Source organism: Tyto alba, unplaced genomic scaffold (genome assembly GCF_018691265.1).
Source record: "Tyto alba isolate M040663 unplaced genomic scaffold, T.alba_DEE_v4.0 Super-Scaffold_16, whole genome shotgun sequence".
In the NCBI taxonomy this organism is placed as follows: domain Eukaryota; kingdom Metazoa; phylum Chordata; class Aves; order Strigiformes; family Tytonidae; genus Tyto; species Tyto alba.
The window spans coordinates 27,884,971-27,957,059 of NW_024881278.1; the positions used below are offsets into that span (position 1 = coordinate 27,884,971).

At 40.2% G+C, this 72,089-nt stretch overlaps 1 protein-coding gene and 1 long non-coding RNA gene across 2 annotated transcripts; one reads left to right on the forward strand and one right to left on the reverse strand.

Moving 5' to 3' along the window:
- Positions 1-3,741: 3,741 nt before the first annotated feature.
- On the reverse strand, positions 3,742-4,803 carry LOC116959763. Its single transcript, XR_006165058.1, has 2 exons — positions 4,727-4,803; positions 3,742-3,984 (listed from the first exon to the last, which is right to left on the reverse strand). It is a non-coding gene; the product is annotated as an uncharacterized LOC116959763 (long non-coding RNA).
- On the forward strand, positions 4,515-41,666 carry KCNK5 (potassium two pore domain channel subfamily K member 5). The gene is made up of 5 exons (XM_042789803.1): positions 4,515-4,886; positions 32,498-32,609; positions 34,041-34,207; positions 35,333-35,501; positions 36,343-41,666. Exons 1-5 carry the CDS (start codon positions 4,701-4,703, stop codon positions 37,161-37,163), a joined length of 1,455 nt encoding a protein of 484 aa, XP_042645737.1. The 5' UTR covers positions 4,515-4,700; the 3' UTR covers positions 37,164-41,666.
- The last annotated feature ends 30,423 nt before the right edge of the window (positions 41,667-72,089 follow it).

A 72,089-nucleotide genomic window follows, 5' to 3' on the forward strand; every position in this document is an offset into this window, starting at 1 on the left:
TGCATGACACGAGATTGATAAAAGTTAATTTAAACTGGTTTGGGAAACAAGTCTCAGAGCAATGTGCAGACATTCATCCATATTACTGTACACAAACAGAATTTAACTCCTTCTTAATGACACACACACAAAAAAAGACTTGACAGTGATGTTTTACATAACAAAATAACAGATTGTTGCATTATTCACTGACTGTTACCATGGTGCTCAGCTAGCTTTGAGCATACTTTCTAGAATAGTAATGTGCTCCAGGTATCATGATGATAAAACCCAGTCCAGGACTGGCATTATCCAAGCTGAGATTTTTTTGTACAGCTGTACGCTGAATTTTCTAATCACTGACATGAATGTCAGCGTGAAGGACTATCATAAGCATTTGGTACTACCAGTGTTTGTCTGCAAGACCGAGGACATGGTGAAGCAGAAAGTGTAGAGTATTTTGAAGGAAACTGGGTTTCATCATCCGGGTCTGAAGATCCAATGACTGCTGTGGACGGCTGAGGAACAAGGCAGTCAAGGAAATATACGCAGAAAAAAATGCTGAAATACTTGGACTTCCTGATGAAGACATTTCTCTCGAACACTACAGGTATCTTAGTGAAAAACTGATGATCCAAATGCCTATTTTTCCTTGAACACATTACAGCCATTCCACACAGGTATTGTACTCATCACCAGTTATTCATTAAGCAGCATGACTAACATCTGTCATGTGGTGTTTGTTCACTCATTATCTGTCCATGGGTGAAGAAGTCTGTTGCAGTGGTATGCACGTTGTTTTGGTAAAGTTTTTTATTCTTTTTTTTAGTAGTATTTTGCATATTTTGCTGTACATTCAGGGCACCAAACGTGCTATATGTAAATACTTAGTCCAAGAGGTGTGAACAATCCCATGGTGAATTTCCGAACTTTCTACAAATGTCTCATATGAAATTCTGCATCATCTGCAGACCAGCCTTAACCTTTCTGTATGCACCAAACTGTACCAAAGAAGCCAAACTGCTTGTCATGATAGTACACCCCTCAGCTTACTTAAAACCATACATGGCTTGATGTGTAACACTTGAAAGCAGTGTTGAAGGTGTCCAAATTTCGATGGCTGAAGAAAAATGAATGATGCAGAGTTGACTGGCATCATCAAGAAGAGAGACATCAACCAATCAAAAATAGATTTCCAAGTAAAAAATGTCAGAGGCTTGAAGAGAGGCTTGTGGTTCATGCTCAGTACAACATGCACTCTTTGCCACTACATGACAGGTTTCCTTTGCCCAAATGTCTTTTATTTGCCTCACCTAAAACATTTTCTGACATTTATTCATTAATTTCAGCCTGTTCTAGGAAACATCTGTACAGCAAATGTGTCTTAGACATACAGCTTGGATGAAAGAGATTTCCTCTTGGACTGGACAGCCTGAAATAATGACCTATGCAAATAATACAAATGATTGATACTTGTGGTATTGCTCACCACAGTGCTATCTGCTGTTTCTGCCCTGATTTTTAAATGAGATTTAAAACCCTTTGAGTGAATAACCCCAGCCTTTTCATTAACTTAGCTAGCATGAAAAGCTGTGGGGCCTATGTGGCAGGTGCTGTGGGTTAACAATAGGGGTACTGTTTAATCCAAGGGAAACAGAGAGTTAGAAAAGGGCCATGAATAAAAGGATATGGGATCTTTTATGAGGTCAGGAGAGGCATTTTAGATCAAGAGGTGCAAAGAGAGGCCAGCTACAGAAAACATTCCTCTTGCCACACTCACTTGGGCAGCAGCATGAAATTATGCCTTGTTCTGCAAAAGACAAAGGAATCAAAGTGAAATATCTAAATGCAAGAAGTTTGTTGATACTCAGAGGATCTTCTCTGCTTGTAGGAGCAGTTGGCTACGGTTCTTTGGGGAATAAACTATTCTTCTGGATGGTGTTCCTTACCAGGCTCACCTCTCTGAAACTCAGAGAAACACAAGGAGACAGTCTAACAAGCATGATAGCATTTCAACACAGGGAAAAATGGTATGTGATTTACAGGTTGGTTTGTTTTTAATCGCTGACTGACTCAGTTACTGAGAGCACTAATTATGCAAACAGTGATTGGGAGTTCTGAGTGGAAAGTAGAAATGTTGATTCAAAATTGCAAACAAACTTTCTATAAAATACCTGAAAGTTTTTACTTTCATCTGCACTTTATAATTGCGGTAGGTTCAGGGTCATTTGTGTCATACCTTGTGCCTTTAAGATAGTGTTTCAGTAGTATAAATGGACCTTTAGAGACTTAGAGACAGATGGAGAAGAGTACAGTTTCAAAATTTAATCAAATACCTTCCAGTTACAAAGCACAGATGTTCAGGGTCAGGAACACACAAGTGTAATATTGCTGTAATGTGTCAGGCTACTGATGCTGCTGTTGGAAAAACCTAACCATTTGCAGGTGACACAGAAAAAGATACAAGAGCACCAAAAGAAAAATTCTATCATAGTTTACCTGTGGGAAGAGCTCTTCCTCAATACTTCCAGTCATTTGCCATAAGTATTTACATACCTTTCAGTTTTTAACTTTAATTTTAAATTAGTGAGGCAATGATGGATGCTCACATTACTCATTTATGTGGCCAATGGCTTTTCAAGTTTTGCAAAGGTCTTGGGCCAAGTGATAACACCTGAGAATAATTTTCATGTGGTAATTATGCATCATGAAATTCTTCCTTTCCTTTTAATGAAAAGTTCTGCCTTGCAACTTTGTGAAACATCCCCCAGTGTTTATTATGATGCCTTCTACTTGATCATATAAATGCGCTTTTTTTTTTTTTTTTTTTTTGCTATTGCAGTTTGGCAATCCTTTTCTCTTCTTATGTTTTCTTTACATAACTGGGGAATCCCATGCAAAGCTGGTGATGCTGATCACGTAACATGCTTGTGGATTTTGTGGTTTCTCCAGTCCTCCTTTTAGGCTGCCAGGAACCTCTTGCAGATGTATTTTCACTGAGCAGTATACACGTTAGTAGGAAGGACTGCTTAAGGGCCATGTAATTTTCTGTGGGCAATCTCACAAGAGCATCCATTGGGCATGATTCAAAGTTGTACACATAGATGTTTCTGGATACCTCCTAACCAAGGCACGTTCCTTTGCCTTCCAGGTGCTCACCTTTTTGTTTTCTCATACTCTGTTGTGTATTTTCTACTTGTTTCCTTCATCTTCCCCATTTTCCTGCCTCCCATTTCAACTATGTCCACATGAGAAATTTCAGCTGGCTTATCTCAGCCTTCTGGTGTGTGGACTCCAGCTAACATACATATACATCCCAAAATCCATGGTGTTGATGCAGTTGATATGGACAACTGTATTTTTGAGTGTTTTCTTCCTATCAGGGAGGGGTGGGGGAAGGCTGGAGAAGGCAGAAAATAAGTTACCCCCACTAAAACAGTGTTGATAAAATTAACGGTGTCTACAATAGAAGCACTTTGAGAGGGTGCATAACATACCGCTATATCCTCTCCGTGACTTGCTTTTTCCCTGACCCATTTACCCCATTTCCAGCCCCATTCGTTCAGAACAGTCAAGTTGCCTTCCCTCTGCAAGCGTGGACACGGAGGAGCGAGCGCTTGTGCGTGGCTGGAGTAAGCTCCTGGGAAGGGCTTCACAAACTAGGCGAGCTTCCAGAGGGCTTCAGCCCCGATTGGATTTTGAGTGGAAAAATCACTAGTTGGGGGTCTCTCCCTCACCCCCAAACTCATAGGCACACGCACAGGCAATCCATAGGAAGGTTTATTGAATGTACAAAATGCATGAAGGGTGATACAGTTCCTGCTGTGAAGGATCCGTAACGCACACGTGTGGTCAACATCTCGGGGAAGGGGTGAAACCTGCCGGCAGCCCTCGCCTTTCTCCTCAGAGCTCCTGCTCGCCTCCCCCGCACCTCGCTGGATGCAGGGAAGCCGCAGCTCTCCTTTCACAGCCCGGCGGTGTCGAAAACGGGAAACTCCGCTGAACCTAGCAGCGTGGGGGAAAAAGCGAAGTAAAACTTGAGGGACGTTACCCCTTCTTCCCTTGACTCGAGGGGAAAGCACGGCTCCGGGCGCGGGGACTACCCTGCTCAGCGGGGATGGCGGCCCGGGGCCGGCCTCACCTCCGCGGCCCCCACACCCGCTCCCAACGGCCGCGCGGGCAGGGCGGGAGGTCGCGGCCCCGCTCCCCTGCCCCCAGGCGGCCCCTCACGGGCGATGGCGACGGCCGGACCCAACCGCCGCCCTCCCGCCCCGCGGGGGGACCGGCCGCCCCTCCCCGGGGGCCGCGGGGCCGGCCCAGCCCGCGGTGGGACCGGGAGCACCCCGGGGCGTCCCGGCGGCGACCCCGCATGCGCGGGCGGGTGTGTGTGGGGTGTGTGTGTGGGGGGGGGAAGCGGGAGGGCAACAAATTCAAATCGCCTCTGAGGAGGGAGGGGAGAAAACTGGGGGAAGGAGGCAGCCGGGGGGAGTGGAGCGGAGCGGAGGAGGGAGGAAAGGAGGGAGGAGGAGAAGAGAGTGGGAGGGGAGTGTGGAAGACTCTAAGGGAACGCGGCAGAGGCCGGGAGAGGAGGCACGGCGGACGGCGGGGGAAGGCAGAGGTGTCAGGGGAAGGACAGGTCGGGTTCGGGCGCCCACGGCCGCAGCGCGGGGCAGCCGCCCGCAACCGCCCGCCGCGCTCCGCCCGCCTTCCCGGCCGGCACCATGGTGGACAGGGGCCCCTTGCTGACCTCGGCCATCATCTTCTACCTGTCCATCGGGGCGGCGATCTTCGAGGTGCTGGAAGAGCCGCACTGGCGCTCGGCCACCGACGACTACAAGCGGCAGAAGACGGAGCTGCTCAAGCAGTTCCCTTGCCTGGGCCAAGAGGGGCTGGACAAGATCCTGCAGGTACAACGGGCGCCGCCGGGGCCGCGGCCGGGGGGTGCCGGGCGGCGGCGGCGGCAGCAGGTGCTGCTGGGCGCTTCGGAGCGGAAAATACCGCGCCTTTGGGCGGGAGGAGGAGGAGGAGGAGGCGTGCTGCCAGGCTGCAAAGCCAGTGGGCTCCGCGGGAAAACCGGACCGTAGCTCCGTCCTCACAACGCCTGGTGCCTAAAAACTGTCCCGCGAGCGCAGGGAAAGCTCTTAATCATAACTGCTTAATGATAGAGTGATTCAATGGGTCCGCGTTCCCGTCTCTTTCCTCCCCAAGCGGTAAAGGAGCTGGGGGTTGATTTCTGTTTTAGCTGGCCGGTCCTGGGGGCTGGAGGAGCTCACGCCCGGAGTGCGCTCCCGCAAGCTGCTAAGCCCGGTAGCCGTGAATGCAGCTCTTGTTTTAGCGCCCAGGGTGGTTTCTCCTGCCTCAATGGATGTTGTGTTTTGAGGAAGGGAAGGTGAAGCCAAGCGTCTTGCTCCTCTTCTGTTTGGTATGTTTTCCTACCCCTCTTTTTTTTTTTTTTTTTTTTTTTTTTTTCCGGACTGAATACTCTCGTTGTGAGGAAAACGTGCCGGGGGATCCGAGCGCGGGTCGCGGAGGTCAGTCGGGGTGACTGGGGCAGAGGCTGACTGCCTCGCACGGAGGAGGGATGCTCAAAACTTGCGCTGTTATTTTTACGTGAGGAGAATGACTTCTTTCCAAGCCATAAGGATTTGATAATCGTCCTATCTCGCTCATCTGGCAGAACGCCTCTTCAAAACTAATTATTAGTCAATAGCATGTATTAAATCATAGAGCAGTATAAACTTGGTTAGTGCCTTTTTATGGATGTGCTATCCATTAAAACATGGTGGCAAGCAATTGTGAACCATGAAAAATAGGCTGCCCCGATATGTGAGGCTCCAACGGTGAGAATGAGTCGTTTGGGACTTTATTTCAGAAATGTTTATATTGATTAGATCTTCTAGTCGTTTTGTTGTGGATTTTTAAATTATTATTATTTTAAAATTAACTAAACATCTACTAAAATGCTAAAATACAGAAGACTGGGAAAATGGCTCATCAGTTCTATTGGTGTAACTGATGCTGTGCAAACGCAGAAGAGGATATGGTTCCTGATCCTAAAAGTTCATGGCTCAAATTCTGCTTCTTCAGTTGGTGGCTGCTTTCTGTCCGCTTCAGATAACAGAGCTTTCTGGTGATAGTGTCCTTATTGTTACCAACTTAGTACCCTATTATATATGGTTTTTGTGGTATGCAGTGGAACAGATGAATGTAGACTGGAAACTATAAAGGGATGTTGGAAAATGAAAGAAAACCTATGATTTTTTAATATGCTTTTGCTGTTCTGGAATCTTACTGAAATCTTAATTTAGGTCATATCCCAAACTTGTTTTAACCTTCCCAAGGAAAAACCCCTTATTTGGACTGGGATGTGCATTAAGCCTGACATGCTTAACTTGCTGCAAACATAATGCAAAATCTAGGTTCTGGCAGAATTTAGGATGAAATTCATGTTGGTATGAAGGAATCATTAGCTGTGGGGGGTTTTTGTGCCATGATCCTTATCACAGTTAATCCTGAAACAGCAGGAAGATTTTTATATTTTTCCTCAAAATACAAAATGACAATGAAAAAATTATTGGGCAGTTCATTAGAATGGACTTGTACTATAGAGCACACTGTAGAATGGGGATGGGTGCAGCAGCAGTGAGAAGGAAAAAAAAAAAAAAAAAAGTAGTATAAGGCTAACTGGCCAGATCAAAATACTTGGTTTGAGTATCTCTCCACAGCACATTGTAGAGGACCTTCCCTCTTCAGTGCACGTTAGCTTCTGGTGATATTTTCATATTCATGCGATTTCAGTTTTGCCTCTGTACAATCATACCTTACTTTCCGTGTCCAGTCTTGCTGGTTTGATGATCCCTCATAGATACTATGTTGTCGTCTTAAGCTCAGGTTAGCTAAAATGTAAGTCTTGCCTTGCTCTTCTTTCACTTCTACTGGTAACTGGAAACTTCACTGTCTGCTTTCTGCTAGGCTGGTAGTTTTGTTCCTGTTCTTATTCAACTTCTATGTGAAAAATGATGGGAAGAAGGGGAGTGGCATTTCTTATGGAGGAGGATGGCAGGGTGAAATCTAGCCTAGCTGAAGCTAACTGGGGTAGGGGGAATCATGTAAGGACATCAGGATTTCATCCCAAGTAAGCTGTAAAGTATCTCAGAAATAAATAGTCTTCGTAGTTGTCCCTTCTCAACCACGATCCATGCTGCTTCTGCTGGGTTCTGCTGAATCTTTAAAACATTACTAACATCTGTTCTATTTTGGCAAATCCTGATCATCCTGTTTTCCTATTAAACCTCCGCATTCATTCTCTTACAATACATACAGAATGTTGTTGATTTGAAAGTGTTCATTTCCACATATCACCCCCCACATGCACCCATTCCCCCCACTCCTTACCTCTGTTTTATTCCTCTGAGCCTATTCCTCTAGCCTCTTCCATGGACTCCCTGAATTTGTTCTTGGGATTTTGCATGATTTGACAAAATTCTCTGCTCTTGCCTCTTCTTAAATGGCCTTCAGTTTTCATCTTAGAGCCTCATCTCTCACTCTGCCTGCAGTCCTTACTGACACTCATGTAACTCTACAGAGCCACATTGAGCTTTGCTATTACTTTGCCGATATTCTTCTTAGTATCCCCATTTAAAACGCACCAGGTAAAGTTCTTCAACGAATCTCACCAACTATAGAATTTTAAGTGGTTGTCATAGTAAAATGCAAGGATTTCCAGAAATGTTCAAGTTGAACTAACAATACCAATTTTGTTTCCAGAAGCAGCCTGAAAGGTGACAAGGACTGACTTATTCAGAGACCGATCTCTCTGCTGCCCTTGTTCCCCACCCAGGTTAGCTCCTGTGTTCATCTGAGCCTCATGTTAGCTGTAAGTGCAATGGAAACACTGTTTGGAATGGCTACAAAGTTAGATCTGTAGTGTGATCTTAACTACTTAAAAAGACAAGTAGGTTATCAGCACAGCTTCTCACTTTGCATACAGACTAGTATCTCTGTAAAAATCACATAAATGGTTATTAAGTGGGTTGTATTAGATCAAATACTGTCTAAAGTTTGTATTCTGTAATAATGATTTCACAATGTATTACAGTGCAATAAATGTTTATTGAAGCGTGTTTAACACTTTCAGAAAACTCACAAGCTGAGTATTTTAGGATATGCTAAAAAGAAAGCCTTTTGCCCCAGCCCAAACTGAGAAACGCCTAAAACTAAACTTGTTTAAAAACAACTTTTAGAAGTCTCTTATGCAAAGCATCCATTTGCTTCTCATTATTTTAAGTACCATATTACTTGTCATAACTATAAGAGGTATAGAAAGTACTTAAGCTCTTCTTGGAGTATTGCTAACTAGACCCTGATTTTAAAGGTGACTCACTCTGGACAGTGTATAGGCTGGTTACTGTCTGCCCATGCTCTTTTGGGTAAAGCTGATTGCTCAAATGAAAATGGGGCTGAGATGCTTCACATGACAGTTCATGTAGGCCTTCAAAGACACTCAGCTACAGCCATGTATTGACAGAAGGAACTGTTTAATCTCTCCTCATTATGTACATTTACCTTGGAATAGAAATGTCTCATAACACTGTGGAATAACTGCAAAAATAAACATTTTTAATAGTGATGTATCTGTGCCATATTTATCAGCATTGTAGAATCTTAAAAATAGTGTAACACCTCTGTTGATAAAAGTCTATGGCTTGTCCTTGCCACTTGCTGCTGTGGCCCAAAGTCCTGGGACTCTTTGGGAAGGGGGAGAAGGCAGAGATCTACAGTAGTGACACCTTCACCTGCCCTGCTGTAGGAATGGCTTTTGGAGACTGAAGCAAATGTAGGGCAATTCAGTCATTTCCCTCTTCTCCAGTTCCTTACTTTTACTCTTCATTGCTCCATCCCGATTGTGAAACATCAGCTTAATGATAAAGGAGCTATTCATGCAAGGAGGAGCCCTCTTGACCCTCATGTCTATACCCGTGAGCAAAGGTTTGCCAACACTGGGCCACATCTTATTTACTGGGAAATCTCTTTTACTGGCCCACCACAGTCATAAAAAAATTAAATGCTTCCCATTGATAAACATCAAGGCTGGTGAAAAGAAAGGGGAGAGTTTGAAAATGAGTGAAAATGGTTACTTTCAAAACAGCAATGAAATGAAAAGAGAAACTGCTGGCTCCATTTAGAAGAGGCAGACAAACATACTGAGTATGAGAACAAATAATTGAGGCCTTTATTTGAAAAGCATACAAGACTCTAAACAGGCCTGAGAGATAACTTTAGAAACCTAAATGTTTAGACTTAAAGCCCAGTGCTGTGAACAAATATTTAGAAGACTTTTAAGGAGAGCTGCTCCTGGGATATACATGGCACACAAGAGGTTTATGATAAAGGAAATAAGTAGCTGTAGTAGTTTCTTCCCTCTGTTTTTTAAAGCCAGGATATCTTATCCACTCAGAAATACTGACAGGTACATTTACAGGATTTTGGTTTGTGTTTGAGGATGCTGAACTTGGGTTCTACATTTTGTTTATTCTTGGAGTTTGTCAGTTTTACTATGAAACTTTAAAAATATTCTCTTGATTCTGAGCACTGTTGCCCACTCTGCTTTACTTCCAAGCTGCTACCTCAATGTTTAAATCCATGTGCAATCCTCTTGAGAGAGTCTGCAAGCTATAGTTTTCTTAAAAACTTGAGTTAGTTTTTAAATACTTTGTCAGTTCAACATTTAATAAAGAGATTATGGCTTGCTTATGCTTTGTAGTGATTAGTTTTCCAATGTAGAGTTAGTAGGGACATATTTTTCATAATCTTTCTCTTCCCCTGTGTTCTTCAGGAGGTGCATAAAATGAGATTCTAGAGTTTCTTTGGTCTTTAACTGCCTGATTCCTTCCATCTAAGATACTGAAAGTGGGGAAGAGAAAGAGGAGGCTGAATTCCTGAGCTGAATGCCAGATGAGCTGTCCCTTTCAAGACTAAGACTTTTTCTCTGGGGCTGAACAAAGTAAAGCTGAGCAGCTATCAGACAAGGATAAGTGACTGCCAATGGAAAATCTTTAACTGCAAGGTTGTTAACAACTACATCTAATACTTCTTATCTAAAAACTTGACAGTGCAAATTAAGGTTTATGCCTGAGAAACAGGTATTGCTAAATTTATCAAAAGTATATGTTTAATTATGCAGCCTCTAAGTTCAGCAGGGATGAACTGAGATAAAAATGTAGGACCACTGTCCATAGTTCTCTGTGGCATCTCAGACTGAGTTATGTATATTGCCACTGCAGCATTAGGAGAAGAAAATTGATGACAGACGGTACTACATTGCTTCATAGCTTTTCTCCGTGTGCTTCCACATGCAAAATCAAATGTAAGCAGGCATGCTTTTCTGTTGTGTTTTCTTTCCCCCCCCCCGCCCCCCCGTTTAACCATTAAATTGTTTAAACTTTCTTGGAACATAGTTAAACAAAGCTGATAGTGCATACACTGCAACTTTCTCTGCTGATGGAGCAATAGCAATCGATCAGAAGTCATAATTTTTCTGCTCTGGGCTTTTTCTTTTTCCTGCTATGGACTTAATCCTTGAGTGCTTGTTGTCCTTCTGTTATTAGGACGGAATGTTTGTATTACCTGACATGTTACCTTCTGCTGCTAGGTGTGTGTTCTGGCAAGCTCTGCTCTAGAGACTGTGGCATGCAGGAAGATTTGCAGGTTATCAACTCCTTGTTGTCCTAATAGGTTGTGGAACCCCTGCTTTGGTTTATGATGTATATATGGTTATTGCAAGATAGATTCTGTAGCCAGTGAAGATACCGTGTAATGATGACTTTGTATAGATACCCTTTTTTAAAAACAAATTGTTGTTTTTGCTATTAATACTAATTAGACAAAATGAGTTGTTCTGCTTTTTTCTGGATGCTGTTGACCTTCAGAGCAATCACATTACATGTTGGTACTGCAAGTAGATGTCAACTGAGTAACACAAAACCAGAAACAAGCTGGATTGCAAGTGGCAGGCAATAGTCTGATTACCAGGGGAGCAGGTGAGAATGCGTTTGTGTTTTGCTGTTATGGAGCTGCTGATCACAGTGCCTGTATTTGCAGTGATTTTACTTTGTGCTGACACTGTTTGATCCTATGGATTGAGTGCCTACGAGCAAGTAGTTAAATTTCTTCATGGAGTGTGTCTTTAGGTTTTATTTAGCCCAAAATTAGTTCAGCTGAGTCTGCTCTGTAGCATGAAACAAAACATGGTAACAGGGGACAACAGGAAGAGTCGCACTCTTCATCTAAATTAAAATACCACTGTGGTCATACCTGAAGCTCTCTGTAGTGCTACAGATATCTTCAGGAGAGCCATGCCATGCTTAGAGGCAGATTGAACCTCTAAAATATGGCATGCAATACACACTCTACATTTTTACAAGCTCTGTTTTATTGAAGGGATGTCTTAGGCTTGAAGGCATAACTTTGTCTTCCTTTATTTCTTGTCTTTGTTCTGATTCAGGTTCTTCAACATCACTGCTGGTTCTAGTGTTACTAGATATTTTCTCTAAAGCACCAGGATCTTTAGCAAGGAACTTCAGACTAGAAGTTTGTTTTCTGTGTTCATCTATCTTATTTTATTGCGTCTTTATATTAGAGTTCTTGGATATTACCATGTTTAGTTATGTACTTAACATTTTAATTGTAGGTGGGAGAGATCCCTCCTAGGCATGCTTTGCCCTAGAAGTTCTATTTACAGTCAAATCAGTAAGGAAGTTATAATTTCTTTTTTTTTTTTTTTTTGGCATTGTGTTGTGTTGACTCTGGTGGATCAAAGGTGCTGTTAGGTGCAAAGTAGCTTCTGAAATGTTTTAAACTCAAAACTCGTAACTGTTTTCTTAAGAGAAAGAAACATGAATGATGAAAAAGGAGTAGGAAATTAATAATAGGTTGTATATCATTGCCTCTGAATTGGAAATCAAGTTCCTTTTCTAACAATATGTATTCTGTAGTGTTTCTTGTGATGGACCTGTTTTTTTAAACCCTGTTGTGGGATCGGTTGATATAGATCAGCCCATCTGTGGGATTATATCTACCTTAATGAAAAGGTAGACATGGATCATGATTGAGTGAAGTGGCAAATACTAAACTGACTTTGTTCTTTGCCAGCATCTTACAAATATTGTGTAAGGAGGTTTCAACTGCTGAGAAACAAAGCCCAGACCTCTGTGTCTCTTTGAGGTTGCATCAGGTGCAAAAAAGTCCCAGCTGGACCTATCACTGGTCTTTGAACTCTGATCCCTCTTAACAACAAAGTCAGTTATTTAACAATAATTTTGACTCCAAAGTCATAAGACTGTCAGATAACGGTGGCTAATGAGTGATAGCTAATGGAACTAAAAAATAATTCAGCAAAGGATTGTAAAGGTCCTGAGGTTGAAAGCATACAGTATTCTTGGTGGCTTTGCTAAAATATCAGATTCATCAGCGATGACTTCTGTTTGTGACCTCCAAGTGCTCATATTGATGCTCTTCTTTTCTACTTCCAACCCACTCCAAGGGAGTAAAAAAGCTTTGGAGGAAAGTTGCTCAAGAATAATGTGTGGCCCTTTGCTAGAGAAACAGGAGCTGTAAGTGTGTGTGTTCTGGCCTATGAGAGACATGAGGCTGATGAGTCTCCTCCAGACACTGAAGAAACAAGGGAGGTGTTTGGAGCCAAGCAGCTGTATAAAGAGAAGAGGTGTAATCAAACTCACTGGTGGTACCGACTTCTCCCTTGGTTTCTCTTGCAGCAGGCAGACTGGAACCCTCACCCTACTACGTGATCTGCTGTTACAGTTGCTGCTAACCAGCTTCACAGACTGTAATGCAAATATGTTAAAATCAAGTTAAATAGTTGAACTATGATAACTTGCCCATTAAGTTAGAGTTTCAACCTTCAGGCCTGTGTAAGTGGTGTGTACGTGACTGCAGGATGAGAGGGCAGTTCTGTAATCAATGCTTGCCTTGTTGGCACAAGGGTTTTTGAAGGGCACTGGAGTTTGTGCTTAGAAAATCACTCTTTCTTACTGGTATCAGTGTACTCTGAAAGCTTTTCACCTGTGTCACTATCAGTTTGCCCTTTCAAAATAATACTTGCATGTTTCTGACAGTTTTCTTTTACAGCTTTTGAGGTGGATGGCAAGAGAAGGTAGAGGAAGCACTAAAAACTTTGAAGCTGCTTCCTTCTGTTGTAGCAGCAAAACCAGTAGCTAACTTTGTGTTTCTACGTGACTTGTTACAGTGATACCAGATTTTCAAGGTAGTATCTTAGCTGGATTGTGACTGTAGGATAACTGCACTTTTTCATGAAGTTGCTCTGTAGTCTCTGCAAGGTCCTAAAGCTGTCAACTTGATTAATGAAATGAGCATAGACATCTTTATCTTACACTGAAGAGAAGTAAAATATAGTTCACTTTGATAGTGCCTTCACTTTATTTGCATGTGTTTTAAGAATGCTTGCTCAGTTCCTCTACAGTTAGACGGTTGGCTATTTGGACAGATGTCCCCACAGCTGGCTGCTTTTTGTTGTTGTTTCCTAGGAGAGAAACACTGCATTAAATTAGTTTCACACTAGGCACTGTCTAGATGCTTTCAGATGAGTTCTGTGCATCTTCCTTAGGAAAATAATCTAATTTATTTGAGGTAACCGCAGCTTTTCTGTGGTTTTGATGAGTATCCTGAGCATCTTGTATGCCTAGCAGCTTTTAAGCTCGAGGGTTCTCTACATAGCAATGTGCAAGTGGTTCCTTTGCTTCAGCTCCTCAGAAGGTAATAGATGCCTGCTGAACAGTTGGAGATGTCAGCTGCAGGGAATTCCAGGCTGGCAAGGAAAAGAGTGTAGGAAACAAAGGCAACAACTATAGGGCTTCTGCCAGCTGATCCCTTTCTCCTTTAATACAGTAGCAAGAAGATAGCAAAGTGGTTTGGCTTTTGTACATCCTCAGGGATGGGTCAGTTGAGAAGTGACAGGGCACAGAGTCTTTTAATTACCTGTTACAGGCCAGTGCTGTACATTACTCTTTGCTTTGAACTTGTTTTGTGTTAGATGTTTAAGAGTGACCTGCAAATATATTGGAGACTATGAATTTGGAAGTATGAACAGTTTGGTAGACTTTACAGTTGAAAGATTTTTCAGTTGACTGAACTTGCTGTTTTAATTATTCAAAACACTTTATACAGGATATATGCAATAACTTATTTACCATCTTTTTTTTTTGCCCAGGAACTAAATGTGATATGGGACTGAAAAGATTACTGAAGAATTATTGAAGCAGTATCTGCTCTGCTTTTTGGGTCAAAGTTATTGATGGGAAGCTCTCTTGGGAAGAAAGCCCCTTCTGTGTACTTAGTAAGATAGTGCTGAACTTAATAAAATAGCAGAAGGTTGTATTCCAGTGTGTGTGCGCATATGTGTGTGGTTTTTAATGTTATACTATTCCTGCAAAAATGGGGTTTGTGTGTATGCTGACACAACTGTGTTTAAGAAATATTCTAATGCATAGACAGCCCTTACCAGCCCGCCTAATTCACTCACCAAGCAGAAGCAACAAGATAGACTAGGCAAGTTACGCTACTACAGGTCTGAGAATGACTAGAACAGACTGTTTCCCAGTGTGCTTAGTTACTGATTGCAATTCCTTCTATCCTGCCATAACTGTGCTGGCAGATCTCTCCATATTTGAAAACATTTGTCCAGAGCAGCCTCTTCTCTTCCCCCAGTCCTCCTCAAAGATCAGTCTTGAGCTAATCTTGTGTTGAAAGGATTTATAGTAAGTAATGTAACAAACTTTTTGTTTCAGGTTAAGCCCTGGATAAAGCTAAATGCATAATAACAGAAATCTCAAAGCAAATAGCATTTCTGTGGCAAGTTTTTGCCCCTTGTTACTCCTCTTAACATAAACCCATCACCTTGCTATTCATACAAAGCATCCTGCCCATGTTGACACTGGAAGCCTGCCTTGCCTTGCCTCCTCCTCCTGCTGTCTGATGGACCCAGCCAGGGAGAGAGACTAGCTTGGCTGAGGTTATATAAAGTTTTTGGTTGACCCTGGAAACTTTGTTTGGCTTAAAAAGATGAGTTAGTAAAGGTCCTACCCCAGGGTTAATAGCCAACAGCGTGACTCTTTGTTGCTCCTGTTCTGTAGTTCAAAAGTCTATTTGATTAAAAATGTTGTTACTCTTAGTACTCTGACCCACCCATGTCTGATCACTTTTACTTTTGTTTCATTGATTTGATGCTGTAGGGAGAAATAAAGTTTTTATTCTAGCATGTGTAAGCTCACTGAACTGTTAGACAAGTAGCAGTTGTTTTACCAGGACCTGCTTTTTTTTTTTTTTTTTTTTTTTTAATTATTTTTTAAACTTGTTTCTCCTTAAGACAGGTTGTTAAATAAGAAATGAGATGTGTGATGGTGCTAACACACTTTGGCAGCAGCTTCTAGTCTTCAGAGAAGCAAGACCTTTAACGTTGTATTGAAATTTGGGGATGAAATACAAAAATACTTGTGAAACCAAAAGCCTGTAACATTTTGGTCCTAGCTACTAAGAAACAAACTCCAAACGGTTTTTAGGGTGTTACAACAAAGTGACTTTCTGTAAATTTCTTAATCTGAGGCAGGTTTTTATGCATGGCTATAAATGGGAGAGGACATAATATGCTGCTTTAATGCGATGTTACTTTATGCTGCAATTCATTCACTGAGTTGAAAAGCTTATTTAGGCCTCTGTACTAAAATTTGTCAAGCTTGCATCACCTGTTTTGACTTGTCCTAATGAACTGTTTATATACACCTGAAAGCATGGGGGGCAGGGGGCAAGCTTCATTTTAAACTCAACTTCCCCTTTTATTTCTCCTGTGTAGTATCAAGGCTTTTTCATCCAAATATTCCAGTTTATACCATTTTATGGGGGTGTGTGAAAATCTGCAAAGATTATCTAGATTGATGGGTTGCTGCTCCAGGTCTTGAGGCCTTGTTTGAATAAGGGGGGAAAAAAAATAAAATTGCAACACTTCAAAGGTATTATCCAACAGCTCCCCATCTAGTAAATTAACCTCAGCAAACTGTTTTTATTGATGTTAGGAGTGTTTTGGTTTAATTTAAATCTACTTAAATCAATTGCAGCTAAACTGAAATATATTATTTTGGAAACTCAGACTGCTGCATGCGTTATCATCTGTTTATGCAATCGGTACCAACTCTGTTGTAATAATCTTGTGTAAACACTGTCTGGTTCTAACTCTGTCTAACATAGGTTACCAACTGGTGTGAGGGCTTGATTAAACTCTTGACTCTTCTGCTTCCACTTTCTTATCTTTAAAATGGGGACAACAGCATTTTCCAAAGCCCTTTTAAAGGGGAGTAGGCTACATTAGTCACCATGCATGTATTCAGATAGGAAGGAAGCCTAATCTGCTATTATAGATTATTCCAACTTCTTAATTTCAGTTGATGCAACATAAAAGTTGTTGAAATACTTTTTTTTTTTTTTCTTCCCGCAAACCAAGGAAATGTGTGTCGTAAGTATGTTGGCACAAAAGCCCTCAAAATTAAGCTGTATTAATGAAAGCTATGAAATCGTCTGATAGGTTTTATTTCTGAATGAGAGTAATTGGAGGCCAAAGAAAAGTTGGGACACTCAAGCATCTGCAGAACAGCTGCAGTTGTCATGCAGCAGTAACCTTTAGTTAATTTGTCTTCAAAACATGTCTGTGTGGAACTTTGAGAAAGTGAAAAGGAAACAGTTCTACAATTGCATTAATCACAAGAGCAGGGGAATGCTGGTAAAGCAGTGAATATGCTTTTCATCAAAATAGTTTATTAACTAGTTCATTAAACTTGAATCTAGTCCTGAAATTAATAAGAGCAAAAAATCTATATCAGCTATTAAATTCTGTAGTCCTAATCTGTCAAAGAAGCCAGCTGCCTTTTCAAAACTGTTGGTGTTTACATCCATTGCACGTAAGTGGAAAGGAGAAATAAAGTTAAGCAGCATTGGTTTGTTCAAGCATAGGATCTGCAAGAATCACAAATAGGTAAGCTTCAGCATTCAATTCTGCAATGACAAAATAGTTCCAGTTAACTAATTTGCTGAATTATGAGTTTCACTTATTATTTAACTCTGCAGAAAGCCACAAAAAGGAAATAACCTTGTTGATCTCTTTCCCTTGAATTATGAGTATAGGAAAATTCACTGTCCATGCTATACATCATACACAAGCAAGTCTTAAACAGTGCATGCTGGAAAAATATTGACATGCCTCCAAGAGGTTAATATCCTTACACATTAGAACTTTTTTCCAGAGGAAATACTAACATCTATTTGTACTGCAGAATGGAAGTAGAGCTTCATTTGTTCAAATGATTTATTTTTTTTTTTTTAACGTGGTGTATTTCATCCTAAAATAGAAACTACTCCAAAACTGGGGGGGTTTATGCAGAATTAATTAATTCTTTCATTACAATAGTTTACCCATAGTCTTCTTTTTCACACCTCTGGGCTGGGAGGTTACTAATAGAGAGTGCTGTTAGCTAGTTGTTCTGGGAAAGATAAGTTTAGCAGCAGGACAGCAAGGCTTGGTAGTGAGAGAAAGCTTAATCATTCAACTGTAATGGTTTGATTTGCCAAAAAAACCCTCAAAATTCACCATGTAGCAGTTTATGACTACTTGATTTCTGATCAAACAGTGGCTTTAAGTTCTTCTGTGCTTTCTCTTAAGGGTTTGATTGCATGCTTGATTTAATTTCTAAGAATGAAAACTGCTGATGTAGCCAAGAGTTTATTATTACACAGTTAAGGTACAGAAACAGCAAAAAGTACTTCCAAAGACCTGACTAATCACAGTTTTTCTGTCAAGTCACATGAGCAATGCTGGCTTGGACTCAACTTGTCTTGGTAAGGAAGAAGAGGCATGTGCTTAGTTCCAACCTTGTTTGGGCTGAGCATCTTTTTGTGGTCTTATTCTTGAATTTACTGCGTGAAAACTGAAGCCTCAGTCTTGGGGCATTCCTTTCGGTAGAGGTAGTTTGGGAAAGCAATAGGGAGTTTCCACAAGGATGGAGAAAAAGGCAAAACACAGAACTTGTTGCAGACCATGAAATCAATAAGCATTATCCAAATTCCAGCTGGGCAGAGTACAACAGGTTTCCACAAACACACATGTACACAATGTCAGCACAACTTAGAAAATGCTTGTGTGTCTTTTGACTGAAAATTTCTCAAACTGCCTATTTTTCAAATACTGTTTTGTAAAATAGAAGCTTATGATGGAACGCTGCAAGGATAAATGTAACTGCTGCTTTGCTTTTTTTTACAAAGACCTACCCCTCCCCCAGCTCTGTAGTGTTTCTGCTGCAATCCTTGATTAGTTTTCTGTTTCCATTACCAGCTGGAATATTTTCGTACAAAATATGCTTAATCTGGAGAAGATAACTCTTACGTTATGTCTGTAGCTGTAGCTGTAACAGCCACCTGTAAACCTTCAGTAGAACAGCACTTTATACAAGTAACAAGTGCAAATTATCATTACAAAATAACTAATCTTGACTTTTCTCTTAAATGAGGCCTTAAGATGAGGCTTCACAAAATTAGTAGGGCAAAGTGTCCACTTTGTAGAACCACTGTTGTACTCAGTAAAGGAAATTACGTGTATTTTATGATGGTCAAGCCTTATTGAAAGACCATTTAAAACTCTTACTAGAAGTTTGCCAGGAAAAAAAATATAGATCAAGCTGGTGCTGCAAAAGTTTTGGTGTTCTATGATCAGTACAGTTATTTTCCAAGTAACTTGCTTTACTCTGCCATTTATCTCTCACCCACTTTGCATCGTGTCAATCCTTGAGGAAGAACTCCTTCATGCCTTTAAATAATGCCACAGAAAATGAAATTATTTACTTTCTCACAACCTCTGTCTGAAGAACTGCTTTCTTACTAAGAGGATTTTAATGTAGGGCAATAATATACTCCCCAATGCATTATAATTGTAATAAGGATTTCAGATCCAAAATCTTACCTGTAACATCACGTTATAGAGATATTTAAACCAATCTCTCTTAAGCTGCATCTTGGTTTAGATGGGGACGTTCATCTACACTACCATGCTGAATGCTTTAATTAAAATATATTGCATAGGTTGATAACCTGTTCTAATTTACAGTTTAATTTCACTCGTGCTATTTTTTTTTTTTGTTTTGTTCTGATACCAACACTGGGTTTTGGTTTAAATGGCTTTTGTTTGTGGTCTTGCAGCGTAGTTTTCAATGTAGTACAAAAGGAAGTCGTGCTATCCCCTCTCAGCCTTTATTTTTGTGGTACAAATAACCTATAATAGTGTCCTCATCCTCCTAGCCCTTATCTGCCTCTGTTTCCATTTCTTGAAGATGAATGATCAGAATTGTAGAAATCATGCCAGCAAGTTTCACCATTGCTTTGCAGAATGACAGCAAGACATCAGGAAAGTGATTTCAAGCATGTAGCTGTTCCTTCAAGTTCTTCCCCCCTTTTTTTTTATTGATGTGCTTCTGTTGTTGAGATGCCTAAACTGTGTGACTGTACTGATGAGATGGAATGAAAAAAATGTATTGCCCTTGCATTTACTACTCTAGTTTATGATAGCAGTTTTATGTCAGAGAATGTGAGAGGCAGAATAAATTGCAGTGGGTGACTAGGACATCTTAAAGCTGACTTTAAAAATACCCAATTTTTGAAACATGTTTTTTTATTAAAGTATGTTATCCCTGAAACTAAAGCGGTAATGATGTAGTGTACAATTGGCCAGGACTGTTTGCAGACCTCTCAAATCAGCTGAGCAATAAATGTTTGAAAAAGGTGTTTATATGTTGAAGGCATGTCAAAGTCTATAATATCACCAGATTTACAGGGTGCCCAAGTACATGGGTAATATGAATGAAAGGTCTGGTGCCATCATTGCTAATGACTGAAATGATGCCAGTAAATGACTGAAATGATGCCAGTAAATGACTGAAAGATTGAGCCAATGTGCCAGCTGATTGCTGTGTCATTACTTTTTTTTTAAGCTTTCAGCACTACTGGGGCTTATCATAACCCATGTCCTACCTGTATAAGACCTTATCTTCTCAAATAAAATTGATGACAAAAACTATATTGCTTTCAAGGACAATAAGGTCCAATTTCAAGATACAAAAGTTCTGGAACCTCTACTCTTAGTTCAGGCTAATTGAAGGAGAGATTCAGTTTGTAGCATAGACTGAAGGAGGAAATTACAGAATCTAGATAAATTTTAAGCTGTATTTTGCTAGTCTTTTCTCTTATGGAAGGATATAATTAAACTAAATCAGATGGTTTTCCAGTGGTTCTCTTCTACAGGTAGGCATTTTCTGTTGTTAAATCAACATCCTTTCCTGGAACAACTGTTTTTCTAGTGATTTTCAGATACTTCAGAATTTGGGAAGCTAGATGGGTTAAGTGGTACATTTGTTCCCCACCCACTCTTTTGTCCCACAGGAGATAATTGTCTCCACATCAGTGGTGATTATTTCCTTGGATATTTTCCATTCACTTCAAAACAGTCAGCCCTTGTTTGTCATACCAATGGACAAAAAAAAAAAACCCAAAACAAAACAACAACAACAAAAAAAAAACCACAAAAAACAAACAAACAAAAACAAACAAAAAAACACACCCCCCAAGCAAACAAAACCATAAACCAAACAAAAAAGTGCACTTGCATCTTGGGACGCATCATGTCCTCAGGAAAGCTCTCTCGATTAGGTTTATTACTCATCTGCAACTTCCCGTGCAAAACTCAAAAATATCAATACATTTTGTGAAGCTTGTGTTCACCCTGGTGGGAATGAAGAGGTGATGGTTCTAGTTACCAGTGCTGATTGAGCAGGTAATCTTGCAGTACATTACAGCAACACTAAGACTGATTCTCCAAGTAGAAGCAACCCTAAGGAATTGCTGTAGCTAGAGTAAAATTCGTTGCAGTGATCAGCATTTATATCTATATGAACTACTAAAATGGTCAGCACATGAATGTCTGGTTTTATTTGTGGGGTGGGAGGAGGGAAGAGTACTCAATATATCTAATGTTGGCACTATGGAAGTACCCAAGATATTTATCCTCGCTTTTGTGTCCTGTTTCATCCTGCTCATGCTTTGTCCAGTTTTGATTATCTTTCCAAGCAGGGAATAGCTGGCACAATTATTTACCTTCTATAATTCCAAACAATAATGTGGAATTAATTTAACTGTAGACTCACAAATTGTTTCCACTGGACTGTGTCCTGAGGCCTCCAGACTCATAAAAATTTAACTGTGGCTAATACTTATGAGTCTTTCAGGTTCAAGCAAGTTCAAAGATGGTTCTTTACATCTCCTCTAAATTCATGATTTATTGCATGGCCTTCAGACAACAAGTTAAAACCAGGGTAGAGCATGTATCTTCTAATTTTGCGTGTAAAAATCTTTTCCTTGCTTCTTGTTTCTGACTGATTAGAGCTATTTCTTGTTAATAAGTTGAGATTGTGCTTGAAGAGCATGATTTGTTCTGCCTGATATGGTTAATTAACAGATTGCCTTTCTAAAGGATCACTTAGTCTGGTTAAACTGTAATTGAAAAACAAGTAAGCAAATCAGCACTTAAAAGAATGAAATAACAAGTGTTCTTATCTGTGACAAATGTGCATTTTCTACCCTCAAACACAGTGGCAAGAAGAGATGCTTGTGCCTGTAGTACTGTGTTCAGCAAGGACACCCTTCACAGGTTAAACAAATTATTTCCTTTCTTCACTGGGCTGTCTGGGTCAGCAGTTATGGATTAAGAAAGTTTGACGCCTGGTCCCTGTTACAAATTTATCTTTTTAATACTGTTCCCACACACACACTGCACTTGCAAAAAGGTAAAACAAAACCCAGGAGGAAAATAAACAGAAGTACCTCAACTTATTTTTCATTCTGTTCCTTTTGAAACTCAGTCTGCTGAAGAAGTTCCTGCATTGTTTATCATGCATAATTGGTAGTGTTTTAAAATAATGATGCCAGAGAGAGGAAGAAAGTGCTGTCATCAGTGCTTGGGGGAGGGTGGGGGAAAACTTTCCATTTAGCAGAACAGTTAGAAAGAAGGTCTCTTCTGCAAGGCCAGGATGTATTTTTAGGCCACTAGCCAAAAAAAGGTAGGGACATGTGACATCTCTTCGGTTTTATTTATGATTGCATTGCATCCAAATGCAAGTGCTTTTGAAAAACTTTCCTCACTATATTTTTGGAAAGTCCTGGAGTCTGTATGCAGTAATACACTACCCCATAGGAAGGATCCTCTCCATACGTACAAGTTATTCTGGGACTGGGTAGTATGAATTTTAAAAAGAACAGCTAACTTGATATAACTTCAGGTGCAAATAGGAATTAATTTGCTTATCCAACAAAATGTCTGCTTCTCAGAGATATCTTGGAGCTCACTGAGCAGTTCCAGCTTGCTTTGGGATATTTCTGTGGTTTTCCTCAGTTCTGAGCATTTAAAAAAAATTCAGATGAAGCTGCCTCATCTACACTAAATAGCAAATATTTTCCAGTGTAAAAGCATGTGTGTAGGGTTAAGATGTCAGTGCTTTCTAGCTCCTCTTCAAGTTCAGTCATGTTCTTCGAAGGACATGCACAGGTTTTCTTTACAGCAGACTGATGCGGTTATTTAGTCGAGTATTTTCCCTCTGCTGAAGATCTCTTCCGTGTTTTTCTGTGTTTAATGATATCTTGTATGCCCGTGTTTAGTGCTGTGATCTTCAGGTGTTCTTACTAGACAGCCTGTTCTGCTTTTCTGGCTAGTCAGTAAATTTAAAGGAATCTGCAGCTCTAATTCATTACTTACTTCATAGCATGTACTTAATTACTTTCACTGGAATCTGGTTTCAAGGTCCAGTACAGGATAATGCATCCCACTATGTGCTTACTCCATCTAATAAAAGTAGTAAGGCTGATTTCTTTTTTTTTTTTTTAAATAAAGGTGCTAGGCACATTGAAGTCTAGAAACAGGAGTTGCCCTGATACTTAAAAAAACCCCAACAAACAAACAAACAAAAAAAGCGTGCGCGCACACACACACAAAGAAACAAAAACAAACCCCAAACAATAAAGAATTGTGACAAAACAGCCTAATTAAGAAATCAAGACCAAGACACATAAAAAAGACCTCTGGCTGTGTTGTAGTCTAAATTAACAGACACTATGATGTCTGGTTTGCTGTCCTGTTATGTAACAAAACTATGCAAAGGGAAAACCAGGCATGTATTTACGTGCATTCTTTAAATATCAGGCTTAGATGTAGGGACAGCTCTGTATGAAGTGGCATGTGCTGGAGGCTCTATTAGGTAAGAAAAGGTATGCTTAGATGGAGGTCCAAGTTGCTGACAGAACGAAGTTAAGCGTAATGAGGGGAAATCAGTGTAGAGTGTCTTGGTTCTGTAATTAATTTATGCATTGAGAAGCACTGTTGCATGAATAGAATGAAACACTGAGAAGTTGCCTGGGTTAATGAATTAACAAGATTAACTAAACTTTCTCTGCAGAGCAAGCTCAATCTTGTTTTACAATCTTTTGGATAAAACATGGTATCCACAGTGCATTTGACCTGTATATGTACCTTCCTATTTCCTGTGATAAGGTACTGGTGGACCATTTAAAGTCACTTTTAGCAAATTTAAATCACTTTCATAATTGCCTTGTTAAAAAAAAAAAAACCACAAAACAACAAAAACAAACAAACAAACAAAAACACCAATAACCTCCACTGATATGTTGAAGCATTTAAAAAGAGCTGAGGAGAGCTTGAAGTTTTTTGATCACTGTAAAGCTGGCAAGATATACTATTTGCTGTATAGGTAGGAGTGTGAAGATACCATCCTATGCTGGATTAAATCTTGCTATTGCTGTAAAGAAAACCCTCCCCTGAAGTATGTAAACCCATATTTTGCCAGGACTTTTTTTCCCCAAGTGGGAATTTTCAAAATTTGCCCTTTGATAGTAACTGTATTTTAAGACTGAATCGTTGATTGAAAAATGCAAAATATGTTTTTACTTGCAATAGCACTTAATCAACCATTTGATAAATGCAGTGTATGACAGCAAGGGGAAAAATTGTCTCCTGCTATTTGTAGTTGATCTATGTAGGAATGTAAACAGTGGGACTAACACTTGCTTTCCAGGGTTTGATTTTATTTTTGTTCTAGTTCAATTCATAGATAAGGGGGAATGAATCCTGTATAACCAACCGTATTGATTTCTCTAGCTTTTTGGGTAATGTTCATGTATGGTTTTGGTTAGATTTATTATTTACATCTGTCAACACCAAGCATGAGGCTTGTGGGGTTTTTATTCTTTTAGAAGTAAAAGATAACATTATTCCCTCAATGACTACTGCCTATTTTTTGCCTCAGTTTCAACTTTGGACTTATGGTAGATGGCTACTGGCCATAACCCCTTTGTGCTATTAGAAACAAGCTGTTTCTGCCTTGGATTTTACGTTTGTTAAAATAGACTGTACAAGTTCTAGGAGAGCCATGGAGAACCTAGCAACTCTTAGTATAGACCAGCTGGGAAGAAGTGCTGTGCACAGCAGTTGAATTAACTACAGATTCACTCCTACATGCTCAGTTGATCTGGAATCAGACTTGCATAGTCAACTTATGTCCTCTTTAATAAATGTGGAATTTATTAAATCCCACCATCCTTCTCTAATGCAGGTGCTGCTGACTCATATCCTGCACCTCTTGCCCCAACCACCTTCCAACTTGACTCTCTGCATAGGTCAGTAAAGGACAGTAAAACTTTCACAGGTTTGCAAGACACAAGGGTGTTGCCTGTTACACTGAGACAATGTGGTTCACTTGTCTTATTTTTCTTTCTACAAAAAAGGTCGCAAACCATTCCCCACAGAAGTGAAGTAGGAAATCCAGGACTCAGCTGAAAGACTTCTTTTTACATCTGGCATGGTTCTTGTTCTGACAAACATGGAATTCATATTGTGAACACAGATAATGCTGAGAGGGAAATGAAAGGTCAACTATCCTAAGTCCTGCTGGTTAGCATAGTCCTGCAGAGACTGTCAAGTGGCTAAGGCAGCCTGAAAGGCTTGTTGGCTTGGCCCTGCGCACTGGCCCTAGGTATATGCCAGTGTGTTTCAGTCAGCTGGGACCTCAGAGTCCGGGTGAGTAATTGGGATAAACCTGTCATTACACTAGAGATAAGAGTTGAAAGAAAGGATGCCAGGAACCACAAGTGTATGCTTTTCTGGTGACTTTGAGCTGCTCTGGTGGGGGGATAGTTACAACCATCCTCCTCTGACAACTCTTGCCTTGAGGTGGTTACATACTAAGTAATAAAGGTGCCAAGTGGCTGGCAGAAATATGCATGTCCAGATACGGTGCTGCCGTTTTGTATTCTAGGCTGTGGTTTTTTGTATTCTGATTCTCAAAGGATTTTTTTTTTTTCACCCTCTCCGAAGCAATGAGTTTTGATTTCTCTGTGTACAGGCATGTGTATACCAGCCCTTGGCATGTGTATACCAGCCCTCCTAAAGATGACATTGGAATAGCTGCTCCTTCTGCTGCCTTGATGAAATAATTTAACTTTATGTGTATTCTCATCTTTCGGCAGCTCTGCCACGTTGTCTCCCTGGCTACCAAAGTGAGCATCGTGGCATAGCAAGATTTCCTTAGCAGTAATGCAGCTGTCTGGAAGTGAAGGCTGGGAAGAGGTGAAATATTTTAGTCTCAAGAATACATAGGTTAATATGAAGGTTTTGGCGAACTCAAACAGAAAAATTTAATAAATCATTACATGTATACAGTTCATATATCTAGACATGAAAAGTAATTGGGGGGAAAAAGGTTTTTTACTCACTGGCAAAATCATTAGCTGCATAGTTGGCTTCTCTTTCCCTTTACTTACACAAACCCCAAGCTGCCAAGATACTCTAGTGAGGAAAATATTTTCTCTGATGGGCAGTATCCTCCAGTCAGAATACGTTGAGGATGTGGGGGGGAAGGCTGTTGGCTTTAAATCTCTCTTCTTTTCTTCCCCTCCCCCCCCCTCCTTTTTTCTTTCTCCAACTACTATAACTCAAAACAATATATTACCGCATTTATTATTATATTAAACATACATTTGTTGCTTAACAACTAGACACACAAATTTACTCAATAGATGAGCTATGACAGCTGTCAGCCAGGATTAATATATTTCTAGTTTGCCTGTGAATCTATTACTTTTGATCTAGTTTATAAAGTACTTGCAAATTCAGACTTTGCATGTGAAATAGCTTCTGCTGCTTTTAATATGCAAGCAGATGTCAAAGTGCAATATGCCAACAGGGCAGGAAATTTCTGGCCATGGCCACTGCGTTGCCTGTCTACATGATGAGTCTGAGGAAGCCGTTCTGTCAATCTAGCTGTGACCACCCACAGACTTTTTTTCCTTCAAAAGGGATACTGACTGAGAGGGTTTCTTTTTCTCTACTTACGTGTAATCCTGCGACAAAATTCTCTAGGTCAGCAGAACTTTGTAATGTATATCTGACCTGGGAGTCTTAATATGTGGCTCTTTTTTTTGTTGCTTATTATTGGAAAGATAAACATTAACAATTAAATAGGTTTTGATTGCATTTAAAAATCTGATTGTTATAAACAGCTGACTGCTACTGTAACTTCTGCTGGAGCCAGAAAACCTAGATAACAGCAAAAACCATGAGGGAAAAGTAGAAGGGTGTGCAATTTTCATGGCATGGGATTTTCTAAAAGTTATTTTTAAAGTAACTTAGTAGTTAATTCAAGCTTTTTCTTGATTTTTAAAATCCATGAGAAATGTCCATACGGCTTCTTGTACTACTTCCACCGATTTGTTTTGCTGTGTTGCTGCTGGATTTGGTTAAAATGAAAATATGCTTAAAGAACAACAGCAGTATAGAGTTTCATCTGATATTATAAATTTAAACCTTATTACCCTGGACAATTTTATTATGGTTGGCTAAATTGTCAGTATTGTATGTACCCGTGAATAATTACTGCAGTTTTATGGTTTCTTCAAATTGTATAAAAGATTTGGATGTCAATGAGAAAAGAGATTGCTGTTGAAGCTTTACTCCTTGTACAATGGTCTCTAAAGTACTTAGTAGATTTGTAATTTTCAGTATTTTTCTGTGCATTAAACCTTTATATCCTCAATAAAAGAATTTAAGAAAGAAGCAAAATTTACTCCATATTCCTTCAGAGTCAGAAGTGGGGACAAAGCTTAGGAGTCCTGAAAGGATACATCGTTTATGACTTTAATGGGGTCTGCTTTTGGATGCAGCAGCCAGCTGTGATTGTCCTTTATGTGCATGGTAATACTCTTGAGTGTAGAGTGAAAGCCCCTGGTTCCAGATTTCAGTCTTAATAGTTCAATCACTTCTCCTTTCTTATGGAGAAAAACTTAGTGTTTGAAAAAAAGAGAATTGTCTATACCACTGAGAGAAGCTTAAAACTACCATTAGACTTAAGTGTCAGATCTCCAGGGAATGCTTTGAGATAATATGGGAAGCATCTGGCTCTTCTTATGTGTAATAGGGTGCCTGTGGGGCAGGATCTGTTGCTCTGGTTTATGTAGCCAGTTTATTGTTTTGCATCTTTAGTCTGGCCTTTCTGTCTTATCTGGCCATAAGTACCCTAGATGTCCTTTTTCTCTCCTATCGCTGATTGTTATCAGACCCAGCTAATCCATATTAAAATGTTGAGAATTTCATGCCAAATTAAATTATTCCTACTTGATATGCAAAACATACCACAGCTTTCTTGCAGTCCTTAACACTCAGAATAAAATCACTAATCACTTGTGGATCCACATACCAGTACATGCTGGGGGCCACCCACCTGGAAAGCAGCTTTGCAGAAAGGGACCTGGGGTCCTGGTGGACATCAAGTTGAACATGAGTCAACAATGTGCCTTTGCAGCAAAGATGGTTAAAAGTATCCTGGGCTGCATTAGGCAAAGCATTGCCAGCAGGTCAAGGGACGTTATCCTCCCCCTCTATCTACTCAGTACTGGTGAGGCAACACCTGGGATACAGTGTCCAGTGCTGGGTTCCCCAATACAAGAGAGACATGAGACGTGCTGGAGAGAGTCCAGCAAAGAGTCACTAAGGTGATCAAGGGACTGGAGGGTGCTCCAGTCCTCCTGTGAGGAAAGACTTGAGAATGCTGGGACTGTTCAGCCTGCCAAAGAAAAGGCTCAGGGGAATCTCTTCAATCAGTGTATATAAATATTTGAGGAGAGGGTGTAAAAGAACATCTTTTCATAGAACGAAAACAAAGCTCTGCACTCATTCATGCTTACAGAGGCAGAGGCTGATAGTTCTGTCCCATTTTTCCTTCTTCTGAAGGCGAAGCCAAAGTAACATGGCATATTCCACATACCTAGTTATGATAAAGCTTACTTGGAGGCAGTCTCCAATGTGCTTGTTAGATTTGTATCCTTGCATTATACCTACAGGGACTGAATGTCATTCTGTTGTGAACCATTTTACCTTGCAGTGGTATTGATCAAATTTCAAGCTTAACCATCTCTCCTGCTAATACAAAGACAAGGACAGCTAAGGTGGGTCTGCTGACTATTGCAAGCTTTTATGCCACCAGAGAGACTTGCCTTGGCAAACCTTGACAGGCCAGTAGAAAAAACCAATTTGAATAAATGCATGAGTATGTAGCTTCCCAGTTTGGGAAAACCTTGCTGCTGTTCTGTGCTTGCCTGCAGCAGAAAATGGAGAAGTAGAATAAGTAGAGAGAGGACCATATCCATAATATCCATGTGGGTTAAGGCTTCTCCTTGCTATTTTCAGATTTGGTTTGAGAACTTTTCAACCCTACTTATGTAGGGGAGGTGCAAGTGGCATGTGCCCAAAGCATATGAGAGAAACTCCTCTCCTTTGCCCGAGATAGAGATTTACCACCTAGTTCTTGTGATATCTGGTAAATCTTGAGTGAACCTGATCATCAGAGGGTTAATAAAAATGTCACCAAGCTCAGGAATACAAGGCTGTATTGGAGCAGTGCTGAGGTTTGTCTGTGGGGGAGTACCTGCAAATGGAGCAAATTGTCTTCTTGATTATGTTCAAATGGCATCCCATTTCTATTTGTGTTAATGTCATCAGAAGATGTATTAATTTTATGTCTGTCTTAAATCTCCCTCTGCAATTGCAAGTCTGGTGACTTTCAGCAATAGGTCCAGGGACTCTAGATCTTTTTCTTTTCCCTTTGCCAAAGTGCAGAATTGGAGTGGTGAGGAGCAAAAGAGGGGGTTTGATTACTTGTGAGGCAAAAGTCATTTGACTGAAAATAAAGTCCTGCCTTTATCAGTACAAATTGTCATGAAGTAGAGTCTAAGGAAACATGTAAACTGCAAGTTAGTTTGAATATTTTCAGCTTTTGAATTTGGGCATACTTGAAAAGGTGTTTTCTAAATGACAACTTGTAAGATATTAAGGATGCTTTCACAATCTACTCTTTCTTCTTCCTCTCTCTCCTTGCCCCCTGTTTTCCCATCCAAAGACTTTCTAGAGCAAATTTTATGTAGTTTAAGAAATCTAGCACAGGCAACCTTGGGCATTCTCTATCCTAGCATATGAAAATAAAAGCATCTCTGATATTGCCTAACAGATTTACCAAGGAAAAAACCCCACATATTTGCTGTTCAGTTGTAGAGTGTCCACTCACATTGTTTGTTGAAGCCAAAATATTTAATTATTTCAGTATGGGCAAAAGTTATGCTGCTTGGAGAGCAGCTATCTATTTCCTACTGCATTATGCTATCTAAACATGTTTTGTGACCATCTTTGTTCCTTCAGGTGCATATAGTGCATTCAGGCTTGTTGCATATTATTAATTAACTTAAAAGACTACACTGTAGATAGTAGACAATTGCGTGCTGATAGCAGATAGCTGTGTGCAGATAGGGACAGGAAGAGGGTGGCAGCTTTGGCTGGAGAGTATCTGTGATTCTCTGTATATAGCGTTTATGTAACTCAGCTGGCCATCTCTCCACCAAAATGTTAACTAACTGGGTGTGAAGGGCAGCTGTGTGCTGCACAGTCCAGCAATCTCTTCCCCTTGGGTCTGGCACCCCTTCACACCTCCAGATCCCAAACGCTGGTGGATCTTAATGTAACTTGTACATACTGGGAAACTGAGGTCATTAGCTTAGGCTGAAGGTGGAGTAATGCAATGAGATAATGGCCCAGCGACAATGGAAACAGTTACTTCAGTACCTCTCTTATGAGATCAGTTGCTCTGTGAGGAAATAACAATAAAAAAATACAAATGCGCTTATAGCATAACCAGTGACTGGAGAACTGGTGCTGGAAATAGCATATTTAATGCAGTGTTGCTGGGTAGTGGAAAAAGTCAAGGCATCTTTTCAGGGATAAATAGATCACGGATTGTGTCTGCCAGATACTTTGGGTGTCCTTTGGGACTTTTAGGAAGTTCATCTGCAGACCATAGCAGAAATTAATGAAAGTTACTTTGGTCTCTACTCAGATGAAGTCTTGCGATCCATTGTAGCTGCCTTAAAATTTTATTCATTTATTTATTTATTTTAATGGAAGGGACTGGTGTTGTGTGTTTACTTGCCTCCTGCTCTCAACCTGCCTGTTTTTGGGTCTACTTCTCATTTCAACATGACTTTCTTGTGACAAATGACTGCCTTGGGGAGAGCTCTCTCCCTCCTTTTCTATCCAGAACCTGTAGGCTATGGAAAGACACTGCATGCAGTTTTGCACACACATTGAGTTTACCAGGAGAAAAATCTAGTTCTGTACCTTCATTCACTTTCAGTGCTTCTCCTTTTATCTTCTGTAATAGCTTGTGTGTTGAAAGTGCATTTTTAATTAAATTGTTTGCATCTTGTATGTGCACAATACATTCACTTTGAGGGCATTTTTATTACAGTAGGAGGGTGGTGATATGTAATAAGTCTCAAGAATAATTAAAACCTGTGTTAACTTGTGTATGTTTTCAGTAGCGACTGAACTTTGTGTTGAGTCTCTGCTGGGTCCAAGATCAGATCTTAATCAAGTAGGAAGGAAGGGGTGATGAAGGAAGGAAGAGTTGGTTGTAGGTACATTTATAAGTACTTACCAGTTTAAGATAAACTTTACCTGTCATGTTTGTTTTTGTTTTTTTTTTGTTTTTTTTTTTTTTTTTTTTTTTTTTTTTTTTTTAAAAAAAAGTATATTGCCTCCAATTTTAGGTATTTAGCTCAAGATAATTTTTGTGTTCAACACTTACTAAGGGAGAAACACAGAAAGTGGGCTAATGTTATGAATAAACTTTTGGAGATACCTGCACCTCTTGTGTATATGGATGCAGCCTTACAGTTTTGTTCAGACAACCTTAGTTTACAAAAAGCAGATTAACCTGAGAAGGCTTTTACTGCAGCATGATGTGACAGAGCAAAGATTTAAATAGCTAGGGATTTCTAGGAGAGAATATTATAAATCATCTTTCTCTTTACTTCAGGGAGGTAAAATACGTGTTGGAATTGGCAAGATGCATGATTTTGATCTGAAACGTTGACTTGCTGCACTAAACAGTCATTAGTGTGTTTTATTTATTTATTTATTTATTTTTATTTTTATCAATGCATTTTCTGCAGTCTAGTTTTAGAAAGGCTGGGAGGCTGAGTCCTCTAAGTACCTTTTTACAAAAGGTGAAGATGGTGAATAATTCTTGAGCACCTGAAGACCTGATCAGATATTAAAACATTGATTTGCTGAATCTGTGGAAATGCCAATAATGACATTTGCTTCCCTAAAACATTGTAAACGAGTGCTTTGCATTCATCATGGCATACTAGTATCAAAGATGGGATAAGAATGAGGCCTGATTCAAAGGCAATGATCGGAATACTATTGCTTGAAATTCTTTAGAAAAGTGTTAGTTTGTCTGTCTGAAAAAGTAGCTGAAGAGTACAGTTTTACATTAGTTTGTAGGTGGTTTGACTTTGACAGGGACAACAGGTGAATTTACATTAATTGCCCTACCTTTGCCGAGGATTCTATGACATCCTGTATGTGCCCAAGTCAAGCTGAGGCATGTAACTGTTTTGAAATGGATAGTGGTTCTGAAGATGTCCCTAATACTAAACCAAATTCAAGAACTGAACTGGAGGTTAAATGCTATTTCAGTCTGGAGGAGTGTGTTTCGTTTCTGGAAGAGATCCATTTGTGTTAAACTGGTAAAGCAACTAAAAGCATATCTCATTAAAACCCCCCTATCTAAAGGTCAGAGCACCTGCCACTACTAAGGTGAAGCAAGTTGTTAATATTTCATAAAATTATTGTTAGTGAATATACTAGGCTAGCCTTCACAGAAAAAAAGCTTGAGTGATTATTTTGAAAGTATGAACAAAGGGGGAGAACCCGAGGACAGACACATTTCTTCTTCAGGCTGCCAGAATTCTTCAAGAATGACTGTAAATTGTTTTCTTACAGGTTGTGTCAAATGCTGCTGGACAGGGGGTTGCCATCACTGGGAACAATACTTTCAACAACTGGAATTGGCCTAATGCTGTGATCTTTGCTGCTACTGTGATCACTACAATCGGTAAGTATTTATTATGTCAGCTTTCCTAACTGTAGCTTTCTGTATGCTCTGTGTTTGTACTCTTCCATTTATGTGTCAAGCTAGCTACTGAATACAGTCCCTATGGCTGGAGTTGCCTAGAGTATATGTTCACCTGCAGGTTCATAGAGGAAAAGATAACAGTGTTTTGGCACTCTCTCCATGGGTATACAGAAGATAAATGCATGCCTTTCCAATAAGTAATGGATTCAAGGTGCTGTTGGGGATGGCTGGTGTCATTCCAGTTCCGTTAATTCATGCACTTAACTCTCCAAATCATAAAATCCCAAACCAGAAGTATTACAAAGCATTCTACTAAACTAAGAATTAAAGCATGTGCATATGAGGTTTTTGTACAGCTGTCCCATTACTCATGTGTATTCTCTTAAACTACTGAATTATCAGTGTTCTCGGCTTGCAGAACAACCTAGACTTTTTATCTATCTCATAAAGAAGACAAAGTAGAACAAATATGGTCTTCTAAATCTCAGTAGTGATTTGTGCTTGTAAAACCCTCTGCATTGAAAGACTTCTTCCTCCTTTGATCAGATTTTCAGAGTCCATCATCTGCATTCTGCTTTTACAGATTAATCTTTGCTACATGGTATTGCTATGCCCTTGCTACACCTGCAATGCTAAAAATTTTAGCAGGAACACAAAATAGCCAGAGAAGGCTGCAAGTATACAGAAATTGAAGTCTTAGTGTTAAACTGTATGCAGTACTGTGGTTTTATTATTTGAAACTCATAATACCCAGCTTATATTATATCTTATGACAAAATGTTGAAGTCAGGAACACACCTAAATAAGAAAGCTCTGGCAGAAGTTCAGAAAATAGGCTGCTTATTTTAGAGTTTGAGTTGTAATGCATAGTTGGGTTCTGTGACAAGCAGAGAACTAAATTCAGTTGAAATATCTTGCAATGTCACAACTCACCTCGCACTTGCAAACTCTTACCCTGGAAAGGTACCAGATCAGAAGTTAAATGTGTATAGGGGTTCTTTCACGTGAAACTTAGCTTCAGGATGAATTTTGAGCTTTTAGTCTATGAAAATGAATCAATTACATTTTTAACAATGCTGCTTAAGTTTGGGGAATCATATCAGAAGTTTTGAGATGAGCTTTATTTCATATTTATCTCGTCAAGAAAAAGGTGCACAAAATCTAGGAAACCCTTAAAATGCAGTTAATCCTCTCAGCTTGCATTAATGGAATACACATTTGCTAGAGTAGAATTGGAAGGCATCCAGATTCAGAAGATCAGCAGCTGGAATAGACTAAAGCTCTTATAGATGGCGACGCAAGGAACATCTGATACAGCAGAAGCCCACACAATGTTGTTTTGCACATAGGTAGGATTGCCTTGAATTCTCTGCAACAAGAACAGACCATGCACATACTTATCTCTTTTAGGTTATGGAAATGTTTCTCCAAAGACACCCTCTGGGCGTCTCTTCTGCATATTTTATGGGCTCTTTGGAGTTCCTCTTTGCTTGACGTGGATCAGTGCTCTGGGGAAGTTCTTTGGAGGACGTGCCAAGAGGCTGGGCCAATTTCTGACGAAAAGAGGAGTAAGCCTGGTAAGGCCCTTGCATGTTTATCCTCGTGCTGTATGGTTTTGATGCATGAATTAAGCTTATACTTCTTACCTGCTAATCTTGGTAGTAAATGAACACTTGCACAAATATAAACTTTCGCAAATGGTGCTGCATAGAAAGAACTGAAAGGGGGATTGGGTCTAGTATGTTAGTTCTGCAAGAAGTTTTAGTGAGTGAGATCTTGTAGAAAGCTTTGATACTAAATATAGATTTTGTAGCTTCTATGGAAACATGTATCTCCTTACATTATAAACCTGTAGAAAAATGTAGGTGAGGCAACATTTCACAAACATTCAGCACAAGCTCCTCTGGCATGGAAATAATCTGTCCTGCTTTGTTCCTACCTGCTTCTATGCCAGCATGAGTATTTCCTGCTGTGCAGTGAACCAACTGGAAAATAATGTCTTGTTCTGAGCTACTGGCTTGTGGTTATTTTGTTTGTGGATTTTTGTTGGGTTTTGGTGGTGGTTTGTTCCTGCCCCGAGTTGAGTTCTGTCTCAGTTCTAACACTACACAGAGATGGGAAGCAATGGAGGGCCATAGTGCCTGGAGAACAGTGGGACTGCTTTAGGTCCTGGTTTCAGAAACAGCAAGAACTTTCTTGGTTCAGCATCTGACAAGAAAGTACAGAAAATGATAGTGAAATGCATGTGTGTGTGCAGCTTTGCCAAGGTTGCATGAGCGACAAAGGGTAGAAGGCATAAATAGGAGAAGCATCTAAAATACTTCTGATCCTCTATGCTCAAATGAATAAAAAAAAATTCTGTTGCTGACTGCTTTTTAGACTAGAGTGCTATGCCTGTATCTTATGCCTATTTATAAAATATCAGGAACTCCTTAAACTTTTCAAGAGTGTGAAAGAAAACTATGAGGAAGTAATCCTGTTTGAGCAAGTAGTTGTAATAATAGTGAGTTCTGCATGATGGTTTTGGTGCTTTGCCTTTTTTTTTTAATAGTTGTGTGTTAACTTCAGTCAGTGACTTATAGTTGATAGACAGTTATCACAAAACTCTGATAATGTCAGATGATGCTTGATGCCATGGATAGGAAAAGAAAATTTGGAGATCTTCCCCTGACACTTTATTTTCCCTTTTTTTGTCTTTACAGAGGAAAGCACAGATTACATGCACAGCTATTTTTATTGTTTGGGGTGTCTTGGTCCATCTGGTTATTCCTCCCTTTGTCTTTATGGTGACTGAAGGATGGGATTACATTGAAGGCCTCTATTTCTCATTCATCACTATCACCACCATAGGATTTGGAGATTTTGTTGCTGGTCAGTAATTGAATTTTATATATTATTTCACTACATGCACAGTGTGGCAATTCTATTTCCAAACTCTAATTTGAAAAGGTGCTTTCTAAGCTTTTCCAAAACATTTTGCTGTCTAGAAGATTCAATTAAATCTGGTTACTGATCCAACAGACGAGATATGGCCCTTCAATCTTGGTTTAAATGCCCAAGGCCTTTACTGGGCTAAGCTTGGAGCCAGGCTCTGGAGTTTGTAACTCTTTCAGGTGCCCCAGGTCCCTGTTCCAGGCAAGGAGATATCCTATCCACCGTGATAGTTAAGCACCTTTGAATAGGATCCAGTATACTAAGTAGGGCGCATAAGTTCTGGGCAATGCTCTCTGTGCAGCTGTCTAGAACTAGTCAACAGGAAATGCTGAGCATACTGGTGTCTCCCTCCTGAATCTTGTCTTTCTCTAAAATCCACTGCCTAGTTCAGGGCTTTGGAGATGGCCCTTGTAAGTGGAATTCTGAATCCTTTTCTTGAGGAAGATACCTATATTCATACCTCAATGGCAGGAGAAGGCTTATAATTTTCAAACAGGAAAACAGTTCAGTTTTATAGCTTACAAGGAGAGGATAAATATGCTGCCACTTTATGTTGTAGTCCAGTGGTCAGAATACATGCAGCCAAGAAGTAGAGGACCTGGGATCAACTTTTTCTTTCAGAACTGTTTCAGATCCTCACTTTAACACCTCTCAGAGCAGCATTCAAAGTACTAGACTCTGTTAGTGTAGAAGGGAGTAGTTCTCAGGGTCATAACTTCAAAAGTTTATCAGCTGCAAGTGTTCTTTCAGTAATGTTCTTGTTTTTAACTCTTTGTAGGTGTAAATCCAGATGCAAACTATCATGCCCTTTACAGATATTTTGTGGAGTTATGGATCTATCTCGGACTAGCTTGGCTTTCACTCTTTGTTAACTGGAAGGTCAGTATGTTTGTGGAAGTCCACAAAGCAATCAAAAAACGGAGGAAAAAAAGAAAAGAGTCATTTGACAACCATCCTCGGTCTAAAAAACCCCTTCAAATGGGTACCTCAAAGGATGTCAACATTTTCAGCTTCCTTTCAAAGAAGGAAGAGACCTACAATGATCTTATTAAGCAAATTGGGAAGAAGGCCCTGAAGACAAACAATGACAAAATGATTAAAGTAGAGAATGCCAAACAAAATATGCAGAATGCCAGTATAGATGCCCAGGTGACTTATACAAAGACAGAATCATTTGAGTATAGTGAGGCTTCCTTGGACATTCAAAATGGTCATGTACTGAGACCCCTGCATGATAAACGTATTGGAGACAGCCCTCTAGAAGGAACCATGTTTGTAAACCAGCTGGACAGGATTAGTGAAGAAGAAGGTGAAGTGTGGGATTCTAGAGACTATCGACCCTTAATATTTGAGAATGCCAATATAACATTTGTAAACGAAGATGATGATGAAGAGGAAGATATCTCAGATGATGAGGAAACCTCAAAATCCTCCATGGATGATAATCTTGCAGAGGAATCTGAAACTGCAAAAAAACTGGTAAAATTCCCATCCTCCGATGAATCTACTTTTACCAATAACGAGCTAGAACTTTCTGTGCCTTATGAACAACTGATGAATGAATATAATACAGTAAGCAATGCGAAGGCTGCAACGTGATGTATGTTTGACAATGGTTTTCTGAAAGTGGTCAGTGCATATTGAACAAATTAACAGAGCAAGGAGTAAAGCCTGTTTTTTCAGCTTCTCCTGTCTCTTTGAAAACAAAAGCAAGTCCCAAACTAATAAACTCCAGTGTTTTTTTCCCATCCTAAGTTGGTTTCTGAGCCCATCAGCTTTGCTTATCTGAAAAACTTGTAAAATAACAGTTGAATTTGGAGTCCTGCTCCTTCTTGGGATTTTATGGTTCTTGAGCAAAGTAGAAAAGAAAAGACTAGTTAATACACTGGACCTGCATTTATGCATTTCATTGAGGAATTAGTTTGGGAGTGTAACTGTACTGTTGCAAAGAGACTGTTTTGGGCATCAAATTTGTTCGGTTACTCCATTAGCCTTTCACCTCTGAAAACCTGGATTTGAATCCTGCTTTGATCACAAATGAAAGCATTTGTGGAAAAGGTTTGGTTTTTTTTTTTTTTTTAAGTTGCCCATTTTTGTTACCACAAAAAAAATGGTGCAACCACTAGTTGTACTTAATGAAAAATTTTAGATGAAATACCCGGACACATGGATCTGAGCTGTGCTGCGCTGGCAGACTGAGGAGGAAGCTTCTGAAATATGTGTCTAGAATATGTCAGTGCTTGCCAAATTATAGTGAATTGTAGTTTCATAAATAAAATATTAAAATTAAAAATTCCAAAGGAATGGATTGTGAAGGAGCCCTCTAACAAGGAAGAAACATCTGGAATGAAGCTCACCAATTGGGCTGCTAAACTGCGCATCAGCCCCAGAACTGTTAAAGAGTAAAGTGACTGGAAGATCTATTGATCAAAGCATGTATGAGCACAAGCAGGATGCAATGAACTTTTTTAACGTTGAAAGTGTCCTTCCACTGTCCATTTCCTAGAGGAAATACTTGAATGAACCTTATTACAGTATCTATGTACAGGTGAAGTTTTACTGACACTGTTCTTCTGAGGAAAATATCACCTTGAGAGGCACAGACACTCTCCAAACGCCCTAATGCCTGTCAGAAGGGACCTGTAGCACTGCTGCTGATCTGTGCAGTGTGTTAGTCAGTATTGTTGTTTGATGTTCCTCCCTGCCATGGTACTTCAGACTAGACTTGAATCAGAGATGATTTTTGAAACAGTTGATTACACTTTGCTTACTTGTTTTGTTTTAAAGTTTGACCTATCTGCATATACAATGGTTATTCTATCCCACTTTCAAGAAGGCTGGGTGGCAATATCAAATCTTTGAGCAAACTGAGATGTGATCGAGTGACTTAAGGCCATAAGGCATTTCCTTTTAAAAGGAACTTTGGCTCTAAGCTCCTGAAAGTATTATCTGTTGGCTTGGACATGGGCTTCTCATTGAGAAGGAAGCATGTCTCTTCATAACATTTATGCCCAAATTGTTTTGGCTACAAAGAAAATTATACCATATTTTATTTTTCATTCTTTTTCCATATCTATGTGTTAACTCTGACAACACTTTCAAATGATGCTCTTGATTGCATGTTGGCAAAAGGTACTGACTTCAGTTGTATCCAATATCCTTGGAACAGAAATCAGCCAAGACCTTTGAACTTTAACATGTCAAGTTCTGTTGTTCTGTTTCATTTTACAGTATTTTAGTCATTCCAGTATGTCCAAAAGTTTCCAAAGTTAAGCGAACAGTTAAAAGTTGTCTCATTCTCATTTTCGGTGTAATGCTGGCAGACTCACTAGCTCTGTAAGAAGATCTTATGGAATCTTGCAATGTTAATCTTGAATTACAAGCTATTTCTAATAACTGCAGATATTGGCTGCAGCTTCAGTTGCTGGCCTCTTTTATAGAAGGAGGACAAATGGGAAATGGGCACTCTGGTTGGATAGCCTGTCGATGGGAAGTTTTGAAGTTATCTACTGTGAGACAAGAGACTGTCTTCACTAGTTTTGATTGTTGTTTTTTTTTCAGAATTTTCCATGTGCATGAAATTTTTTCAAATATAAAGTAAACACAAGGCTAGGGCCCATTCTATTATACTGGCAAAAATGTGGAATCAACATAACTAGATTTAGTAGTTAATCCATATTTTATGATAATATCACTGAAGAGAGATTCTAATTTGAAATCAAATTTTATTATGTTAATGCTATTTGGAGCAGGGGTGGTAGAATGAATTCGACTTGTATCTGACAGGAAAGAGGGAGAGGCCTTATCAAGAAGATTCTGATTTACTTCTAATAGACACCCCCACCCCCATTATTTTAAAATGACTCCAAGCCCTTCAAGAATTTCTATATATCTGAAGGGTTGTGGTTGACAGCTATACCTTGTAACTGTAAGAAATGGTAGGTAGGACTACATGCATGATATACAGGATGCTTGTGTAACAAGTCTAGCCTTTTTGTTTGTTTAAATTTTTTGTTTGTTTGTTTAAAAAAGTGTACATTAACTTAAAAGAAAATGAGAAATCACTCCATATAGCTTTTGTTGTCCTCCAACTTGTCTTCCATTATTGATGCAAAGATCAAGGTTTTAGCGACAGTTAGAAAGCTACAGGACAGTGAGGAGAGAAAAGTCTTGTTAAAAGTGCATGAAATGGAAAAGCATAGTCCAATCTTCATTTTAAAAAAGAAAAAAATTTCTTTTTAATACAGAAATAATAAAACCCAGACACTTGGCTGGGCTGCTTTGATTGGGAGGGGATGTTGCACACTGGAACCCAGACTCTCCGTTCTCTGTGGCGAAGCGTACTTGTATGCCAGAGCTGAGAATGGATGGGATCTGTTTTGTATTATCAAGTTAGAAGTGGCTCTCTGGCCTTTCCCAGTGTAGTCAGCATAGAATAGAAGTCTGCCTAATAAGTATCATGGGATTTAAAGTAATAGTTTAAATTTATTAAAACAAAGTACAATATTCCCGCTTTTTCGGGAAACATGATCACACCTCACAAAACTGTTCTCAAGACATCCCACCATGTGCCTTAATATAATCCTAACACTGGGAAAAAATTCCTCTTTACACAGGGGCCGACACAATTGGTCTCGTTAAGCCCTACTTGTTTTCAGTGTTTTGGAGGGGTTTAGTTGGCGCATAGCTTTCATACTGGCTCTCTCCAAAAAGTTGAACCATTTCCCAGGGCTTTGAAAGTTATGGTGCCATCTTGGAACTGCCGAAGTGCTAAGCAAGACAGCTTTTTGCCTGCCTCTCTTCCAGGCAGCTGCTTTTCTCAAGATGTGGGGGATCTAAATTAATGTCGTTCTGCCTTCAGATTTACACGTAGTGAGTTAGAGGGGTATCCAGACTGGATTTTGAGCTATTCATCCCCAAAAGTGCCTCTGAGTGAATTCCCCAGTGCTTTTTGGGTAAGGTAGTGTAGTTATTTCAACTATCTGGTCAATCTGGAAACATTTTCTTTGGATGTCATTTAAGATTTCATTTGGTTAACCAATAATGTTAACAGTTCTCTTAATGCTGTAGAATTGGCTTTATAGGTGAGACAGATCTCTTCCTGGAAAGAGAGGAAACAGGATTTTTTTAAAAGAAGAAGGAAAAATAAAAAGCTTAATCACGTATAAGGAAGAGATGGAAAAGAAGTGGAAACTCTTCTTTCTATCTATTTCCTACAAGTAGATTGTATTTACAGTCACGTCATGTGAAGCATAGGTCCACTTTTACAATATGAACTTCCTAATTTTGCCAAGATGAGTCAGTACTTTAAAAAACTAAAAAAAAAAAAAAAAACCTAAAAAATTCTGAAATGTGACAAAAGTATGCTCCTACAAAAGCCTTTTTAAGTGCTATAGACTATGTGACCCAATCCTTGCGACATCATTGTGATGCTTCCTGGTTGGTTATGTCTTGTGCTATTGAAGCTCATTTTTACCAGAAGGACATAATTTTCAAATACATATCTCACAGCAGCCAGTCTAACCCATCTGATACACTGGTACGAAATCACTGAGGAAATACAGAAAGTAGTGTGTTAAATTTTTCTGAACTAATGATTTGTGAATCTGTTGCTGGCAATGGATGTCACAAAACATGCAGAAATAAAACCATAGACTGATAACAGATCCATGGTAACACAGTTGTATATGTTGAGATTTTTTTTTTTTTTCCAGTTGATCTGGGAGAGTATGTGTAGAGACAGACAAGCATCACTGATGAGGAGAGCAAAAAGCAATATACAAGTCTGTTGACCTAAACAAAAAAAAACAATAACTCTCTTTTAGACTTGTAATTTTTGTGCCTCGTGGGATTCATTCCATTTGTGATGGATTTACTTTTTTAAAAATTAGCTTGTCTTTCATATGGCTTTTGAAGTTTGTACAGTTCTGACTCTTATCACTCCATAATTTGCCTGTCTGTCTGTTCTTTGTTGCTGATTGTCACTGGAATCACACTGTATGTAAATATTTGCTAAGTCTTTGTAAAATGTAATTTATTTTAATATTTTGCAATAAAAATTTTACAATTTATCCTCTCTGTCATGAGGAGAATAGCAACCAAGAAATGAGGTTTCTTTTTACAACTCCCTACACTTGTAATGCACCTCACAGATGAGACTGGTCCTGGTCCAAAGAGCTCGAAGGTAAGGAGCTGATGAATCAAGTTGGTTTATGCAAGCAAATGCCTGTACTTGTATGGGATATTGATGACTTCAGTTCAGTGGCATCTGATCTTCAATTAGATACAGCGTAGCAAAGTATTATTCAATTGGGATTTTGGACAGCTGTTGAATAAACAAAAGTTTATTCTAGGGTCTGTTTTCTTCAGGGGGCTGTTTTTAAAGAAGATGCACTGAGACAGGATGTGTTCGAATTGATCAGTACTACAAGAAAATAAAATGGACATTTATGACTGCCATCTGAATCTTATGCCATAGCTATTAAACTGAGTAGCTGTTTATGTATTTTCACAAGATTTCTAGCAGCAGTGCTCACAATTTGGAGGCTAGAAGTATTTGTAGTCCTTCAACTCCAGCAGTTTACTTAATGGGGTAGCAAAATGTGACTTGGTGATACCCATGATAGAGATGGAACCATCTGCAGAAACTGGGACAACCTCAGCCTGAGGGGGAAGAGGCTGAACCTTAGCTTTCAGGCAACTGAGTGAAATTTCCCAGGCGTGACCTAGGAAAGTGGGGAGATGCATAGGCACAGGAGGGAAGTGTGGATGTGATCATGGTTTTAGTAAGGGTAGCCTATCTCTACATTTTCCTCCAGCCCCCAACAGAGGAGTAGTGGAGGAGGAAGAGGTGCCTGACCTGGTGACTGATGCCAAAAACAACCAAAGAGGGAGGTGGGGTCCTTTCATGGAGCTGAGGGCAGGACACAACACTGAGTCTGGTAAGCACCTGATAACATTTCTATTCTCCCAGCAGGTCAGAGCCCACTGACTATTGTTCACCTTCTGCCCTCTGTATTTTAGTAGTATGTTAGTAATTTATAGGGGGCAGGGTAGAAAGAAGTAGGAAAACAGGATAAACCTGTATCTGTTAAGTGCCTGTTCTTATGGTCCATGCCTGGCTGTGGGTTCCTCTGAACACAATAGCTTAATAGATAAAAATCGCAGACCAGCTGACACTTAAAAAAAAGCTGAAATCTTTTCACCGAACCCTTATCATAGGTCTTTACAATGCATGTTGCAACATGATACCAGCAGCCTGAAGTTCAAAGAAATGGAGAGCTCAGGCCTTTAATTCTAGATGAAGACAGTGACAAAGCAGGTAGAGAATTGCTGTTCAGGACCGTTTTACACAGTAAAATGCTACTTCACTCCTTTCAGGGCAATTTCCTATAGCCAGACTTGTGTCCTGAAGAACCCATGAAATATCTCTTTTGACTCTTTTGACCTACAGGGAGGTGGAGGAGGTCTGCGCTATAGTTTGAGCAGGAAGAGTTTTCTTTTTAAATTCATGGCTTGTACCTTGTGCCTTTCAACAAGGGTTGGGTGGTTTAGTTTTGGGTTTTGGTTCTTTTTTAAATCTTTGTTTAGGATCAACCTCCCTGTGGTAAGATAACTAGCAGTGTAATATCTAGGAATGAAAGGTTGGGCTGAGCACAGCATCCATTAGATTCTGGGTTTTTTTGGTCCAGAAAGCCCTCTGAGAACTCCCCTGCCTCGCACGCAGACTGGGCCTCTTCTGCGTGCCTGGCTTCACAGCGTGATTGTGGGCTGTGGCTATTTCGACTCCATGCCTGAGGAAAAGAAGTGGGGAGCGATGGGTGGGTGGGAGAAAAGCAAGATGCGTGGCCTGTGGCAAGGCTACCATGGAACCTGTGGCATTGCCTTTCACTGGCAGGCCCTTTGCTCTCCACTCAAATGTGGCCATCCCCTGCAGGTCTTGCACAGCCTGGGATACTTGAAGGGCTTGCTAAAGGATTGCTTTTCACTGTCGTGTTGGCAGATACCTTCTTCTGCAACGCAGCTAATGCAACTCCTGCTGATTCATGGCATGCAGGCAAAGTCTGAGGGAGTCGAGGAAAAAGGGCGCACCACTGACCTTTGCTGCCTTGATTTCCACCCCAGCTCTCAAGAAAACTAGACTTGTAAAGGGTGGGTTTTTTTGGGGGTGTGATGTTCTATGGAAACACAGATGGGTGTCCGAGCAGGTGTTTTGTGTCTTGGTATGAAAACAAATTTATGCAGTGGTTATCTTGGACTACACAGCCACCCTAGCACAGGGAGTGGTACTGCGACTGATAGCACAGAGGTCCAAAACAAACCACCCACAAAGATTCAATTCTCTGACCAAGGAAATTTGCTATTTCACGTTAGAAGTGCTTATCTGGAAAGGGAGACTTGAGGTGGACTGGGATGCTGGAGGCATTGTCCCATATGGAGGCTCCTTGAAAGCCAGGTAACATGCTCTAGTTAGAAAAGCTTCCTTCTGACAATCAAGTTTCCAAGTACAGCCCATAGGCAGAACTGCTTCTGGTTGAAAAAAAAAAAAAAAAAAAAAAAGAAAATAGGAGAAATACTCTAATGGAAATATTTTAATAATCACTTTGGATTTTACAAGTGGAACTGAAACAACTGTGAACAAGAGTTTTAGTTTTCTATTTTTAGAATATTTTTTTATGGGGTGCCAGAAGTTGCCTCCCTATTGTTGCTCCTTGCTGCTCACAGGAAGGAATAGAAGAGTGATGGTGACAATTTACTCTTCATATTTTGATGGTTATGTTGTTTTCTATATCAAGGAAGTTGTGGAAAAGACACCCTTCCCCCCTTTTCTCCTTACTAGGGTGGGGCTGTGAATGACAGAGAAAGCAGAAGAAAAAAAACCTGAAAATATGAGTTCTGAAATTAAGATGAGGTTAAAACACAAAATACCTACAGTAAAAGTTAACATCTTTCACATAGACGTTCTCTGAAATTTGCAACGGTAACCTTTAATAAAATTCTCTTGGATATTTTCTTAAATATGCCAAACAAAAGTGCTTGTGTTTTCAAATTAGATCTATTCATTATTTATTCAGAGACAAAAAAAAAAGTACTTGCACACTTGTAATCTTATTTAAATATAGAAGAAGTGTGTGACACCATGCTCTGCCTTCTAATTGTAAGGAGAATGAATGGACTCTATGAATGACCATAGTTCCCCACCGAGAGCAAAAATCCTGTATAAGGCCTGTCAACAGCTTTGCACTGTTCTGTGGACTTATGGCTTTGAGCAGTTGTAGATGACATTTTTGTTTATCTGGTTAAGTTTCTGGGTGTATAAGGAAGTATCATAATTCCTAATGCTGCTAAGATCAGCGACAAAAATCCTTGTGTGCTTATTTGTGGGTTGGGCCCTACCTATACTGGTTAAAATAAACTGGGTGCAGAGGAGCACTCATTCCTACATACTCCTGCTTGCTGGGAAGAACTGCAAAATTTGTCCCTGTGAATGTGAAATAAATCCATGTTCATGTTGAAGTAGAAGTCACAAGCTTCTGAAGCTAGAGGAAAAGTGTTTATTCATAAAACTGTGCTGTCCTTCTCTGGCAACTTTCATATTTGCTGCTTATCTTTTGAATATTGGCAGTTAGCGAAAAGTAAAGGAACAAATCAAGACTCAAGACACAGGCAACCGCTGTTGATATTTTCTATTCCTCTCAGGCTGGGACTTTTGCCAACTCCATCTCTGGCACGGCTGGAAAGGAAGGAAAAATAGGAAGCTAATTGGTCTGCTTTTTAATTGCTGATTAGAATGAGAAATGAATACAAGAGCAGGAGTAAGCAATATGCCTTGGACATCTGAGGGGGATGCTGTCCTCTTTGCCTGGTTTTGTGGCTGTCAGTTTTTAATAAATGATAGGAAATTGGTGGCTTAACTCAAAAGTGAGAAAGGCTTGCAAGGGGGGCTTGCTTTCTTATAAGGAAGAAGGCCCAGACTTTAAGATTTTTGTCTGCGCTGCATTTCTTCAGAAAGTGAAGCTCTTTATTTAAATTAGTCTAAAATATCAGACTAGACTTTAAGATGTATAACAGGGACCAGATGAAGTGAATACCTACTTTTAAACTTTAACCTCCAGGTTCTCTGTAGTTCTGTGGTACAAGCTCTCCATTCTTTAAAGCTGCTTAAATTGAGGAGAGAGGCTGACATTTACCCCTTGCTCTGATAACCCCAGTATGTCACCCAAGCAAAGTTAAAGGGATGTAGTGTTGAACTAAGAACAATTTTTTTAACACAAGAGACACAATTTGTATCAAGTACAGGAAGAAATCAGATACCCAAAACTATAGTAGGTGAGGAATCTGTTATTTGTGGGGAGATTATCTCTAAAACACTAGAAAATATGATTTCTGGCAAATAATTTCAAGCAATTTGCTGAAGATGTTGTCTGGCTAAGTGCTACTGACTTCTCTGAGGGAGTTTAATTCTATGATGTTTATCAGTAGCTGAAATTTATAATTTTATAGAGGCATTATAGCTGAAAGCTGCAAAATCTGCAGGAAAGAACTGGCAACCTGTTAAAATGTGTAGGCATGAGACAGACTTTTTCTTTCAGAAAATGCAATGAAACTAAAAAATAAGGTGGAAATTGATTGAAGCTCTAGCTGGCTTTTATTTAAAAGTTTCTGACCCCGTATATTACTGTGCCTTCAAATGCTATGTGGTTTTGGAAATGATTGGGATAAACTTAACTTCCTCTGGCACAGAGAGGGAGGAAAAGGCTTTGGGGTTATCACAGTTTATTTACTGTAAAATGACCATTCTTTAAAACAACAACAACAAGATTCAGAATGAGGACAGCAGTGACTAGTTTCAAACACTATTCTACTCAGACCCACACAGTAATGACCCCACTCATTTTTCATGGAAGGATACCACTTTTGTCTGTCTCTTATGGCTCCCACCACTTTTCTCCTTGCTTATATATCTTAATTTTCCCTTTCTTCTGCTGTGTTGCATTGGTCCTGTTACAGTTCCTGTGGCCCCCTAGGAACGTCACAGCTGCCTGCAGGCTGGACACACCGGCTGCTTGGCATTTCAGGCTGACAGCCAAAAGATAGATTTGGCTTCTCCCACTCAAAGAGTGCCAGCCTGAACTGCTTCAGCTAAAGGAGAGAGAGGTTGAACAATCCAGGCATCCAGCTGAGTGGTCATGACTTCCTTCAGTGAAAAGCTCAAGCTTTTACATGTTTTCAGACATGCTGTGGATTTAGGTTTGCAGGGAAGTGGTTTGGTAAGGGCAAGAGTAGATCTTCATTCTGGGGCCACGAAGTAAACTAGGTAAGACTATCTACATACTCTCAGAGACTTGTTAGTGAGTCTGGGGTTCAAAACAGTTTTGAAAGAGGCTCTGCCTATTGTGAATTGTAGTTGTACCCTTTCCAGTTCCATATTCCTCCTCCCCTTCTGCCTGCTCCAGTTCCCTTTTCCCATACTCCTCTATCCTACTTTTGTCCACAGTTGTCCTTACCACTCCAGCCCCTGAATTGGGAGGAGAACACTTAGCTTTTTTTAGTCTGAAACTCTCCAGAAGGCTTCCAAAGGCTTAGGAACACTTTAGCTTGGTGCTGTGTGTTCAGACTGCTTGACATGACTACATTTGTCATGTAGATGTGACCTAAAACTATGTTCCAGTTGCACCAAGTAAGCAGCAAAGTTATCACCTGTTTAAATAAACCTTTGGCTCCTAATCAACAATTCAACAGAAGAAAAGAAATTGAATAGAACAAAATATGTTTGATTGTTTACTAAAGACATAATGGCCTGGAGACTGAAAACAAAGAGTGGGACTGAGAGCCAGATGGCAACCAATATAACCTAAACAGCCTACGTGTAGAGTCTTTAGGGTACAGAAAACTCCCACAGTGGGTTTTTTTTAAGCGCTAGAGAAATCCATATGTGCTACTTTTCCAGTTACAGTTATTCCTAATAAATGCTAAAACTGTGACTTTAGAAATATCCTAGATTTATGTTAGGAACCGTTTGTGTATTTCATAACACTTGAATGTAAGTGGCCCCAGAACACCACTGAGAGGGCAGGAGCATGAGTGGGGTCTCGCACCACATCCACACAGGAGCCCCCAGCAAGAGATTTGCCATCTGTGTTGTCAAGTCTATGGAAAGCTATTAATGCATGAGAGCATGAGCTCATTGCATAGATATAGCTGGTACCATGTGCCATGGTTGAATTCTAATGTATTATGGTGCCAGAGAGTGTAAAGGGAACATTTTAGGCAGGGACAATCATCTGATTACAGACACAGAAGAATAGACCGTGAATAACAAGTACCACTGGCTCCAGGCAGTTATTGATGGCATGCACATAGTTTGCATACCCTATTGGCTGGCTAGTCACAAACTGAGGTAGAAGAGTCTTCTTCAAGTACTAGGGATAGCTAGCACCATCAAAGTAGTTGTATTTGTACACAGAAATGTAATTCTGGGAATGAGAAACAAAGCTAGATGGGGACAATCATCATCTAGAGCTTTGGGAAGGAGGACAAGGGAGTGACCCTCACTCCAGAGCATCTGCACAAAATAAGTACTCTATGCAAGGGAGAATAAGAAGCCTTGTTAAATATGGATGAATAAAATTCTTCTACGTACCCATGTCTTGCTAAACAGATCTTTGCTTTGGCTTATGTTTGGGCCTGGCTGATATTTGAAGTGGGAAGGGTAAGAGCATGAGTTTGGGTGAATGCAACAGTTTCAGTACGCTTTCTCTTGTTGGAGCTGAAGGCCCTCTCTTCAAGTATCCCCAGGCGCTGGGACTCTGGGATGTGGCATGTTCCCTTAACAGAAGTCCACAAGAGAGGAGGGCAGAGCATGTGCTGCCGTATGCTACCTGCTGGGAAAGGAATCCGGGGAAGCAAAAATTAGCATCTACTCACAAGAAACAAAGAGTAGAGAGAGGTGTTTCCTCTCTTCCGTTGAGTCAGCACAGTGATCTGTATACTTTCAAGGGCTGAAAGGATCTTCAGGCTGAAGGTCTCAATTACATGAAATTTAAACAAAAACTGATGTGCATATGCTTCATGAGAATTGTACGACCTTCTCTTGTGGAGAAGACTCTTCAGGAGGGCAGCTGACAATTACTGAGGAGATAATCTTGTTCCCTGTTGCTCCAAACTATGAAGTGTCTCCTCATGTCTTGGTGCTGCTTCTTCATTCACCCATCTTCTCACAGGGGAGGCAGTGGTACTGTTTCCCTCAGGATCAGGCCAGAACCTTGGGAAGTCTCCTTCACAGAATCCCTAACACAAGCTTAGTTTTCCTTAGCTGTTCAATGCTATTTATAGCCTTAGAAAGCCAAAGAGTTTGAGCAGACCTCTTTCCTCCCTAACTTACGATTCTTTACAGTAAGCAAATCTGTACAACTGTGTGCTGACAGTGAGTAGCCAGAGCTTTAGCGAGATCTACAGGTGGTGCTTCCACCCCTCCCTTGGCAGATTATTTTTTGGGTAGCTTAATTTTTCTTATGTGTAATATGCAACTCTCTGAAGTTTAATTGCATTATCATTTTGTGTTCACATTAGCAAGTAGAAGTATTTAGTTCCTGTTCTCATCTAAATTTTAATTTTTGGTTGCCCTGGGTGCAGAGGCCTTTGAGCAGCAAAATAGAAAGAAACTAAAAACAAAATTCATGAGAAAAAAACTCGCATGCATCAATGCAGAGCCCATATCAGGAAATTCTTAAAATCCCATCCTCCCACCTCAAGAAACAACCCAAACACTTTAAAGGTAATTAAAATAAAATAAAAGGTCTGGAATAGCGTCAGAGTTACTACTGCATAAAAGGATCTGGGAGGTATAAAAGTTCCCTCACCAAAAGAGTGATGGCTTCCAAAAGGATGGGTTTTATCCTGGGATGTATGAGCAAAAGTAGCATGTGTGAGAGATGAGATTCCACCCTGTAGGACAGTGGGGCTAGTATGGGCTCAGATCATCAGATTTTAAAAAAGCTGTAGATAAACTGAGCATAGTCTATATCACAGCAACAAGACAGTGTTTTAAGAAAGCATGATATTTGAGAAAACTATTTTAAAAAGGCTGAAAAAAATAGTTTATTCAGACTAGAAAAGAAAACAAAACAGCTAGTACACATAAATTTTCTGATGGTTAAAAGACAGATGAAGAGTGCTAAGTGTGGGCTAAACTGTTTCTTGTAGACCTTGTAGAACATAAAAAAAGAAATCTGTCCACATTGCAATAAACAAGACAGAGCCTGATGCTACAAAATGCTTTCCAACTGTAAGAGCAATAAACTCTTCTAGATGGACACAGACTTCAAACTATTGGGGGATTTGAGAACAGTTTAGGCAAACAGCTACCAAGGATGGTCTTTCTGCATTTATGGTGCCCAGTACAGAAGGGTGGATTCAGTAATCTTTTGAGCTCCCTTTCAGCTTTACATTTCTGTGGCTTGTGTCCATTTCCAAGAGGTCTGATATATTTTTATTGCTCCCTAACATTAGTCCTATATGGTGTAATTAGGGTTACTCAGCATATTGAGTGCTTGCTGGAAATCAGATGCAATATTTCATACACATCTTAAAAATAAAATATACTCTTCCACTTATCAAGATTAGCTGGCTCAAATGTACTAGTGTAAAAAAGAATGGAATCATGCAAATAATAAAAAGACAAGACCTCATATCATTTCTATTTCCTGAGCTTTCTTAGTTGTCGAGGCCATTGGAAAATGATGTTGTATGGGATCTTCTAGTTCATTCTCTGGCTCCCATCCAGTGCTGAGTGTTTGGTTATAATAGGGTTAAGGTAAGGCTTGCTATGCCTAGGCCAGTGCACTCCATCTGTTTTTCTTCTTGAAAAGAAACATGGATTTTTTTTTTTTTTTCTTTTCAAGCAGCTGCTCCTTGAACAGCGTGTCCTCCTTGCCTAGCTTTTCCTCCCACTCCTTATCCACCTTCCATTGCTTTTCAACCACACATGGGTTTTTGTGACTAGGTTGTACTGTACACCAGTTGTCATGCATGTAATGTTATGAAAGACATCTCTTGATTATTGTCCTCTGGATTCTGAATTTAGTGGCCTTTCACTGCTGTGTAGCAGGTCCCTGTCCATGTACCCCATTACCCCAAATGGGTTGGAAAAAGAGGTAAGAAATTCTGTGGAAGGTTTTGCTTTCCAGAGTAGCACAGATGCTTTGCACAGCCACAGCTAGAAAGTAGCAACTGGTATCTCAGAGGAACGTCATTCTCTTCGTGGGTGAGAGAACTGGCAAAACCTCTGACTGTTGGGAAGTTTTATAAAAACAGCGCTCTCAGGAAAAAGAACAAGAAGCTTATTTACAATTCATTTCCAATTTTATCCCTGATTTTTTATTTTTTTTGGTGAAAGGTTTTACATCAGCTCCTGAGACAGACTCCTACAATTTTACAAAATGTTAAGCTATTTCTGTTTGTGGTGCAGAGGAATAAACAATCTTCTAGGATTTGCTTGTATAGAAGAGAAGCATATTATAATGTCTGATAAATTGGCTGGACATACAATTCGAAATTGCAGTGAAAAGAGAAAAAATTGCTTTGCTAAGGTATGTTAAGAGACCAACTGAAATACTGACATAACTCATGTTTTATTACTTCCAGAGAAAGGATCTAAATAAGATCTGCATTTCTGAGTCTTAATTTCTTGAGTTATTTTTATTACAAGGCCTTTAAAGATTGTTTATACTACATCTAATTACATTTCCCCAGACTAGAGCCAAAAAAATGTATTTACTCTTGTATTTAAGCTTTCCTGGTAAAGAAACAGGAAATAGCTGCCACGAGGTCCCACATGATACCGATGGAAGACCTTTCCTTGTAGCCTGTGTTAAGCAGGACATTCAGAAAAGCCAGAGGGAAAGCTGATGAAGAAGTGAGGGATGGACCAGTGCAACAGAGTGGCCGCTGCTCACAAGAGACGGAGCAGCCAGGCCCGTCCCTGGGCTCGGCACGGCAAGGACCGCCAGTACCTGGGCCAGGCAGGGACACCTCTGTCCCGCTGAGGACATTCGGGCTCCCCAACAGCCCCTGGGCTCCTGCAGCGCTCTCACGGCAGCCTGGGGCTCGCCACCGTGATTCACGGCACTTTGCTGTGTCGCGTGGAAACTTGTGCTCGCGAGACAGGAGAAAGAGCTAAGAAAGACATCCCGGGACACCTCTTTTTCCCAAACTCCCATTCACGTTTGCAATTTTTTTTTTTTGCTCTGCAAGGGCAACCTGTGTGATTTCTCACATCAAGGCTAAAGTCGTCTTTGCCCTCTACTGGCATCCTGTAGAAACACAGGAGCACACTGGGCAACAGCTCCATCACTTCAGCTATTCAAAACCACCGGACAGGAGGAGAGGGTACACAGAGACTACATGCTGTCAGTGGGGGGGCCGTGTTTGTGCTGTGAGGAGAAAACCTGCATGAAAGTTCAGTGAGCAGCTTTCTACAGCTCCTCTAGCAGTAACGTCCTGGTGAGATAGGGCATGGCAACCCTTTCCCTTCACTCTGTCCAGATGTTTGCAAAGGAAAAATCTGCCGCTTTTTCAAGTGGTGTCTGATTTCAGGTTATTTATGAACAAGCCAGCCTAGAAAATGAGAATTGGCTCTGCCAGTTGCTGTTCATAGCATTTATTTCCTTCTTTTCTAAGTATAATGCACTCTGGCTGGTTTGCAAGCTCAGGAAATGGGAGTAAGAGTAGTCAAAGAAAATGACTTGAATGGCTATCGTGGGTATGAGAGCAGGCTGGTAATCTTAGATGGCACTTTTAATCCTGAATCACACATTGCTTGAACATAGCGTAGGCTTGAAACATTGCACTGAAACTTGCCAGAAAGCCAGCTTTGGAGTGGGATGCAGTGGCTGCTCAACAGTATGTAGACATTTGGGACAAAGCAGAAAAAGCATTTTATTCACTTGAAGATATGTGGCCACTTTAGCTTGGCAACAGATTACTGGATAAATGGAGTCAGCACATCAACACTTCTGAAAATTTAGACCACGGTTTCAGTATTTAGGCTGACCTATTCCTGTCTTGCAAGTTTTGGAGGGATCTTTCATATCAGCCCCAGCTGTAAAATCCAATAGATCCCAGTTCATGATAAAGTACACTATGAAAAGACTCACAGAAGAGCTTGTTAATATAAAATAGCTTGCAATAGTTAGGTAGCTAATGCTTATTAATAAGCTACTGTTAGTTGCTATCATTCCTTTTTATTTTTAAAATTCAGAGTATCAGAAATAAATATTAAACTATGTATGAGTAACAATCTTCAGAAAATAATTCTTCTCTTCCCTGAATTTGTACATCAGTAATTACAACTTTCAAGGGACACCTCCAGCAATGGCACAAATAGCTTAAACAGAGAACAGCAATTGTTTTCTTGGATAAGAAATGTTCAAATGGCAGCTGTAATTCAAAACTTGTGAAGCCATTTATACTCTTTAGTTGTATATGTTTAAAACGAAATTATAAAAATAACTTATTTTAATCATGGTTTAAAACAGCAATTATAAAACCTGGATTATTCTTTGAAACATTGTCAATGCACGCATTACTGTGGATATGTTTGCAAACCATGTGCCAAGATCAGACATTCTGCCTTGCCAAAACCCAGAGGCAGTGCCATTGGTGCTATATCCCCCTTAGCCCTGATGACAGGAAGGGCAGTGCAAACTCTATATTCCTCAGTTTCTCTATATTCCTCACCTCCTAATGTGCTTTTCTGTAATCCATTTTGATCAGCCTTCAGCCTCCACACTTAGGATAGACTTCTCCACCTTTTTCCTCTGCTTCTGCTTTTTGCAACCACAAGTTGACCTCAAAAGCTCAAAAATGACTGAGCATCTCTCAGCACCTCAGAGGTAGCAAGATCTTCATGAAGAGATTTCCACTTTGGCCTTTGACAGCAGAAGCTTCCACTGTGGTGGTATATCGCCCCGAGCCAGAGAGAGAGGCTCAGAGTTGTCACTGGATCCTGCCCGATCACTAAATCCACTCGTTTTTTTCTCTGCTCAGCCTGGGAGGATGTCTTTGTCCCACTTATGTCCACAGTGACTTAACTGCAGTACCTTTACCTTAAAACTATCTGATCTATCAACACCTGTCTTTGAAGTAACACTGGATTCTCAAACCCTTCCTGTCATCTTGCCACCCAAATTTGTCTGAGATGTGACCAGAACCTCACCAGATCCTTCCAGCACCTAGTGCAAATATTCTGCATTTTCCATCCTCGTTTGAAACTGCATCAGTCTTTACAATAACAAATATGGGTCTTTGAAACATATTTTGGTAGAGCCAGAATGTTTAAGTTTGCATCCCAGACATCATTCTCATGTGGCTTTGCCCTTGGGTGCTCTAATGCTCTGGTGGCTCACAGGACGACCCTATATCTTAAAAAGCTTTCCAGACCTTGGCATAAGCTTCAAAAGCTATTTCTTTTCTGTCATTGGTTTTCCATTTCCAGATCATAAGGAGTTTGTGGAGCTGATTTACTACCAAAAACAAACTATTACAGCCCGGTGCCCTGTAGAAGTGATTGCTTCTCTGAACTAAAAAGACAAGTATGAGCATCTGAGATACTCCATTCAGTCACCCCAAAGGCCATGTCTTCCTCTAACCTATGCAGACCTTCAGACACATCCCATACTATGACTGGATGGATGTAGGTGCTCAGCTATTTACACCACCTTGATCTTTATCTCCAGTTTCTGGTGTCCCACCCTTTTGAACCTAGAGATCATTCTCTTAAGATCCTGTTGCATTGGGATGCTTCTTTGCTACTGTTTTCTATGGACCATTGAAAAAGCAGTAGTGAATCTCTGTGTTGGGATGTGAATGTTCCCATTAGCATCAAGCTTCACCACGGAAAAGATCTAAGGCTTTTGTTGAGCTTGCATTAATTACCAGAGCTTTTGTGGGACAGGCAGCCCACTGGCCAATGAATTACATAGTGAGGTAGTCCAATAGATAGAAAAAATGAGCCACAATATCATTTATCAAAGAAACTTCTCCTGGATTGCTTGTTGCTTGTCTGTAACTCCAAACGTACCCTGCTTCTATAGGATATGAGAAATAACGTCTTAGGTAATTTAATTTTAATAACAGCTGAGAAACGAGAAATTTTTTTCCCCCTGGATTTGTATAAGGTAACAATTTCTTTAAAATTGACCCTTTGCACACCAATTTCTTCAATTACAAACAAAGAGAACTGTTTTTCCTCCGTAATTCACAAACAAGGTTTTTATTCATCAGTAGCAGGAGTTCCTGAGGTGAAAGAGAAAGAGGCATCTGGTCTGTTGAAGTCACTAGCAGATATCCCACTGCCTGCAGCATTGTCAGAATTTCACACTAAGGATTAGGCATATCCTAATCTGTCCTGGTATTTTATGTAAAACAGCATTTAAAGTTTTATCAGATTAGACACACACACACACATACTTAACAAATCTAAGGCCTTTTAAAGATAAATCTTGTGCCTCTCAAAGGCCTGAGTCATGATGTCTGAATGTTTGGAGACTGTGATTTAATTCTGCTGAGAGGGATACCTTGTTCAGGCTAATGATCTCACCAGAGCTGATGCCTGAGGAATTGTGATGGCAGCATTAAAACACAAGAGGCAGTTTACCTCAATAGTCTGATGTAGCAAAGGTTTGGCAGGCCTGATTCCCCATTGATTCTTCTGCCCTTCAGATTCACCAACTCCCATTGTCAGGTATTTAATTTCCTCTCTCTTGTCGCTGCCTAGGCATACCAGAGAGGATTGCTTAGCTCCTGTAAACATGTGTTAATAATTTAACCTTTGCAATTGATAGATGTAAACCAATACTGTCTTGGAGGAATTTAGCAAGGTCATTTCCAAAGCAATAAAGTTTCTCCCCTTTATCCTTCCTACCTAGGCAGTACATTCCTGGCTTCTTTCTTTCCTTCGGGGCCAAAATAGAGAGTAGAGAGAAAAAAGTAAATAAACACAGTGTGGGGAGAAACAAGTAACTTTTTTCACTTGCTGAAAATTTGGTTTTGCCTAGTTTGCTTGATGACAACTTTCAGCTTGAGTAAGTCCATGTTTCAACTCCTACTGACAAATGTGCAAGAAGTGCACACATACAGCCCTGTAATTGTATGGTGAAGACATCCCAAGGTGTATATCTGACCTGCATACCTTCTGACATTTTTTCATACTTCATCCAGAAGGAAGGGCTGAAAATGAAAATGTCAGAGCAGAGAGTATCTTCTGTATGATCAGACATATTCTGTGGGCATCACAGGTATAATTTTCACAAATACATACGGCTTCCTTTTAAAACTAGTGAGGGATTTTGGCCCTAGAAGAAGGCTGTTCCAAATTCTTATTCCTCTGGGGTTTGGAAACCTGATTCCCAGCACAGATTTATTCTTGACCAGTTCTTACCTATTTTTAGTAAGCTAACATTGTCCTCTAGCTTAAGTATTTTCTTCCTTTCCTAGTGTTATGTCCCAGTGTGTTTATTTACAGTAATTGTATCCTCACTCCACTGATTTGTCCTTATTTTGCTATTCTAAACAAGCTGGTGTGCTTTATCTTCGTAACTAGCATATTTGCCTTTCTCTGTTCATCTCCAGTATGCACAGGAGTAGTCAGGTATTTTTCCAGATTAAAGCTCATCACATAGACTCTTTTTTCACTCCCAAGAAATTCAACAAGGAAAACTACATTGTAGCAATAAGCTCTTGGTGTTATTGCTATTGATATTATTGCTATTTTATCAATAGCAATAACTATACTGTATCTCTTGTTCATATTATAATCAACAGATGCATTTAGTTCTCTCTTCTCCCCTTTAAAAGTACCCTGAAAATGCATCAAGTTTGAAGTATCATTTTGAGGCCTTAGTGTACTGGCTCTCATTTTTTTTTCCCAGCTAGAAGTATAATCCTGGAACCAGAATCACTTGCTTCTTAATGATTTACACTGTGTTTTTAACATGTTTCAGTGTATGAGAGCTGACATCACATTTTATGTCAGTTTTAACATAGAATCTAGCTGAACTTTCCCGAGCTTCTCTAGGGGAACAAAATAAAACCCTATGTATTCCACAGAACAGCCCCACAAGATACAGGAGAAGAGAGATTAAAAGCTTTGTTAGCAAAGAACTGCAGTCTTGTGCCTTCTCCAGTGGGTGCAGGTTGCTGACAACACCCCAGGTCTGGAGAAAAGCCCTAAACCAGAGTAACAGTACTTGGGACTACAGCGGGAGCTGGGCGCACAGGCTGAGCACCGAAGGCAGGCCCAGAAAGGCTCTGCACATCTAAAATGTCTCCCCTAAGAGGCTCTGGAGACACCCTATAAACAGGGGTGCTGTCAGTGGAGGGGTGAGAGGAGCCACTTTCCCTGTGGAAACAGGCACTGCCAAGGTCTGATGCCCTGGTGACCCGTTTCTCCTCCGAAACACTGAGCTCACCTTTCCCAGGGGGCAAGGCTGCAATCCCAAAAAATCCTGGAGAGGAATCAGCCAGGGTTCTCATTTCAGACCTGTGCACGCTGCATGTGCACACTGTGACCCTGAAATATGGCATTCACCCCTGGTGTAAAATCTGTTCACAAGTTAGCCTTTTTATTAAAAAGTTAGTTTCCCTCCACTGTGATTGCAAGGAAACCTGAAAACAAGCTGATGCACAGGTTTTTACTACCTGAAAAATAGCACTCTAAGCTACTCTGCTTACCTTAGCAGGTATATAAGTGTTAGTGCCTTATGTTGAAAATAAAATATTGGTGGATTTTAGGAAGAAGAACCAACTAACTTGTTTATCATCCCCATCCCACACTGCCTCTCATTCCTTCACAGCTGCTTAAGTAAGCAGCTGTCCTCATTCCAGCTCTATCTCCTTTTGATAATTCTGCAATACTGTCACATGTTTTCAGCCTAGTTTTGTAGCACACTGAAATTCTGAATGTGTGGAGGACTTATAAACCAAATTGCATTTATGCATAGAAATGTTGTTTTACCAGCTTTCTCCAATGTATGCTTAATTCAGTAAATAAATACACATTTAGTTGACCAGCAGATTAATTTTTTCTCTTTGAATTCAATATGCCCCCAAATCTAAACACCTTTCTATCAAAAGTGGGCCTAATTTGCAAAATAGTTGATCTAATTAAACATGCAGTGCAACAGCACGTGCTGAAGACTTTTGGTTATGGAACATAATTTTCCTGTCATAAGGAGCTGCATGTGACAAGGACTACAACTCTTTGAGGCCTCAGTGTGAGAAACAAAAACTTAAATACACTGGAAAATAGGTGAAATCTACTGTTTGGTTTGGAGGTTTTTTGGTTTTTGTTTTGTTTTGGTTTGGTTTGGTTGGTTGGTTGTTTTGTCTTGTTTTGTTTTGTTTTGTTTTTTACCTCACTCAGTGCATGTACTGTAAGGAAACCTGTAAGGCTCTACAGTGAAAAATTTTAAAAACACTAGAAACTTCTTCTCCCCACCAAAATGTTCACTGTGTAGATCTCTGCAAACACAAAGAAGTATTTAAAGATGTGTCTGGCTATGCTGTTATTGAACAGTTTCTTTGCCCCTAAAACACAAAGCAAATTAAAATACTTGGAAGTGCTTTGGGGAGAAGGGAGCACCAGCATCATGGAAGGAGCCCCTGAAGGGAACCTGGTGTTCCTCCAACAACTCCCAATACCTTGAAGTGACACTTAGAGACTTCTTCTGCTTCTGGAAGAGCAGATTCATAGAAATACCTGGCACAAAAGTAATCTGAGTGTTGATGTTAGCTCACACTGGATCAGTCTGGCATGCCTTTCTTCTCTCCTGGAGACAGATGTCTTTGAGACAGGTTCTTACTCCTACATAGAATTTCAGGTCTGAAACACTTTCAGAAGCAAGGATTCGGCTTGAGTCTCATTAAAGAACTGCTAAACATCCATCATGGAGACACTCATCAGGCATTTTTGAATATATGTTTCAGAAAATCTACAGGAAGAGAATGCAACAGGCAGATATATTGGGAGAGACTAATGGAGCTTAAAAAGAAATGCCAGCTCATACAGAGTCCTTCATACTGCATACATGACCCTTGCAAAGAATAGGTTTGCTTTTTCGAACGCATCTTCAGGACTGAGTTAACCACCCTATGTAATTTGAATTAATAGAAAAAGCAAGTGCTCTTTGGAGTGTCAAGTCCTGACTCAGAAGTCCTGCACGTCTCACCAGGTAACTCAGAACATGTTCTAATACATCTCTGTGCTCCAGTTATCCTATCTGAAAAAGGAGTAAAGCACTCCAATTTCACCCTGGCATGAAATGTGTTGAAATCTGCAAGATCAAAAGAGCTTCAAAGCAAAGAGCAATATTACCACTGTACTATGTGCAGGCTCCTCATATGTATTTCTAATTCCTGATCGCTTCTTATCCCCATCTCCCCAGAGTGGCAGCTACAGAAAAGGCAAGGCAGGTACCACATATCTTATCAGCAGTTTCAGATGAAGGCAGAAGGAAATGGAAGGGGGAGAGCCAGAGACAAAGAGGGGAAAAAACCGAAAAAGTTTGCATCTCCACTTCAGATGAGATTAGTCTTCACTTGCTCCTGGCGTACATCTAATCTGGACGTTACCCAGAGGTTAATTTTACACTGATGAGAGCACTACAGCCCGTTGTACCACAGTTTAGGCTTCCACCTAGTTGTCAGCGTAACTGACAGGGACAGTAAATTACGACTCACCGATTTAGCCTGAACTTGCTGGTTCTTGCCATCTGTAGGAACACGTCCTGAGCACTAAGTGATTTAGAACAATGCTCTGAATAATCAAAGGAATAGTGTGTGCATCCAGTGTTATATTATACTGATGAGTGTGATAAATGAATTGACCTGTAATTTCCTGCAGCACTAGCTAGAGCAAGTATTTCCTTTTGTAGATTATATTTATGGAAATCTAACTGTAGCAGGTCAGAGCGACTTGATACATGGCTGATGCAAGCAAAGATCTTTTTCAAGTCAAACAGACTAGAAGAAGCATTCCTCCCGTCAGGTTGAGAGGATCACTCCAGGTCAATGATGGTAAAGCACTGGAAACTGGTACTCAGTTTAGCACAGGCACAAATTTGGACCAGTCATAAGACCCAATAATTTTTTAAAAGAAACTTGATACCACACATCAGAAGAATTTATTGCCATTGATCTAAGTAATGATTTCTTTGACAAAGACAGTACAGAATTGTGGCTGTGTATAAGATTCGTACTTTTATAAATTTGGGAAACAAGAGCAAAACTTCACTTAAGAAAAATAATATACTAAAGGCAACTATCACTACCAGCTAGTGTCTCCATGCAGCTAATATAAATAAATAATCTTTCTGATTGCAGACAGTCTCTTAAAAAGACCCTAGGCACTCAGTATCACTTCTGATTCACAAGAAAGCCTACCTAAAATCCCCAAAGGCCTTACTGATCCCAGATTCGGGCTTCCAGGCATGCCCCTTCCCCACTTCAGTGCCCCACCAGAGCCCAGTTGTGCTGTCAGGTACCTGCTCTGGACAGTCTCTAGGAAGCAGGCGGCAAGAATAAGTTGTTGTTTAAACAAGCAGTTTACTGTAGTAATCTTCCCCCTGTTTTCCTATTTGTCCTGCGAGCAGGGGCTGGGGAAAATGTTCCCCACCCTCAGACACAAGCCATTTTTTGAGCATGAGCTGTACATATTTCGAAACTTTGTATTATGAGTAACTCTCCAGAGCCCTGTCACGTTCCAGCCCAACTGACCAATTCCAGAAAATTTCTAATGTGCCACCCCAGGTTCCCTGCGCTTTCCTTTAGTTGCTCTTCTCCTCCCTCCTGTCCCTGACCAGACTGCTGGGAGGGTTGTAGTAGCTAATGGGAGAGAAAGGGGGCAAACGCCCCAGGGGTGGGTTTTGCCACCCTGGCTCTGAATCCTGCCCTTCCTCCCCTTCCTTCCTCCCTCCTGCTTTTCATCATGGGGCAAAAGGAAGTGGCATCTTCCTGAAAAGTCTTCTGCTTGACCTTCTCTAGGTCAGGATAAACCCATCCTCCTCAGGGTCAAATCCTGTTCCCGAGCACGTGGCAGGGAGCTTCATCACCCTCTGCCTCCCACCATTTCCCTCCGCTACCACATGCTGTTGCCCACAGCAGACAGTCACCATCAGGGTGACAGTTGCTGTATTCTGATGTTGCTACATCTTCCTAACCATAAAAAGGTCAAACCCAATGGTCCCACAGAAGAATGTCCCTGCTAGAAAGTGAGGCAGTGCACAGGCAGCATGTCTGGAAAAAAAAACAAGATGTTTCTATTCCTTCATTACAGCCAGGACCTGCCAGATGTTTTTGCAAAGTTCACAGCACCATCTATACTGACGCTCCTTCCCTCTCCCTCTGTAACTATGCTAGGAAAAAAAAGACATTAAACCTCTGCTGTGATCTCAGTAGCTCAATGACAAAAGTTTACTGACATGTATGCAGTAAGCCTCTTTCTCTCTGTCTCCTCAATATAAAATTGCCCACTTCAGCTTATTAAATATTATCAAGACATTTTGGACTGAGATGACCACTCCCTTAGCAAGAAATATATCTCCACCCAAATGGAAAGAAAGGGTGATTGTTCTTTGGGGAGGGTGACTCAGGTTTGGTGGCAATACAATGTGCCTTTTTATCACTACGTTAAACAAACAAAGTCTACAACAGAGAATGCCAATAGCTCTCTGCATGAGAGGACAGTTAACTCAGTGTTGCCAAACACTTGCACAACATTTTCGACTGACAGATGCCCAAATGCTGTATAAGAGCAAGGATGAAAAAGATACTTATAATCATTAACAAATCTTTGCAACATGCCTGTACTGTTAGTCCTGTTTTACTGCGTGTTAGATAGCGGTATGCAAAATCAAGAAATTACTCCTGCTGTGGACAGCAATTTGATAACACAACCACAAATAAGCATCACATAAGCACCCAGTCCACTGATATACAACTCAGAAACCTTAAATGATGGAAACATTAATCTGTGATATATCTCCATTGACTTTTGTTGTGTTGAGCAAATGGAATTGAAGAGAAATTCAATGAATTAACTTGTCACTGGACAGAAATATTACATGAGCCTATCAGCACAAGTATCTATCTCTCTTGTTAAGAATAAGAGTAATTTAAACCTGAAGTAATGCAAGTAACTATATTGTTATAAAAGAAGCTCAAATCTTCAATTAGAGGGGAAATAGTTTTCCTGGTCTATGAACAGACCATCACAACATATCATAGTCTCAAATTTGTACAATATGAAGACTGTAAAAGTGCATCCTCAGTGGCATAGGTTTTCAAAAACCTTTTGACAAAGGCACCAGAGTTCACGATAGAGATCACAAATTGCAATGATCAAGAAGGAGGATAAGAGCTATGTGGAAGGTGGAGGAAGTTTGAAGGAATGTATTTAGACTGGATGAAAGACATCAGGTTGTCTGATAACAGATTTCAAACATACAAAAAAGCTGTTGCAAAGATGATAGTGATCAATTGCTCTCCATGTCCAGTACAGGCAGGACATAAAAGTGAAGAGATCAGCACTCATCTGCAGGATTGGAAATAGCTTTCTAAACTCAAGAATAAGCTACATAGCCCATTTTGGAGACTCCAATGTTGGAGGTTTTTAAAACAGCTGAGATAAATACCAGGGAACATCTAGGTCCAGCTATTCTTATCTGGATCAAACAAGATGTAGGTGATATCTTGAGGTCCTTATAGATTTAAACTTCTGTGTTTCCAAGATACACTCCTGAAGTTTCAGTTTTGAACATTTGCCATTTTCTGTCAATTTTTTTCCCCAAAAAAACCCAAATAATTTAAAAATACTATTTAAGATGCTCTCTTACTGTCTTCACACTGTCTTGGCATGAAAGAAGCATAGAAAATATTTCTGTGAGGTTTTTTCATGATCAGGAAGTTAGTTCAGGTTGCTTGTGGTTGCTGTTCCCCAGGCTGAAGGCAACAGAGGCCTCCAACAAGTGCAGCTGGATGGCAGCTCAACACCAGCAGCTGCTCTTCTTCCTGGACTCCATTTGTAGCTCCTGTTACTTAGTACACAACTATTACTTAGTTGAACCATCACAGTTGGAAGAAACAACATATATAAAATGTGCTCCACTTAAATGACTTAAACCCAAGTATGTTTTAAAAACCACAAAGAACATTATTGCAATAAATTCTTTCTTAGTCCCCAAAACTGTGGCAGAGTTTCTGACTGACTTTAAAACCTGAAGGACTGGAGTGTGTATGATAAGAGTGTTAAATTTACTGAAGATGAGGTAGCAGTCTTGCACTATGAAAAAGTTGAAGGAATCTGACAGGAGGGAGCAGTGGCCAGTCTGTCTTTAATTTTCTTGTTTGTTAAATTAGTGCAAAACACACCAAAAAGAACAGGCACCTCTTTTCAAATCATCTGGGTAGCTGAGGCCCATTTTCCCTAGTCAACAGTGACTCTCAGGACTGTACATCTTCATAGTCATCTCATGCACACACACATCTTCTCAAAAACCCATGTTTGTGGAGGAGACTCAGTGATCCAGGTGACAGTTCTGAAGATGTGGGATTATATGGTGTATTGACCTGATTCCAGAAGATCACCGATGGGGAAATCTTGTGATAGAAAATGTCAAATGGCATGACTAAATTGTTAAATAAAAATCAGAGATCCAGGAATGTTTTACACATGCAGTTCTCAACCTCTGGGGCATCCGAGCAACTGCCTTCTATAGATGGTAAAGCCCGTGTCCGTGCCGAGCTGTGTGAGCTCTGCCCCTCATCCTCCCAGCCCAACACTGCGAACACTCGCCATAAAGCTGGTGGGAACAGAGGGAGGAGGAGCAACATCAGCTGATGACCACCATGGTCCAAGAGCGGGGCTGATTTTTAGTCACTTGACTTAGGAGAAGTAGTACTTGCTCAGGGGATTGGTTGGGTAAGGGAGTGTGAGTCAAATCCTGTGCGAGGAATGGTGCATCACATCCTGCACTCATATTGTTCTTACTTTCAGAAACGCTACTGCCGGCATCTGTACAAGGGCTGGGAGAGAAAGGTTTAGGTCGCTTCAGTCCTCATAGCTCACAGAGCTGGTAACACGGCTCCAGTGAGTGAGACCAGGGCCAAACAGTTAGCACAAGAGTTCCCATCAGTGATTAGTGCTGGATGTAAAAATGACCAAAGATTTAGCTTTCAGGTCTATATACAGTGGCAGTGACTGAGCTGTTTCACTGCTGTCTTTTCCCTCTTTTATACTATATGCATCAATGAGAAAGACCACAAAGAAGCTGGAGAATAAGCGAAGAATTATTCTCCACTGAGTTGCAGTACTGAAACAAGGATGTAAGTGAAAACCCAAGCATACAATAACACGGTTATCTAAAACATTCATGATGAATGCAGCAGTTAAATAGCATTCATTAACTGCATTTATATAGCTTTGATTATCCACCATAACGTGGCAGTCTTTAAGCTGTTTTACCTCAGGTTTGGGCAGCTTTATGCTTCACAAAAGGTACAGCCCAAGGAAAGAGCAACAAAATTGTTTTGTGCTACCTATAGCCTTGGCTCCCTGTGGACCTACTCGCCCACTCGTTCTTGCGCAAATTACGGGAACTCCGGGTGGGTTGTTTTAATTTCCATATGGCTCATCAGTATTACATGTTGGTAACACAAATGCTGCACATGCTCTGGTCCTGCCTCCGTACCTGGGGTCAGAGAGCACATGCTGAGGGGGATGGGTGGCAGCTGCTCTGGTCCTGGGCTGAGCAAATTCTCTGTGTTCATTGCAGCCTCTGCAGTCTGCATCACCAGAGCTGGATTTGGACAGAGAGAAAAGGACCCTGAATTGGTGCTTTAAATGACTACTCAAGCAATTCCAAATCAGGTAATATAAAAAAAGAGGCCGTTTCAATTATGCATTTTCATGTTTGGCAAGTACAGAAATGGATAAACTCCCCAGAGGAGATGTCCTTACTGCAGTTTGACAATGGTAAAGGTAATAGGGTATTGTTTCAGTAAAGATTTGAAATGTATTAGTTTTTCTTTCCCAAGGAGGTTTAGATGAGCTCCATCTCCTTTCTATGAAGGCTTCACTGTTTACAGTGTACACTGTGTACAGTCTGCTACCGTTTTTTTTCTGACAGAGACTTTAATGCTCTTGGATCAGCTATTGTGTTTTCTTTTTCGTTCATTTTGTCCATTATATATATTTTAGCATGTTACCATAATTTTTTGATTCTCCCCTTAATAGAAGTATAAAGCTATTCTCCCTACCAACCAAGTAGTTGTCACTTTCTGCATAATACTGAGAAGGGATAACCATGATGTCCTTTCAGATGAGGGGATATGTGTCATTCATTGGCAAATAACAGTAGAATATTTATGTAAACTCTGTGGTTAGTGTTTTCTCCTCAAATCATAAGTAGTTAATATTTGATCAAACTGCATGAAATCTTTCTTTGTTGCACATAATAAGAACATTACTAAGAAAGGAGGAAAAAAACCCAAGCCACCGAGACAGACTGAGGGGTTTTATGACTAAAGCTAGCTCCTTGTGTTGACTTTGGCCTCAGCTCTTGACTGGACCAGACACAAAGAACATTTCTTTCATTTGGTGTTTACCTGCCCTTCTCTTGCATGTTTCAGTGTAATTTGTGGGACTTAAAAAAGAGCATGTAAAGCCCCCAGTCCAGTGCATTTCCTGCCCTGTTCTCTTCTCATCATAGACAGTGTTTGCAGCTGCTCTCGTTTGCAGAGAGTTTTATCAGATTTCGTTACCTCCCAGAACAAGTTCTTTCACAGTGATCCAAGTTACTTCTTCATATACAAGCTTTCAGTAAGAGCCATGTCCCTCAGGACAAGATGGCTTAGCATCTAGAAGCACGCCTGTCCCTGAGAATTCAATTGCCTAAATATTACTTTCTGACAATGTGTACATTCCCCCGTTTCTGCAGGGGGTTTCTTATCTGTTGAAATACTGATAGCTTAATTTCAGAAAAAAGTAACATGTTCCCCTCCGCTTTGCAGAAGAACAAGGTGTGAAATACAGCACATTTTGGAACTTGGACACTAACACTGCAAGTACCACATGCAGCAAGCTTGAAATGGCTGCTGTGTTCAGTCTCTTTTACTCATGGAGCAACTCTAGCTTTAATGAGGCTCAAGTTAAAACTTTTATCATAAAGATGTTGAACAGGAAGTTAGCATTAGTTTATATTTCCTAAGTAGTCTGATGCTATAAACCACTCAGCATTAGCTCCTCTGTCATCCAAGTTCTCAGTAAATGGATAGAAGCTTCATGGGGAATAAGAAGAATAAGAGCTTCATGGTTTTCATAGCTGCCTCTTAAGCGAGTCACAGTGTGACAAGAAATGGCATTTGGTGGCAGTCTTGTGGTTGGACACTGTGTGTCTCAGATTGCTCAAACAGTTTTCATCCACTACTAAGTTATCACTGAACTTGCTTTTTCCTTAGGAAGTTGCTTTTCAGGTCATTTGCCAGTGCTGAGTCAAGAAGTGGAATAATCTCTAAAGCTACGACAGCATCAGTGCACCATTGTATGATAAAAAAGTCATGTCACTTTTATACCACAAAACCTCAAACGGTTTTGCTGAGCAATTATGTGCTATGGATTTGACCTTTATCCTTACCCAACTCTGTGCTTTGCCTCTTCTCCAAAGGGAATTTTTGTGCGTGTAGGTGGTTTATGGGGAATCTTTTTTTCCCAATGCAGCAGCAGCATTAGGAATGTTGGTAATAAGCCAGGTCAGCTTACAGCTTTGGAAATGGCACCATCCAACCACAGGACAGTAAACAATAATGAAAAAAAAGGACAAAACTATGCTTCGTAAATGTGTGGGTATGGTGGAAGTAAGAGGATAGAGAGGCGGGGAGAAAGCTACTTTTTCAGTCCCTGGGGACCATTTCTTTTGTATACTGGGGCAGAGGTAATTGTTACCAAAGGACTGTGTGCATTTTATTGTATTGAGCTAGAAAAAGAACCTAGCTGAATTTTCAAAACACAGCCAGACAAAAAAAAAAAGTGACCTAGGAAAAATATTACCAAACTTTTAATGGCATTTAAATCATGATAGGAAGCAGTCTATTCTTATAAAATTGTAAAGACATGATGATAAGGTGGGAAAAAGCTTGTGCATTCCTTTCTGTACTTATCAGTCCTACAAAACTTCGAATAACATGTTTCAGTGCTCCATAATTTTGCCTCCTGAGGACAATCCACAATAGCAGATAACCCTGTGGTGCCTCTGATTCTGCAGAGGCCTTCTGTGTCCAAGGTAAATCAATCTAGCATCTCTGATCAGCACTACGTTTTCTTAAAAGTTGTTGTGAAGAGGCTTAATGAATAAATTACCACTCAAATACAGATTGAATCATAAATTCTACCTTCATGGCGTGGACAAAGGAGGAGTACTAATTTAAAGACCTGTGGGTGTAATTCTTTTCTTAGATGAGTGGGTGTGGGATTTTTGGGGAAGGTTTTAGGGTAAGTCACAAACTGTTTTGTAAGTTGTGTGGGCTGGGTAGAGGAAGTGGCTACTCTGAAAGTCGTAAGCGTTACTCATGGAGAGAGTCTAAACAACCCCACCACACACAGGTTTAGCATCTGAGGTCAGGGACCGGAGGTGCTGTCAGAAATAGAGATAATGAAAAGAATAATGCACCCAAAAAAGTGTATCGGTAGGTATACCTAAACATTTTTGGTGTCTTTGTATTCCTCTATACGAAGTCAGAGCATCATCTTCTGGCCCAAACTTTTCTGGTAGCTCCAGGAATTGTAAGTCTTCTTTAAGTTTCACCAAATCCATGCCCAGCTCTCCATGCTTTTCCTTCAACAGAAGGCATTTCCCAGCAGTTTAACTGTCCTTAGCACCTCCCTGTCTGCCAGTGTAGTGCAGGGGAATGCTCTATGTAACCTCAGGATTAGCTGTTTTGAAAGGGATGGGACCTGAAGGTGGGGCAGTGAAGGCTTTGCCAAGAGCCCCTCTGCCATGACTTTGCCCTTTTTGAAGGGAACATGAATGCACAAAGGATAATTAAAAGGCTGCGAGGAGCTTTTCCCTCTCAGGTTTTCTTTTCACCTGGTGAAGCTGTATCGTCCCAAGTGGCATATGGTTTATCAAATCTCTGCCACAGCAAACACACAGGAGACCAGACTGCTGGCTGATAGTCACAATTATTTCCAGTAGATAAAATTAAAGGAACTGATAGAGACAACCAAATTATTTTAAATACATGCCTCAATCATTTATGTGTCAAATCTTGGCAGAGGCAGAGCAGCCCTCCAGGGTTTTTTTTGGATTGCAGGACACAGAAAATAAGAGAAGATAAAGATGAAAACATGAATGGAGATTAAAAGAAATCACTCCACCTGTGTACAGGTGATCTGCATTTGTTTGTTAATGTTTACTGATAAATCTGAAGAAAGACATGGTACATTTCTCTTGAGTTGCTGAAAATATCTAGCATTACTAGGCATTAACTGTAGTTAGTGTAAAAGAAAGCCACATGCTGCTTTGTTTTCTGCTGGAAATGGACAATATTAGTGAGGTTTTCTTTCATTTGATGATTTAATTAATGATTTTATACACTGGAATGGTATGTAAGGCTGTCAAGTTTGAGAAGACAAGGAGGCTGTAAATGTGACGGAGGGAACAAATAATAAAAACAGTCTCAGAGATATTGCTGGGAATAGTTCATTAAGACAATACAAACATATGAAGGACCTCAGGTCATAGGAGTACACTTCAAAAGATAAGATGTAGGTTAGCTCACATGTACCCTGTGACTTTGCCAGATCTAGGACAGGATAAACCACACATGTGGCCAGGTGAGATAGGCTGGAAGCAGAGAGGGGCACACAAACATGTAGGGTAGTTTTACTATAGTCAGAAAAAATCTGACTTTGGAGAGAAAATGGAGTTTTTAGGTTTATAAATAGATGAGTATGGAAGCTGGTCAATGGGAAGGATAACTTGGGGGATTAAAATTGTTTCATGGTGCTGGGACACTCACAAACAAGATCGCCTGGACGCATTGCAAAATCAGACCTTCCTGTCCTTTTATACAGCCACCCAGATCAAACATGGAAGATAAAGTATTTTCCCAGCCCTAAAGTAGCTCAAGCTTCAGCTGGTTAAAATGCTTCCCCCAACTTCAGACCATCTATAAAATTTTGTAGTTTAAATAAACAAGTTCTTCCTTGTTTGCCTCTTGTATGGGAGATAAAGACCCCTTGGCTGCTTGTTTAAAAATATAAGTAGAGTTGCAAATATGACTTTCCTCTGATATAGGCAGAAGTATTCTTTTTATATTCTTTAGTTCATGGCCCAGATTCACTCACTTGTGTCCTCCTCAGCAATATTCACCCTGAGAATAGCACAGAGGTTCATCTCATGGTAAAGTGTTCCTGAGGAGGACAACTTTATTTTCCTTGAGTGTTACACAGTGACAGTGGCAACAGAAATAGCCTGGGAAGCCTCTATTTGCAGCTAACTATTGCTATTCTCCTCTACTGAGCAACATTCTTGGGCTCCCCCTTATAGACATGCTGTCATTGCTGGTTTGGTCATTTCCAGGTGGGATTGAATGTGAGATGTCAGACCTCACAGGGACTTTTCCCCCTTTCAGAAAAGCCAGACGTAACAGTCCCTACAAACATGGCAGGAACTTCTGCTGCCCTTTGCTGTGTTAGTCTCTTTCTTCTGGACCTGTCTGGACCTTGAGGAATGAAAAATAGCAATATCTCCTTGGAAGTACCAGTCATAGCTATAAGCAATGTTTTCCTACAAATGTTGTGCAGACTAGGTAGAATTCACCCTAGTCGTGTCTGTTTTGCAAAACTAGCTCTTCTCTTGTATAAAAACTGAGCAGAGGATCGAGCACTTCAGGGCCTGTTTGTCTGGGCAGGTTGGAACAAGAGGAGTTGCACAAACTCAGCTTCAGCTCACGCTGGTCTCAATTTGGAGCTCTTCAGCTATGACAGGGGGGTGTAGGAGTACTTGTACCACAGGTGCTTCTAGGGGAAGCCCCGGTGAGGATTGAGGAGCAATGGAATTACTCCATTTAAGGGTTGCAGAGAAGCCCTTGGCCATGAACCCTCTGGCTTTAGAAGTGTCTGCCAGAAATGTACCGGGGCTGAGAACTAAGCACAGATGTGGGGGCTTATTCTATTTTGTTTGTTTGTTTGTTTTTTGTTGTTGTTTGTTTGTTAGGGATTTGTTTTGTTGTTGCAGATTGTAGAATTGGTCATTGAGCTACAGGGTTCATCTACTCCTTTCAGACACAGGGTTGTGCAACCCAAAAGTCTGTGGGAGTCTGTGCAGGCAGAAGCTATGCTGCAGCACTGTGAGGCGAGGGAGCCTTAAATGAGAACAGTAGATCAGTGCCAGGGTTGTTCCTTATATGGCTACTAAAAGTCTGTAGTGTGTTTCTTGGTATATGGCTTACGGTAAGAAGATTCAGGTGCTGTGTTCTTGCACTGCTGTATATCAAATGCTATTGCTGAGGTTGCACTGAGCTGTGCTGAGTCTGGACCAAAAGGAGGTAGCTGGGAGTCATTCAAATGCTGAAGCACTTGACTAGCCAGCCCTCATACGGTCTGCAAAACTGCTGACAAAAATCCCTCCCTTGTCAGTGACTGACAGAGGTGGCAAATGTTAACGGGGAAGCCTCGTCCTGCAGTTGGGTGCACATCCCCTCGCAGCAACATGGAGCAAACAGGGCAGGGCACTCTCAGGATGTGGTCCCCAGAAGAGATTAAATTCAGCCAAGGACAGACTGTGTTTTGTATCAGGCCCCAATTTGTTTTTTGTTGCTTTGGCTGAGAGCATATAAGGGGAACACTCCTGTTTGCCAGGAGGAAACCTATTCTGTGTCTGGACTAGTGTGTAACACTGGGTGCTGGTCTGTGAAAGGTGCTTGTGCACAACTTGTTTTAAACAGCACCTATTTATGTTTTCAGGGCTTGCTTTTAACCTTTCTAGAATATGCTATTACTGGCGATCATCCACTAGCTCTGCTTCTTTGGGGGCTTAGCTACAGTGAATCATGCTCAGAGAATGGGCCATGCTCTTGATTGCTGAAACATTGCTTTTCTCCAATATGGGATTTTTAAAGTGCAAATATTTGCAGCTTTCCCAAACCCACAAAAATACTGTTTATCAGTGCCCTAGAGATCAGTGTTTAAACCAACAATTTAGTACAATCAGAAGGGTGTTTTGGCTTACGAGAAATATATTTTAAGGGCAAACAAATTGCTTTATAGATACATATATACCTACATAAGCACACAAACACACATATATATAGGTGAGACAGAGATGTAGATGGTTCAGGCAACTGATACACTAAAGTGATGTCTTAAAATATACATTTTACATCTGTGATAGTATGAGGTTTTCATAAAAGATTACTATGAGTTGACATTTTTATAAATAATGTTTGAGGTCTCAAAACTTATTTGTTTCCCATCTCAAGTGTCTGCCAAATGCTTCTGATTCTTGGGAGACTAAAAAAGTGATAGGCTTCCTCTAGGCCTTTGGAAATTCTGCTACTGCATTGTACAGTTGTATTAATTGTTGTTGTTTTTTTTAGTTTCTCACTCTTATCTGAAACACTGAATTCTCTTTCTCATCTGTTCTTGAGCTTTGCCTATGCTGGGCATTCTTACATCCTTGTTACCACTGTAAGTTTTGTTATAAATCATCCCTTGAAAATATCAAAGCTGTCTCAACTTTGGTTTTGAAACAATAGACTTTTAATTCATGGCACAGCTTGAGTTGCTTTTGTTTTACTTGAAGTTCTCAGGATCTTATGATGAGGATAGTGCAGTCTCTGGTCTTTTCATGCTTTTTAAATTTTAAATATCTATGTCTTATGGGACCATCTTAAGGAAGAAAAGAGGCTGCTGCATGATACATCCAGAAATGAACCCATGTAGGGTTCTGTAATGAGCACCCAGGCTCCTGTACCAATGACCACAACTTTGAAGTTGTGGTAGTAAAGCAGTGAAAGCATGTTCAAATTACTTAAATTGTCAAGCTAAGAGGAGATTAATTAAAACATCATAAACCATGGTTCTTGAAAAGGAAATGGAGAAGACACTGACATCTTGTTTTTACAGCAAATGTAATACAGTGAGTTTGTGATGAAGACTTCTGACCACAGCAACTTCCCAGAGGGAAGAGTCTTCAAACATAACAACAACAAAATGACAGAAAGAAGGGATTTTGAAGTCTGCATTTTAGAGAAGCCTCCAGAAGTTAATGGTTGCATTTTAATCAGATGTTCATGAAAATGACTAAATATTATATGCATGAGCTTGGGTGAATGTATAGGCTTGTTTGGAAAATGTTAAAGAAAGATGGATGTGCTATGGTGTGATGTTAGGTTAATATAGGAGAAAGACTTCAATGTATTTATGGGGGGGGGTGTTGTTTGTGTGTTTATTTGGTTTTACTTTTACTG

Bases quoted from the DNA above. Each gene is read 5' to 3' on its own strand.
- KCNK5 (XM_042789803.1), top strand. From the start codon at position 4,701: ATGGTGGACAGGGGCCCCTTGCTGACCTCGGCCATCATCTTCTACCTG. The intron at 4,887-32,497 runs GTACAACGGGCG...GTTTTCTTACAG, and splicing joins GGCTGGACAAGATCCTGCAG to GTTGTGTCAAATGCTGCTGG. The intron at 35,502-36,342 runs GTCAGTAATTGA...AACTCTTTGTAG, and splicing joins ATTTGGAGATTTTGTTGCTG to GTGTAAATCCAGATGCAAAC.